This window comes from Saccostrea cucullata, unplaced genomic scaffold (assembly GCF_032062105.1).
Source record: "Saccostrea cucullata isolate Sc308-1 unplaced genomic scaffold, CSIRO_AGI_Scuc_v1 ctg6757, whole genome shotgun sequence".
Classification (NCBI taxonomy): domain Eukaryota; kingdom Metazoa; phylum Mollusca; class Bivalvia; order Ostreida; family Ostreidae; genus Saccostrea; species Saccostrea cuccullata.
The window spans coordinates 87-72,175 of record NW_026939380.1 but is presented as its reverse complement, the minus strand read 5'-3'; the positions used below and the strand labels follow the sequence as shown (position 1 = coordinate 72,175).

At 33.4% G+C, this 72,089-nt stretch overlaps 6 protein-coding genes and 1 pseudogene across 6 annotated transcripts; all 7 read right to left on the bottom strand.

The window, feature by feature from the left end:
• Nucleotides 1-5,268: 5,268 nt before the first annotated feature.
• On the bottom strand, nt 5,269-8,753 carry LOC134252975 (toll-like receptor 4). The gene has a single exon (XM_062735503.1). The coding sequence runs from the start codon at nt 8,719-8,721 to the stop codon at nt 6,217-6,219; it is 2,505 nt and encodes an 834-aa protein (XP_062591487.1). The 5' UTR covers nt 8,722-8,753; the 3' UTR covers nt 5,269-6,216.
• Nucleotides 8,754-26,781: 18,028 nt separating this feature from the next.
• Nucleotides 26,782-27,924, bottom strand: LOC134252980 (toll-like receptor 4). The gene has a single exon (XM_062735507.1). The coding sequence runs from the start codon at nt 27,841-27,843 to the stop codon at nt 26,782-26,784; it is 1,062 nt and encodes a 353-aa protein (XP_062591491.1). The 5' UTR covers nt 27,844-27,924.
• Nucleotides 27,925-32,819: 4,895 nt separating this feature from the next.
• LOC134252974 (toll-like receptor 4) lies at nt 32,820-35,695 on the bottom strand. Its single transcript, XM_062735501.1, has one exon. The coding sequence runs from the start codon at nt 35,569-35,571 to the stop codon at nt 33,004-33,006; it is 2,568 nt and encodes an 855-aa protein (XP_062591485.1). The 5' UTR covers nt 35,572-35,695; the 3' UTR covers nt 32,820-33,003.
• A 6,256-nt stretch (nt 35,696-41,951) lies between these two features.
• On the bottom strand, nt 41,952-42,883 carry LOC134252973 (toll-like receptor 4). Its single transcript, XM_062735500.1, has one exon. The coding sequence runs from the start codon at nt 42,723-42,725 to the stop codon at nt 42,321-42,323; it is 405 nt and encodes a 134-aa protein (XP_062591484.1). The 5' UTR covers nt 42,726-42,883; the 3' UTR covers nt 41,952-42,320.
• Nucleotides 42,884-43,610: 727 nt separating this feature from the next.
• On the bottom strand, nt 43,611-44,947 carry LOC134252979 (toll-like receptor 4; annotated as a pseudogene).
• Nucleotides 44,948-48,271: 3,324 nt separating this feature from the next.
• LOC134252978 (uncharacterized) lies at nt 48,272-58,859 on the bottom strand. The gene is made up of 8 exons (XM_062735506.1): nt 52,977-58,859; nt 52,841-52,880; nt 51,238-51,344; nt 50,730-50,817; nt 50,191-50,294; nt 49,201-49,257; nt 48,897-48,935; nt 48,272-48,516 (listed from the first exon to the last, which is right to left on the bottom strand). The coding sequence occupies exons 1-8, from the start codon at nt 58,857-58,859 to the stop codon at nt 48,331-48,333; spliced, it is 6,504 nt and encodes a 2,167-aa protein (XP_062591490.1). The 3' UTR covers nt 48,272-48,330.
• Nucleotides 58,860-71,072: 12,213 nt separating this feature from the next.
• On the bottom strand, nt 71,073-71,591 carry LOC134252977 (toll-like receptor 4). The gene has a single exon (XM_062735505.1). It carries the CDS (start codon nt 71,589-71,591, stop codon nt 71,073-71,075), a length of 519 nt encoding a protein of 172 aa, XP_062591489.1.
• Between the last annotated feature and the right edge of the window lie 498 nt (nt 71,592-72,089).

The window sequence follows — 72,089 nt, the reverse complement described above, 5'->3', positions numbered from 1 at the left end:
TTATATAGCGTAAGCATACTATGCCGAAATAGTGCACGGCTTCCATTTTTGAGGAAAATCCGACAACGCCCATACCGGGGAGCGAACTCACGACCCCACGATTGTCAGTCCGACGCGCTACCGATTACGCCACAGACGCCGTTATCAATAGTATTGTACTATAATATATATAAAATTAGTTTCAAATATTTTACACTTAAGATTAAAAATAAACAGAAAAATTCTTCTAAAATAGTTCCCTGCAACCCCCCTTCCTTCACTCAAATAATATTCTCTAACACTATATGTAGATTATACCTACAGCATGGAACGATCAAAATTTAAGAAAAAGATTATGACGTACATGTTGCATTAGGTGACGTCATAATAGAATAGATGAATGTTACAGGTGATGAAACACTGGGAAAGAAGAAAATATTGCCGTTTTTATACAGTAACAACAGTCAGCATAATAATAACAATAGTGTTGTGTTTTGCGTGCACTATGCCTAAATAGTAGTCAGGGTTTGACACATAGTGCACTCGCCTCCGGCTCGTGCACCATGTGTCAAACTCTGACTACTTTAGGCATAGTGCACGCAAAACACAACACTATTATATAAATATAGATATGGCACGCCAAATTCACAAAAAGGAAAAAATCATAGTTTCACAGTCGATAAACTAGGTTTACGACGTTTAGTTAACGACGTTAATCTATATTTTACATCTGTAAACTATAGTTAACGCGATAATCGATGTTTCACAACCGTAAACTATACTTAACACAATCATTTGCGATTGCAAAACATACGTTATCTGATAAATACAGTTTCAAGATTGTAAACTATAGCTTACAACTCTTAACTATAATTAACGATCGTAAATTATAGTTTACCGACGTGAATCTATGTTTATCAACAAAATCTATAGAAATTACCTTTTCAGCCTTTAATTACAACCGTAATAATTTTTGAACAATTTCATGCGTATTTTTTCCAAAAAAAAAATTTTTAGTTGAAATATTGAACATTATTTTTACAGACTCAAAATTAAAATCCACAGTCATATAAGACCATGAAAAACACATTAGCTCAAGTTTTCTTTCCAACTGGCGTCACATTTTTTCGTAAAAGTATATGTCTCTCACATCCTATGACTAACACTTTATTAATGAAAAAATGCCAGCTATGGTACTTTTCTGACCAATTATTATACCCCGTGCCAAAATGTTACGGGGGGGGGGGGGTACAGGCACGTAGCAGCTCGTGGAAGCGCTCCCCACACTTTTTTCCAAACATCTCTTTACTTTTAAATCATCTTCATTGAAAGACCACTGATAGCTTCCTCCCCCTTTCTGTTACAGTAAAGCCAAGCAAGGGTAAAGTCGTCTTGTATAAATAAAATTTGGTACTGAAGGAAGTGGGACCTACATTCCCCTCCTCCAACTAAATACGAGTTTCGTTTTTTTTTCTCTGACTTGCCCCCCCCCCCTTTCAAAAATGATGGTACGTCACTATTATATTTAATACTATTGACATGTATGTAAGGGAAGACATTCTTATTCTACTTTTTTTTATTTTAATAAGAGGAGGCATTGACTTGTTAAATAATATTGCAAGGATAAATAATCTATAAAATACATGTTATATCCGTAAAAAATACATTTTGTTGAACAATTAAATTCAGCTTTGACGAATTGTATTAAATTATCTGCTATTCTTTATTTAATTATTGGATATTGTTTGTTAATCAATTGTTTGTCCTGTTCAAACCAGATATACAGGGAATATACTGTTTTCCCCGCCATATTTATACAAACACTATTCAACACGAGATGTTTTATTTAGATCACTAGAGTTCAATCAGTGAGCATGCGCATATTTAACACTAGTGCGACACGGGTTGTCTTAATCGAATACACTCTAAAAGTAGCGACGGCGTCACGTGATGGATTTATTTAAAAATAGCTATTTTTCTTTCCTTGTAGGATAATAAATAATTATAATTTGATAACTTTGTAACGCGTTTAATCTTAATGGTGTAATTAAGGTCTTCCGTCTTCACGGAAGACCTTATAGTGATTCTATTGTTTCTTATTATTATTAAGGTCTTCCGTCTTCACGGAAGACCTTATAGTTATTGCTCTGTTTCTTATTATTATTATTATTATTATTTTTCTGACACGATTTCTCGACAACTACTGGATAGAATTACATGAAATTTTCAGGAAAGATGTGTTGTAAGATACTCTTGAAAGTTCCTAGACAGTTTTTGGAAATTCCTCTCTGGTGCCAAGTTTTGGACCATTTTCCTGATTTTAAAACGACATTTTGTCCACGATTAAACTCAAAAACGGTAAAAGATATCAATGTGAAACTTTCAGAGTTTATAGATGATGATCAATACTTTCCAGGACGCAACTTTTTGTTCGTTGTCAGTACTTCCTGTCGCTACCGGAAGCCAATTCAAAAAGTCCAAATTTTCAACTTTCTTTGTTTTTCAATATTTTTCATTTATTTTTGAAATATTAATAGAGACACTTCTATTGATGCTTACTATATAAGTTGTTTTAATATTGGTTAATCTGAGCTCTAGATATTAATATTTGAAAATCTGAAGCGGGCCCAAGATGGCGGCTGTCTCTGTCAACTCCGACATTTCGCGAGTAGGGGCTTATGGAGGCAGCTGAGCGTTTGATTAAACCATTCTGACATAAGGATACATGAAATGCAAAAAACTACTTGGACTCTCACGTAGAAGTACGTTGCAATTCAGTGTCAATCACTGCTTTAGTGTTACTGGGCTAGATACGGTATGTAATGTGTACAATGTGTTAAATATACTTTCCTAACGCCGAAATAAAATAAAGGTGATAAGAATGTTTTATTTAATTAATTTCATTGAAGCTATTGCACCTCTTTAATAGATCAGTACAAAGAAAAGGTGCGAATATTTACGCGTGGCGTATGACACGAAATTATGAATAGTGTCCCGCCTTTTATGATTCTTAGACAGGTGTACTGTTGCAAAAGTATACACAAGTATATTTAAAGCAGTATTCCCAATAGCTAAATGGTTCGCGCGTTGGGGAGAAAATAGAAAAAAGGCGCTTTCACGTTGGCGACCTGGATTCACTCCTCCTTGTGATCAAAATTTTTAATCACTTTTTAGTTCGATTTTACAAGTTTTTTTCCTGAATCGGACGGAAGACCTCTCGTTGCTCGCAACGAGATCGTATCTAGTTATTATTATTATTATTATTTTTCCGTACACCGAATTTTGTGCACGCGATTTCTCGAAGACTACTGGGTGGATTTTCATGTAATTTACAGAAATTATGTGTTATTATCTGAAGTTATTTTTTCCGAGAGATTTTTTGAAAATTCTCTTCTGGTGCCAAGTTACGGGACATTTTCTGAATTTAAAATGAGATTTTGTCTACGGTTAATCTCAAGAACGGTAGAAGATATAAATGTGAAACTTTCAGGGATTATAGATCGTGATATATACTATCCAGGACGCGACCTTTCGTTCGTCGTCGTTACTTCCTGTCGTTAGGAGAAACGAATTAAAAAAATTGTATTTTCTAACTTTTTTGTTTTTCTATATTTTTTATTTATTTTTGGAATACTAATAGAGACCCTTCTATTGATGCTCACTATATAAGTTGTTTGAATATTGGTTAATCTGAACTCTAGATATTAATATTTGAAAATCTGAAGCGGGCCCAAGATGGCGTCTGCCTCTGTCAACTCCGCCATTTCTCCAGTAGGGGTTTATGGAGGCAACTGAGCGTTTGATTAAACCATTCAGACATAAGGATACATGAAATATAAAAAACTACTTGGACTTTCACGTAGTAGTACGTTGTAATTACGTGTCAATCTTAAAACTTAATTTTTCGTTTCACTGCTTTAGTTTAACTGGGCTAAATACGATATGTAATGTGTACAATGTGTTTAATATACTTTCTTAACGTCGAAATAAAATAAAGGCCATAAGAACGTTTTATTTATTCAATTTCATTGAAGCTATCACACTTATTTAATAGATCAGTCCAAAGAAAAGGCGCGAATATTTACTCGTGGCGTTTGGTGCGTAATTATCAATAGTGGCCCGCCTTTTGTAATTCTTAGACAGGTGTACTGTTGCAAATTTATACACAAGTATATTTAGAGCAGTGCTCCCAATAGCTTAATGGTTTGCGTGTTAATAGATCACGTAGTAATTACGTTACAATTCTGTGTCAAACTAAAGATTTATTCCAGGGTCTTCTCAAATGTCTTCTGTAACTGGTTTTGGTTGGTTCTCAAAGTAGAAAAAGAAAAGACTAAGTGTGCAAATGAGAGATACCTATATTATCATTTGTTTTGCAAGACGGAAAAACAGATCTTAAATCATAGTTAAAAGTTATAGTTTTTCAAGAAACAATATCGATGCATGTATAGAGTAAGTATAAAACGTATAACCACTGTTTTTCCCATGCACACTTGTGTGATATTAAACGAATAGAAAAGACAGAAATAAGAAAACCATTTTAATAAAATCGTCTAATGGAGTTTATATTAACATTCTTTTCTCAAAGATCTGAATCAAGTTATTGAACATAAATGGTATCTGATTCCTTGACTGTCGTAGAGCGAGGCATGTTTTTCGGCGAAACATTTCAACCTTTTTATGAAAGTATAACTAATCGGCATAGTACATTTCTGAGAGGCATAGTACATTTCTGAGACGGGAAATAAAAAAAAAATTAAATTATAGTCATTTCACTGCTTTTGTGTTACTTTTCTATAGAATGTGTTTTATGTGTTAAAAATATTTTCTAAACCTTGAAATGTAGGCTATGAGAACATTCTTTTTTCTTAATTTCATTGAAGCTATCACACCTATTTAATAGATCAGTCCAATGAAAAGGCGCGAAGATTTAACGTGGCGTTTGGCGCGAAATTATGAATAATGGCCTGTCTTTTATAATTCTTAGACAGGTGTACTGTAGCAAAAGTATACACAAGTACATTTAGAGCAGTACTCCCAATAGGGTAATGGTTAGCGCTTTGGGGATAAAAGGGGGAAAAGCAGATTGGATTTTCACGCTGGCGACCTGGATTCAATTTGTGACCAAAATTTTTAATCACTTCTCAGCTCGACTTTACGAGTTTTTTTTCCAGAATCGGACGGAAGACCTCTCGTTGCTCGCAACGAGATCGTTTCTAGTTAACAGTATTTTCGTAACTTTTATTGAAAAACAAATTATATCAATTTCCAATCGTATTTTAACTGGTGCAAGTTATAGCGTGTATACTTTTAAGGATCAAAGCGTTAAAATATACTTTTCATTATTTTTTTCCAAATACAAGGTAGAACGTTTGAACTGCTGATAAATAAGTTTTAAAATATTTTTTTTATGCTACCGGAGCAAATATATATCTATGAAGATAATGAGTTGAAAGGAAAAAAATCAAATGAATGTCCCTCTCTGGTACCCCTTTAGTTTTTCGATTGTTAGAGGTACCTGTCCTATTTTTATTTATAGTTCTGAAAATAATTTCACCTCTGTCATTTGTTCATTATTTTGCCAGATTTGGGAAACTTTTAAGAATTCTTTTTCTTCTCTATTGGAAGAGATGTTTCAAGATTCATTTTTTAGCATTAAAGCATTTCGGAACAAAACATTATGGAAGATGCACCGATGTTTCAATGTTTACGTGATTGATGTAAATGTTGAGAATGCTGGAGCGGATCTCATACAGAAAAACGATTTCCTTTCCAACATTTTGATAAAACCCTCGTGTCTTACACCTAACTTTCACGTTGTCTCGTATTAGTATATCAAAATTACATTTATTCATCCGCATTCGATATTTAAAAAAAACACTAAAATGTCTATGCTTCGATTAACATTACATGTTGGAAATAAATCGATTAGAGACGTATATATAGGGAAATAGCTAGATGTAGCAATGAAACGGGGTCTCAAATTCTAAATAGGTCTACATTTAAATTAACAGTGGACTAGAAGAGTCAACTTGAAAAGTCAGAATTAAGTATAAATAAATGAAATAAAATTACAATGTTCAAGAACCAATATAAAAGCTGGACTTGTAAAAACGTAAATTATGTTATGACGTTATCACTCTGTTCTACAAAAATTGCCATAGGGATCTTTTGTTGTGGTGGCAGTAAAATGTGTTTTGAAATAATATATTCCATACACAAGTTTTTTTTTTTAAATTAATCATTCTTTAACATTTTGATCAGTTTCTCCCAAAAGTCATCAAAAGCACAGGATTCTTCGGGATATTCAATAAAACAGTCCTTCTTCACAAGACTCATCACTTTACTGGGATATCCACTGTTGTACACTTCCGGTAACAAGATCAAAATAACAAAATCTGTGTTTCCACGATCCTTGATTTCCTCCACTTTAGCCATGTTGAGCTCATAGTCACGCCATTTTGATTTTAAATATCTTTTGGAAACAATACAAAGAACCTTTTTACTTTCATGAATTCCAGTCATAATAGAATCCACTTTAGACAAGCCTGGGAGATAATCCCTGTCTCTTACAAGAAGTCGTAATCCAGCGTTGGTTTCAAGCCGGGGTATGACATCTCTCCGTACAAATGTTCTCTCCATGCCAGCATAAGATAGGAAGACATCATATTCATAGTTTAAATCAGTAGAATTATAAACATTATGTTTGTTCCCAACTCGGAATTTTAGTTTAGTTTTGTAAATAACATAACGAATCTTCCACCTGTTCCTAACCAACAAAACTCCTGTTAACAAGCTTATACATACAGCAAGTGAAACAGAGCCTGCTATATACCAAGTCAAAAATGATCTACAGTTCTTCTCTAAAATAGAAATGGACCGATCCAGATTTTCAAATGAAAATTTCAGTTTTTCTGGCGAGCACTGATATTGCTGAATATTTACAAAATTGGCTCTATTGATCCTTAACCAATTAAGAAATTTTTCATTATCACAGGAACAGCCTAACAAATTACCGGAAAGATCTACGATTAACTTAGATCTTTGAAAGGCATTCTCCAAATGTTCGCGCGTTTTTTCATCAAAAGATCTTATCCGATTATCTGATAGGTCCATCAATAATAAATTTGTCATATGATCAATTTTTAAATTCCATCTTGATATCTGGTTGTCACTAATATTTAAATATTTTAACCTCGAAGAATTTTTCAGCAGCAAGTTTGGAAGTTTGGAAATTCTACAGAACGAAATGTCTAAGTTCTCCAGGGATAAAAAAGACTTGAACGTTTCTCCCAATACATCCTTCTGCAGATCTTTGCCAATGTCATTGTGGGATACATTTAAATTCAGGACTTGTCCTCCATCATTAATTATGTATGGGGAAAAATGGGAGATAAAATTGTTGGAAATGTCCAATGTTATTTTGGTATTCGTATGTTGAAAATAGAGAGGGCCTTCCAAATAGTACACGAAATTATTCCGTAAATTTATAATGCGAAGACTCGGTGCAGAGATAAACTTTTTATTAACCTGCCAATAAAGTCGACTAGAGTAAGCATATATTTCTTCAAGATTTCTTGGAAACATAACAGTCACGTTCGTACTAGTCCCGATGTCTTTGGGAGTTTGGTGATTTGTTACTTCTTGGCAACTGGAAAGAACATCGTTACAAAATTCAGTCTTTTCTCTACAATCATTTCCAATACCATCAAAGTCCCTTGGTGGATACTTCTGAAAGCTCACATTATATACTCGCAAATTCTCAAGCGTGCTAAATTCTAGATAATATTGCCCAGTTGTCAATTTGTTTTCGGCCACCGATAATATCCTTAAGGGTTTTGGAAGATTTCGTAAAACTCCACGAGCAAAATTTTCCAATCGGTTACTGGCAACATTTAATTCGGTAAGGTTAGTGTCTTTGAGAGAAAGAAGATGATGACATTTTATTTCTGTTCCAACTCCAGCTCCACAATTAATTCCATTAATATTTAAAGATTTTATCCTAGTTTTGTTCAAATTATATGTTACATTTGGCAGGGACGCAAACCCTAGCTGGCGATTGTAGGAAATATTAAGATGTTGTAATTCTAGCATGTTGCTGAATGCTCCCTTATCAATATCCTTTACATTGCAGTAGGATATATCCAAAACCTCAAGGAATGGAACATTTTTAAACATTTGCGAATCAATATGATTGAGATTACAAGTTCCTACATTTCCCGACATATCTAAAACTTTAAGATTCCTTAAACGCAAGAAACTCTTTCCAAATTTTGTACTTGCTATCCCATTCATTTTTATTATTGAAAGAAAGGATAAATTTGCAAAACCATCTCCTGGAAAGGCCATGTTATATTGATTGCCACTGTTTCCTTTTATGTTCAGTACTTCTAACGCCGACAGTCCTTTAAAAAGGTTCTCGAAATTTGAATATTTTAACTGATTTCCCTCTAGGTTCAGAAACCGAAGTCTTGCTAAATGTTCGAACGGATTTCCATCAACAGTCGTAAAGTTATTATCAGATAGGTCGAGAGATATAATCTTTTCTGGAAGTTTTATACTCTTTGACTCGATAGTCCTGATCTTGTTTTTACTGAGGTCTAACCAAGTGATGCTGTCATTCATAACTGGTATTGCAGTAAGATTCCGTTGTGAACAATCCACACGAATTCCATTCTCGTATGAAAAACAATCACACTCAATACTACTAAACCGACAAGAAACAGTCTTCCCCACAACCATTTGCAAAACGGCTATTAATATGGTCACGGAAAACCATATAAGATTTTGTACTCTGTTATTCATAGTAAGAAAATTCCGTAACTTCTCTGTGTTTTAAGAGTATAAACTAAGTGATATATTACTATAATTCTGTAACTTAACCGTAAAAGATGTTTATATGGATGGAAAAAAAAATCATCAAGGAAGCTTAAATTATGTAATGTTGTACAAGTAGTGCGAACACTTCATTTTGTGAAAGTTTTAAGAGCCATTCTCTGTAATGATTTGAAATTTTATATAGGAGCTGTGGCACGCATAGTCTCAGAATTTCTCCAAACTCTCTATGATAAAAGTCATTGATGCCCTAAACTGAAATCAGGCAAAGATTGGTTGCTATGTTTTATAGTTACCATGGCAACATGTCTTAAAGTTCGAAAAATGGCATTTTTTAACATGTTTAGAGCCCCATAGTTAACATTTGCGGCAAAGCAAATAATTGGCAATGACTGTTTCCAAAAGTTGAAGGTCAGATGTCTCAAATGCATGATAAACATGTTCGGTAAATCAACTATTACATACGTTACTATGGTAACAAAGTATTCAAAAGTAAAAAAAATATTCATTGAATTTTATAAAGTCATACACGTAAAAATAAAAAGCAATTATAGGATGAAATGTGACCAAATAATAGAAAAAAGAGCCTTGAAACATATACAAAGAACAAAATATGATTTTCATTTTGGTTGGCAATGGTTGCCAAGGTTTTTATACCACAGAGAGCCTTCAAAGTAACACTATGTATGTTTAAATCTGATCCTATCTTTTAAAAAAAGCACATTTCCTCATAACTAATGACCAATTTTATAAGATGTTAGTGTGCTCCAAGTTTTCCCATTTGAAAAAATTCAGATTAAATTCTTTAAATAGAGCGTTGCTATGGAAATAAGCAGAAAATATATGCTTAAAAACCTGAAAAATATTTTCTTTCCTTGGATACGTACCCTTAAATGTAGATTCCCAAAACTTTTATGATTGATATTTATTAACAGCTAACTTGACTTTTAATTTTGACTATCATCCAATCTCTAAGTGGATGCAAGAAGCTGGCAAACAGGGTTTAATGTTGATATAAAGTTAAAAAAATCAGACATTTTCCCTTCTTGGTAACCATAGCAACAGTGTTGTTTTATTCATCAAATTTTATCAATATGTGATATTCAACTTCAGTTCTAACAGACAAGTACTACTCAAGCTGACTCCTTTAATTTGTTTCTTGATTAAATGGCAATTTAATTCTTAATGCAGCGAAAAATAATTCACTTTTAAGCACTGGTACTTTGTTTCCATGGTAACACTACAAAGTAGCAATTATACCCAATTTTTGTTATAGTTTTGGTGTTGCAAGGTCCTTAATGATGCATATTTGCCAGTCTTGAATTTTCATGTTTTTCCTCAAGACAGTAGCATTAACCCAAACTTAGTTACTGGTTTTGCATGGTTACACTGTGTTACCATGGCAACCATAAAAGTTGTTTATAGAATAATATTGCTTATACTTATAAACTTAAGGTCAAACATTTTCATTGTTTTTCTTAAGTCGTTGATTGAGTTTGAGCATGTAACACCTACCATTAGTGAATACGGAGTGTTTTTCAGCACATTTCAGCATTTTAAATGTATTCCAAATGTACCCTTGGTTACCACTTACTTAGAGATATATTCTAAACAGTTTCTTTACAGTATAAGTGACATCAAGGTGTCATGTTTTTGTGAGAATGCTTTGTTTGCTTTTTCTAGTTTTTATTAAGCCACAGTCAAGACTTAAAGTGGCTGAAAATCTCGATTTTTCAAACTTTTCCGGCTGTTGCCATAGCAACCGAGACACATAGCAACGAAATTTTGTTTGATATTTGTTTCTGGTGTCAAGTACTAAGCAAGGGTGAAGTTTCATCAAAATCGGTGACCATGCGTGGCAACGAAGTTTAAGTGGTTACAGAGAATGGCTATTAATTTGATTTCATTTTCATAATTTTATCACAAAGGATTTATATTTGATTGAGATGTGTGTAAAATTAAAATGTGATTCGTAGAAAAAACGCTGAGGACAATTAGATATTACTCATATATAAGAGATAAAACAACAAAAAATGTTTGCTGTATTTGTATCTCTTTCAGCAATGTCAATACTAGTATTGACATTGCTGAAAGAGATACAAATACAGCAAACATTTTTTGTTGTTACAGTAATACGTTATTCAGTGTTTACTAGAACTAAAATAACTATTCTTTGTGTAATGAATGGGTAGACCTTAATATGCATTTTTCCCTACGATTATTTATTTTTTTAATGGAAGACTTGAGGAAGAAAATAGTTCAGACTTAATTTTGCAAGTGAAAACCGAGTAAGAACAGTCAGGGTTTACTGATGCAAAATATTTTCGTTGAATCACTTTCCAATGAAATGGCAATTCACACTCACAAACATTGTACTTGTAGCAAGAAACAGGATAGGACTACTTATGATTACAATTACTTGGAGAATCATCTCTAGATTTAAATGTCGATGACTAAGCACAAAAAGAGGAAACTCACTAATGGCAAAATGTTACAAAACCGATGAATCGTCATTTTGTGGACAGAAAAATTATAAATTTGATTACTTAAGAGAAGGTGTAAATAATTCATACTAAAAGATATAGGCAGACAAAAAAGGAATTATCAACAATTAATTACGAGAGAAACCACAAGATATACTAAGATAAGGTAACCATGTGTTTTTCAAATTAAGGAGTTTACTTTGAAACTATTTCTATTATTATTCCGGCAGATGTCCAAGAGAAATGCGTAGAAAATTGTTGCTTTATTTTATATATGTACCTTTTAATTTCCTTTTTATTACTGTACCGGAATCAAAAATAAACATAGATTGTCTACTCATAATTCTGCATCATCTTTTTCTAAATATAAATATCAAAGAATTCTGTACGATGAAATTCCTTACCTGGCCGTCTGTTAATAGTGATTTACTGTCACTGAATAAATATGCAAATTGTGAAATAAAAATAATCTTTGCGGTAACAATTATTTATTTTATTTATTTACGTTTCTTTGGTTATTTCACTATTTTCGATGAAAAGGATGTTTGTATGATCTGTCTTTAGATTAAGATAAGATATCAAAAACTTCTAATGAGTTTAATCTGTTTTTTATTTGCAAATTATTTTTTTCATTTTAAAATACTTTTTTATTAGTCCTTCTCCCTCTCGTGTCTTTATAAAAAGAGTTTAAAAACAATTTTTAATTTTCTTTTGAAACCTAATTTCTATCAATGATAATGAAGAAGGTAGAGTTTTGGCTTTATTGTGCCCGAAAAAAAATCATTAGTTAATCCTGCTATAATATTGTTAACGTCCTTTAACGTTTTTAATTTACCTGTTTTTTATCAGTTGGTTTTGTGACAGGAAAGATGTTTGATAACATAGACGAATGTTTGAATGCAAAGATTTCTTTGTCTTTAATTAAAGCGAATGTCACAATAGAAAAGAGGGAAACCCATGTGTTCTTCATTTTCTATCAGGAAATTAGATGAAGAAATGCTCAGACTTCAATATTGTTCAAAGTACATTACGCCACACACGTATGATGTCCTAATTCTCTATGGTGCTTACTCAAAGTTCACCTGCATCTGAAATTTACAAAAAAATTGAAAACAACGACTTGAATCAATGTAAAGAAGTATACTTTGTTTTGTAAAAAAAATGGCAGTCAAAAGTATGTAAAAGAACATGACAGATCTTATGAAACATGAGGAAGAAGTGAAAATAAATACCACGTATTAACTTCATTGCAACGTCAGTAACCATAGGTACTTGTGGATAGGACCCCCTCCGCATATTCAACTCCGGGGCGTTCTTGACATCTTTTCACAAATTATTTTTATTACACTTATTTATCATAATTTTTTACAATGGAAAAAAATCGTCAAAACCCCAAAATAATCGCTCCACAAAACAATACTCCACAATACATTATAAGGGAGAAAGGTATGCCACTCCGGTTTGTTTATGTTGTACCCCCACTGGTCTTTCTGTGTATAAAAACATTTCTTTATTTTATTTCAACCTAAAATATCGATTCACACCAGGCTTGGGGCGAATTACATTGTAAAGTAATGCATTACATTACCATTACTTCTACAATTTGGGCATTAAATTACCATTACCATTACACTATTTTCTTAAAGTAATGCATTACCATTACCATTACTTTTGGGGGTTTTTAAACATAGAAATTAATACAAAACGTTGGTTTTTTTTCATAAGTATGTATCCACCCACTTCAAAACTAAACTTGATAAATAATAATTCAAATTTGATATTAAGTTTTTGTATATATTACATTGTAAATTACTTACATTCACAGAAAATTCAAACTTTTAAATTGTCAGTGATACAAAACATGCACAATATCCACTTTTTGTTTAACTTTTGATGTCATGAAGCAATTTAACTTTTGGGGCACTTTAACCCCTAGCTGCCTAAAATATCTAATAATTAAGCATATAGGCTATTTTGATTAGTACCTTATGAAAAACAATGCATTGACAAACGTTTTGAAAAAGTAAAAAGGATGTAAATTTTGATCTGCTAATCATATAATGCCAGCATGTCTTCTATTTTCTTTCATACAATGAAATTTTTATGGTCAGTACAAGCTTAGACCAGCTTAATTAATGTTTTATAAACACATTCAGGAGAAAAATCAGGGACTGGTAATTTGGAGCATTTCTCCAAACAATGCATGGTTTTAATTACCCAGAGGCGTAGTGTGTTTTGATTACCAGTTTACCAGTTTATTAACATCTCTTTGGTTGTTATTTAACAACACAGAGATCAATACATATTAATATAACATATATACATACATGCGTGAGCATAACATATAACATATATACAAAGTGTGTTTATAATCAAGTATTTCCATATATGTTTACATTGATGTTAACCTGGAGGTTTGACTCTCTCGTTTAAAATTTTAATAAAAGAACAGAGTTTACTCAATAGTCCAACATTTTTTGAAGAAAACAATTCATTAAATTTGATAATATTTGGTCTTGTAAAATAATATTTCGGAATGTACAATTTTCTTTCATCTTTTAATTTTTCACAACATAAGATATAGTGGAATTCATCACCAAGATCATTTTTGCATAAAAGACAAATTCTATTAATTCTTTCAATACCTTCCCATCTTCCTGTTTCAATGGGTAATTTATGGTTTGCTGTTCTAAATCTAGCTAAAATTTGTTTCTTATAATTATTTAACCTGCTATCTACATAAAATTGACATCCAAAGTGTAAATTTGTAAATAGATTATATGTCACACCTTTTGAAGAATCTTTACAGGTTGAATTCCAATTTTGTTGAAACTGATCTAGTAATTTTTGCTTCAAACTTTTAATAAGCCAATTTCTATTAAATAATTGATTCTGGTTCCAAATATTACTATATCCACAATTGTCTAAAATTGATTTCAAATTCTTTAACCATTTAGATTCATGTCCATTATCAAATTTTGCACGAAGTAATTTATACATTAAACAACAATATTTTGATTGTTTTCCATGTAAAATTTTTGACCAGTATGCAATAATTCTTGTTTTGATATGTATACTTAAAGGTACTCTACCTAATTCACCATAGATCATAAAATTTGGAGTACTTGGTTTTAAATGAAAAAGCATTTTACAAAATTTTAAATGTACTCTTTCTATCATTTCAACATTACCATAACCCCACACTTCACAACCATACAATAAAATTGGAATTACAATCTTGTCGAACAAATACAATTGGTCATAAAGAGAAAGATGTAATTGGTTACCCTTTTTTAAAATACCATACATAGCTTTCGTTGCTCTTTCAGTAGCATATTGTTTTGTCTTAATAAATGAGCCTGTTGTTGAGAATATAATTCCTAGATATTTGAAATGTTTAACAATTTCAATTTCTTTGTTATTGTAATAAAAAACTTTATGCGGTATACGTCCCTTTGAAAAAATCATTATTTTTGTTTTTTCTATATTAACTTCTAACTTCCATTTTTCACAATACAATAAAAAACTGTGCAACTGATTCTGTAAATCTTCGGGTGATTCCGATAGTAAAACTGTATCATCTGCATACAAAATAATCAGCATTTTTAACAAGACACCAAGTTCTTTTTCAATCTCATTTGATATTGTTGAGATACCAATATTGTTATGTGCAATTAAAAAAGATTCTACATCATTCAGAAATAAAGCAAATAAAAAGGGCGATAAGTTTTCCCCTTGTCGTACCCCTATTTTGCATGGAAAATATTCAGTAACCATATCATTAACAGCTATTCTGGATTTACTTTCAGAGTACATTTTCACTATAACTTCAAAACATTTTCCGGTAATATTATTTTGAATGAGTTTTTGCCACAGTCCTATTCTCCATACATTGTCAAAAGCAGCCTTAAAATCTATAAATGCACAATATAGTTTCTTTTTCAATAAAAAGGATAATTCGATTAGCGATTGTAAAGTAAAAATGTTATCTATTGTAGAATAATTTGATCTGAAACCCCCTTGATTTTCATTTAGTATATCATATTGCTCAGCATAATTATTTAATCGTTTAGCTAAGATGGATGTGAATAATTTACCCATGCAACTTAATAAAGTTATAGGTCTATAGTTTTCAGGGTCATTGTCGTTCCCCTTATTTTTATAAATAGGCAATATATCACCAACAATCCAAGCTTCAGGTAAAATTGCTGAGTTAAAAACAATATTAAATAACATAACATATACCGGTAACATAATACTAGCAGAGGATTTTATGTATTCATTATAAATTTCATCACTTCCAGAACTTTTGTTATTTTTAATATTTTCAATTGCGTGTTTTATCTCATCTTCAGTTATCACTGAGTCTAGTTCTTCATTAGTATATGTATTTCTAATCTCATTTGATAGTGGTTCGTCATTATTTACATCACCATTATTGACGTTTTTAAAGTAATTGTAAAATTCATCAATATTAATATCACATTTTTTGTTGTTCGGCCTTTTATTAATTATTTTCCAATAACTTTTTGGATCGTTACTTCTCAGTTTTCTAATTTTTTTCATAATTAAATCTCTATGTTTTTTCATACTTTTATCCATAGTATTTTTATATTTACGTTCATTGATACGTACTTCTTCTTTTAAGATGCTTGAACGATATTTCCTAAACATTCGTTTTGATTTCCTATATTTTTTTGGTGCTATTTTGCATTCTTTATCAAACCATTCTTTTCTTTTCTGTGGTAGTTTATTGTGAGTTTGGCGAGCATTAAATATTCCAAAAGTTGTGCGTGCCGAGTCAAGCAGTAGACCTACAGTGTCTGAAAAGATTTCATTAACCTGATTTTTATTTAAATCATTGATATCAATATTGCTCAAGTCATATTTTAATTTTCTTAGAACATTTAAATCAATATTTTGACAAAATTCTTCTGTTTTTTCATTATCCCATGGTTTTATCTTCTGACATGAAAAATTATTTTCATTTTTCTTACTTTCTTCTTTAGTTTGGTAGTTATCATTTGAGATATATGAGTTCACACTTATTTCACAAAGTAGTGGCATATGGATATCAGAATATAACCTATTGAATTCTAGTACAGAAAAATTTTGCACATGTTTCAAAAATTCAACACTACATATACAATAATCGACCACACTTGATTTTGTTGTAGTAAATTTACCCTCTTCTAATCTTCCATTCAATAAATACATATTGTTATTTTTACAAAAATTTAATAAATTGTTTCCAAAATTATTCTTTGTTTTATCTAATGATTTTCGTTTCCTTGGTACATTTATCTTTTGTAATTCAAATACATTTGAGAGACACTCTAGCTATTCAAATAGTGGGAATTATCAGTTTACACTGTACATTAATTAGTTTATCTCATATGTGATTTTTTTAAAAAAAATTAAAACTATTTTATATAATTCTTTAAAATCAATTCTTATCTGAAATAAGTTGGAAAATTTAACTTAAATGTAAGGTAAGTGTACAGACTATTAACAGAATAAACAGTGTATTTAAATAGATACAGAAATTTTATTTAAATAGGTTAACTTTTTATTCAGTTTTATCATTTGCAAAAAAATAAATCAATAAATAAATAAAAAAAAAAAATATAACCTAAACAATAATTTCCATCACCCATGTCCATTTTAATTTTTTAAAATAGGTACATACCAAATAATGATTTGTAATGCTATGTAATGCCAGCATTACACTGGATTTTATGAAGTAATGCATTACCATTACATGTAATGCAAATTTTTGGGCATTACACATTACTAGCATTACTTTGAGTTCATGTAATGCATTGCAATGCATTACCATTACAATTAGCATTACCCCAAGCCTGATTCACACTGTCTGTACATATATTTCTGTCTTGTCCATGCTATCGGGTTGACTCTGCATCTCGTAAGAATCCCACAATTTCTCTATAAGCAGTATTCTAGTCAGTTCGTTGAAATTTCCTTACTAGGTAAACGCAACGGAAGTGCTTATTAGTCAGCCCCAGGGCTGACTAGTTACGTTAGGATGAAACTGCAAGTGCGCTTGCGTTAATCGGAATTCTGGGAAAAAGATTTTCACAATTTTTTCCAACCAGAGGGCGTGCTTCTACACGCACACACGACCTCGATCTATTTATAGACTGCATTGTTCTTCGTCGTTCTCGACGAAAATTTATGACATAGACTATTCAGCTTCTAGATGGGATATTTGTCAGTTTTTAAATGATACTATGAAAATATTTCTTTGCTTCTAATAGATGATAAGTACATTTATTCCCTCAATCGCCATTGCAAGCCGAAGATTTAAATTGTGTATTCTTCTGGTTGCCTGATGCAAGACTCCCTCGATCAGTATTCAATACCTTGCATAAGACATGTACGGGTCGGAATTCACACAACAATCCACTTGCCACAAAGGTCCCAAAATAGTGGGAAAAAAAAGATCAATTTCTCTTCACTCTAATGATGGAAGTTATGAAAACATCAGCTAGAAGACCACTGTAAGACAGAAAATTCTTATAATTTACATGATGATAGACGTGTAAGTGCCGCTTGTGCACGTGAACCGCGCCCACATGTGAGACCACAGTGGAAATGCGATAGCTGAGAGAACTGTGCTGATTTATAGACTGGGTCAACACCCCCCACCCCCCACCCCCCCCCACCCCCCCCAATGAAAGGAGAGAGGGGGAATGGATTCCAGTTTTTTAATCTATAGTTTTGCTGTGATGGTAGACATGATCAAAGACATTTTGTGTGCATGTATACGTACTGCATGTATAAACATATTTTGAATTTCCATTTAAAATTGTTTTCTATGGCGTTCATTACTTTTTTAGAAGCAATTCTTTTCTTTCCTAATAACATTAAAATGGATGCTCAAACTTAGAAATTAAATTAAATATAGATGCAGTATGCCCCATGCATTGCCTCGAAATGCACACAAATAAAAACTGTTATTTAATAGTATTAAAAACGATCTAACACAAAGTCTACCTTCCTTTTATTCATCATAATCTGCATATCATTTTTATAGAATTTAACGTGATCTTAGTTGCCATGGTGGCTTTTGTTCATTTACCGGTATAAGATGAACTTTCTCTGATGTCTGCACCGAAGAGAATTTATTGGAGATCATTGTAATGGTCACGATGCATAATTAAAAAAAATATTCTATGCTTTATTATTTATTATGTATGTAGCATTATGTTACAAATAAGAAAAAGATTACACTAATTTAACTTTTCTTACAATGGCATTTATTACATTTAAGGAACACAACATGATGGATAGATCAAATCATAAACCATTATAAAACAAGAAAGAAACTTTCTGTATTCCAGTGGCTGACACTCAGCTTTTTTAAAAAAGCTAACCTTGTTACATATTATGATAACACCCAAAAGTGCTTATTACGTCAGGTCAAAAGTCTTTCGGACATTATCGTAATAAGTAAATCGTTCTCTATGCACTTCCGTTGCGATTACCTAAGGAAATTTCAGCGTTCTGACTGGAATGCTGCTTATAGAGAAATTGTGGGATTTTTTTGGCGTCTCCACATGATTGAAGAGTTCTCTAGAGGGATGTTAAACAACAAGCAAACAAAACAATCTCAGTCCAAATTTCTATCATGTCTAATACATTTAATTAAATTTGATTATATGTAAATAATTTATCTCGATTTTTTTAAAATTTTCGTTCTGTTTTTTTTTTCCTAAAAAGATACAAATGAATTTAATACGTTAAATTTACTTCATTAGAAGTCAAAAAGATATATGGTATCTGATGTTTTGGAGGTCCGTGTTTGCTCTGCTCCTAATTTGATTTGCTTTATGGACTTTTGATCTGGAATACTGTTCGTTATCTTCATATATTTCATTCAAGCAAAATGAAGAAGAATACATTTAAATTCCCAGTACAGCCTTAAATTTCACAATTAATTTCCGTCACTGAATAAATTTTATGTTTAGAGATTAAAATCTGAAACCCATATAGCTTATTCCCCACAGATACAATGAGACACATGAGATAAACCTACCTTCAGCGCCTGTCCATACCGATAAGAGTCCTTAACCAGGTTGTTCTATATACGGTATACAGTAAATGATGCTGAAGCGTAGTCTTCAACTATACACTTGTACTAGAAATATACGTACCGCAGTTTTATTTTTCTTTATCTGGACAAACTGTGTTACTTTGGTGATTTTTCCAATATAAACTGTATATCTGTATATTGTTTTAGTCAAATTTGAGAAAGGTTCAATAGATATGCCCTGTCCATATAGCAATTACTAGTACCTGATCAAGTACAAGTCCCACTTTGAACATCAATATAAAAACTTTGTGCTTTCATTTCAAATAAAACGGTTTCCTCTAAAAGTTAAAGTTTGGAAAAAATGTAGGCATTGTGACATTGCAGCGTTCCTAAATTTCGAAAAAAAGAGTGGAATTTAGCATCTTCAACTAAAGATCAAAATATGAGCCCACACTGATATCGAAAAAAATATTATGAATTAGCAATACAATCTTCTGAAAAATATCTTTCATTAAAAATATTTAAATATTTTAGATCGGGGATTGTGAGCTATACAAAATAGTCAAAAATGCTTACATTTATTTTTAAATTTTCAAAGAAATTCTAAAGTTGTAAGGAAATTGACACAATTCATGACATCATTATAAATAAACTTTGTCATAAATAATTGTTAAGATCGAGTCTTCAAATGTTCAACTTTTATATTATATTCACAGGGCAAAGAGGTTGAACATTGTTCTTTATTTCTTTAATTGTATGCGTTAAAAGAAGAAAATACTTGCTGTGGCCTTCAACATGACAGTTAGATATATCGATGACGTATTGCAATTGTAATTTCCATTCTTATGTCGATACGATATATCCTGCTGAGTTTAAGATAAAAAATGCTACAGAGTCTGACACACCTCTTTCATATTTGGATATTTTACTTGAAAGAACACGGTAATGGTAATCTAACAATCAAGCTCTATGATACTTTAACTTTACTATCGTCAACTTACATTTCATCCATATGCAAGAGCATGTGCATGCTCAATGTATGAACAATTCCTGAAACGGCGCAAATTACTATTAAACAAGTTGACGAAACAAGAATTTCAGCAGTCTAGTTTAAAGTCATCATTTTATAAGTTTTATAGTCGATACAATGACCTTGTCAGCAAATACAATTTATTATTGAGTCAAATGCTGACTAACATTTTTCACACTGACTATTATTTATACACAGAATTGACGACGGGTTTTCTCGTTATTTTTCGATCATGACAAGGAGCACATGTCGGGAGTGACCGGTTGGCAGGGATGCTCACTCCTCCATAGCACCTAATTTCACCTCTGATGTTTTGGAGGTTCGTATTTGCTCTGCTCCTAATTTGCTTTATGAACTCTTGATCTTGAATACTGTTCGTTATCTCCATATGTTTCATGAATAAAAGTATGTACCAAACTATTCATCAAATATGCTAAATGCCGAAAAAAAATTTGTTCCTTTGCGTTGCGCAATATCCATATCAGTTTATAAAACAGAAAATCAACTTTACTTTACAAAATTACTTGAGTTAATAATTCATATAAATGAAGAATATCGAAACAAATTTTAATAATTGAATTAATGGATTATTGTAAGATTTATCCTCGTCATATTACTTGTTGTCTTTCATCTGTGTATCGTAGCGTCAAGACGACTTCAGACAAGCAGTTTGGTTCTCGATTCCGATGTCGCGTGGCTAGTGCCTCTGCTCAAGGTCGCGAAGGAGTTGATTCTGATAAAATAACACTGTTAAATAATGTTACAAGGATTCAACAATCTCTTTTAAAAAATGCTATTTCGGCAATTCTATGCTCTCTTTAATGACATAGTCAGCAAAATTGATCTATCCTTGTGCCTAAGCCCTTTGATTTCACACTGAATTTGACTACAAATTGTCCCGTCTTTGATCATTTCAAAGGGCTAACGGTGGTTGTGAACAACCAATACGGGATGCTTACTCCTCTTTTATACCTGATCCCTACATTTGAAATTTCTAGGAGTCTGGGTCTTACCTTTTATATATTTAACATAGATGTATTTTGAGATCGAGTTTTTTTTTTATTATTATCTTCCCCTTTATATTATGAAACACTTTGCCTGTTTCCTTGTCACACTAGTTCTTTTGCAAGGAGATCTTTAAAAATATTCAGTACTTCATAATGATTAAAGCATACCTACATGTATAAGAACATCTTCTGGAAAGATTTTTTTTTGTCTGTTATATGCTCAAAATGAGAACTTTTTTATAACTAGTACTCTAATTTGACATTTTTTATTTGAAAAGCTTGTAGGCTTTTATGCATTTTTTCATTAAAGGAAAGCAATCTTTTGAAGCATCTTATTACACAATACGAACCAGAAAAACATTCCCTTTTAAAAAAACTAATTTTCTATTATTTCTTTCTCTTATTTTTTTTGACAAAATAACTTTTCAGACAAAGATATATAGACGAAATATACTTTCAATATTTGACGAACTTTATTGAATATATCTTATTCCCCCTAGGAATGAAACAAAAATCATTTCCTTTTTAGTAATAATGCTTAAATGATATTTGGAGCATATAGTTTTTCGAGCCTACAGAAATACATGTTAAAACAGAAATTAGAAACTGTTATAGACATATATAAAGAGTATGCTTGAGTATACGAGTACGCTTCATAAACCGATATAATTTAATCATCTTCTTAAAAAAGATTTATTAATGTATTTTTTAATTAAAAAATATTAATGCACTACATTAAACGGATTACATTGGAGCCTCATTTATCCGGACGCTTTGGTTCCTAGTCAATTTGTCCGGATATGTGAAGCGTCCGGAGACCCGAATCACCAGTTAAACAAGGCAAAATAACATTTTAAAATTCCGTCTCGATGAAAAATCGTCCAAATACTGAAGCATCCGGATAGATCTGGGGTCCGGATATCTGAAGGTCCACTGTAATTTCTTGCACATGGAAATTTTGACATGGGTAACACGGATTATACATTATTAATATATTTATCAACGCAGATGTAAAACGATACAGTCATAATACGAATTTAAAGAAAGAAACTCAATTCAAAGAAGAAATGAGTTTTACATTTTTAGTTCTTATGTATTTATGTATTTAATGTGATAATTTGCTTGGGTGTTTCCAGTAACATTTAGATTGGCAAATTGTGAAAATTCTCAGATCCGCGCCTTGCCTTTTGGATTAATTGTAATAGAAGATGTAAGTCACGTGGTCAGCTCAGCAAGTCATTCATACTCGCTCGATGACCACCGCTAACATGAGGCACGTCTATTTTGAAGAACCACCTCCAACCCAGTTTCCTATACGTGAATATGATGATTAATGTGTCTTGTAAAATTATATATTTGTTGTAGTTTTTACTCAATTGTTTTACTGCTTCTATATATTTTGTTTTCATTACTATCTTTTTGCAAACCTTTTCTTCCGAGGTTTTGATTGTTCTTATGATGTACAATCTTTTTGCAAACTTTTTCTTTATATTGATGTTTGCCTATTTTTTTTTTTTTGATGTACCATCCTTTTGCTAACTTTTTCATACGATGTTTTGATTGTCACTTATACCGTCGTTTTAATAAATGACATTATTCATCTACATCAAAGTGTTTTATTTGACGTTTACAAATTTAGCAAAACCAAGCTGCGGTGATGTTGCCTATAAGTATTAGAAGACATAAATGAAACATTTGGATCAATAATAGAAAATTTCAATACCTGTATGTTGCATCCATAATAACACTATTACGTACATGATGTAGATAAAAACCATAGACTGTGTTGTTAGGTAGTTAAAGCATATTTGCACTACAATATGGAGTTGATCCTTACGTCTCAGGATCGAATCCCATTTCAGAACGAGGTTATAAGACCGTAATAACCGAGATTCCTTATTTATTATATCTTTGCTTGAATGGTGGAAGGGTATATAGTGATCGGGATGTCCATCCGTATGTCAGTCTGTCTGTACTACCGTCTGTAACGCTTCGAGTACCTATCTCTTATTCGCAACTCATCCTATACCACCGAATAAAATTAAATGATACTTACACAGATTCTTTATTACATAATGCCATTGTTCACCTTCTAAGTTATCTTTTGACTTGACACGTATTTATTTAAGGTTTTGCTTAGGAAAACATGGACATAGTCATTAAAATTATATGGGAGACGGCCTGTATTAAGTGAGTTCAGTGCTCACAATATACCTCTAGTATTTTGCAACGGAGTAAAAGAAACAAGCAAGAGTTTCTGTATGTCGTGAGCACATTTTTTCAAATCTAAATAAGAGTAAATTAAACAAATATTTTTTCTTATTCACATTTTTTAAAACGTCTTTTAAGCTTCCCCCCTACATATTTATGTAAAAGCACAAATGGATATTCATTTGAAAAACAGGAAAAACCTATGACATCATATGAGGGTGAATGCTAAAACAGGCACAAATATTGAATTAATTTTTTGTTTGCAGAAACTTTGAAATTCGGATGTCATACATGAAGATATGCATCTCTTTGTTTCTCGAGTCGTATATTTCTTTTGTTCCGTAAAATCTCTCCTATTATGTTCTTAAGAAATGAAGGAAGTTTAATTAAATTTGATGCACTGAATTGTTTCCTGCCTTAATAACCTCCATGTTGCACCTGTGATAGCTTATACGCTTTTGGTGTTGTTTAGTCTACCATGAACTTTTAAGGACATTTTTAATGACAAATAAATATCTTCTATTTGGCAAGGATATCTTGCGCAATGTTGAAAAAAACATTCAGGAAGTAATTGCTTTTGATTTTATAATCCCAGATTTTTTAAAACTACTGCTAATGATGTGGTATATCCAATACAAGGTAGACAAGAACTCAATTCTTAAAAAAAAAATTAGATGAATTAAAAATGCTATCTAATCAATTTCAAATTGAAGATGAATTTAATTTCATATTTCACATTTACCCAAGTCACGATGAATAAGAGGCCCGTGGGCCACAAAGCTCACCTGAGTAACTTTGGTCTTGCTTTTTTGGCAAGATTTCCCCTTGTGATACCTATTGGCCCGTCATTTTAATTAGTTAAATTTTCCTTCACCCAATGATGCTTCTTAGGCTGAAGCATGTGCTGAAATAGGCTTAAACTGTGTAACTCAGAGTTGAAACCAGCAGAAATAAAATTACCGACTTGCAATTTTATTTTAAAGTCCATCACATTAAGAATTAAAATTTTTTCAATGCTTTCTACAAATATTCCTCACAATAAAATGAAATTAAAAAATCCCAGAGACAACTGCTTCTTAAATCAGAACAGAAGTACAAAATTATTTGGTAAAAAATCATTCTGATTCTAAACAATATTACTCCGAAACTGATATTAAAAGGATGTTATAGTATGAAACTTATGAGGATAATGAACAGTATTCGAGATCAAAAGTCCATAAAACAATACAAGATTGAGCAGGATATCCAAAACATCAGAGGTGAGATCGGCTGCCATGAAGAAGTGAGCACCCCTACTGACCGGTCACACCCGCAGTGTGCTCTTTTTAATGATCGGGTAATAACGGAAAAATCTATCGTCAATTCATACATCACATGTGTACGTCTACTTTATATCTGAATGTCGTAAAGAAAGCAACGACAAGTGATTATTTCTTCTTATGTGAACTTTTTGTGTCATGGAAATACTAAAAGAGTTCGGTTATTTAGTTAGCTAGGAGAATTAGTGCCCCCTCAGAATTCCAACAGTTTGTTGGAAGACTTGGTCCTCGAAGACTACATTGATATTTTCATTTAATAACTTTCTGAGTTCCGTTCTACTAGTAATTAAAATACAGATGTCTACGATATCAAAAGCATAATCTTTAATCAATTATGAGGAATAGTTGAAAACACTTGCTATGGCCTTCAACTCAACATTTAGATATATCGACGACGTATTGTCAATTAATAATGGTAATTTCCATTCCATTTCCATTGATACGATATATCCTGGTGAGCTTGAGATAAAAGATACCACAGAGTCCGACACTTCTGCTTCATACTTGGATATTTTACTTGAAAAAGACACTAATGGTAATCTAACAATCAAGCTATATGATAAACGTGATGACTTTAACTTTCCTATCGTCAAGTTTCCTTACTTATGCAGCAATATACCTTCATCACCTGCATACGGAGTATATATATCTCAGTTGATTCGATACGCAAGAGCAGGCTCTATGTATGAACAATTTCTAAAACGAGGTAAATTATTGACAAGCAAGTTGATGAAACAAGAATATCAGCAGTCTCGTTTAAAGTCATCATTTCGTAAGTTCTATGGTCGATACAATGACCTTGTCAGCAAATACAATTTATCATTGAGTCAAATGCTGACTGACATTTTTCATACCAATTGTTAGTCCATTATTTATACACTGAATTACGGATACTTTTCCGTTATTTCCTGATCATGACAAGGAGCACACGGCACACCGGTCGGCAGGGGATGCTCACTCCTCCATGGCACCTGATCCCACCTCTGATGTTTTAGGGGTCTGTATTTGCTCTGCTCTTGTTTTGTATTGTTTTATGGACCTTGAGATTGAACACTGTTCGTTATCTCCATATCCTTCTTTTAACCACCGAACATGTATCTCTGCTGGTGGACAGTTTGTTCCCGAGAATACTTGTCGTTCGGTACCTATTCATTCATGAGAACACAGAATAACGAAATGATACTGGCAGGCGCGTCGCCCAGTATAAAAAGGCGTCACTCCTTTGAGTCTATAAGGGTCACAGAGTCAAGGAGTTCATTTGGTGCCCCTCGTATAATCCTCAGGGATATCAAACATATGTCATATGTACAATCTTCAGATTTCCAGTTTTGGTATGAAACCAATACATCATACACTAAATTGAAAAAATGTAAAATTTCTATTACAGATATATTGGATTATTCTTTTTCTGATCCCATGTTTTCTGTTTCCAAATGTTCTGTGCGAAACTGTAAAACCTGTGACATTTTGATAACTAACACTTCTTTCACCAGTAATCTTACTGGACAGAGCTTCTATACCAAAACTTGGGAAAATCTGAACTGCAAATCTTCTTATGTTGTCTATGAAATAGAATGTAATCTGTGTGGACTTGTTTATGTTGGTGAAACCAAGGGGTCGCTTAACAAAAGAATATCAGGTCATCGATTTCAAATAAATCATGGTGGTCAGCAGCTTTTATACAAATATTTTAATTTAACTGATCATTCCGATGAGGACTAATTTGTGAAATTGAACATGACATAGATAAACCGCAAAAACAATGTTGAAACTTTGAAGTTATGAAGAAGTTGACATATAACATGGTATAAATATTTCGAAAAAAGTTAACGTAATTTTGTACGCGATTTACAAAATATTGTTAATTTGAAATGTCAATTTCTTTCAATATCTCCTGTCTTAGAGTTTCCCAGAACACTTGTTGTCCAAAAGCCTCCTCGGGATATTCCAGATAATAACCTTTCTTTATAAAATCACTGGCTTTCTGGGGATATTTTGACTTGCATACATCTGGCATAAGAATCAAGTGAACAAAGTTCAGTGTTTTTCTAGTCTGAACTCCTTCCATTCTGGCCATATTTAATTCGTAATCCTGCCAGTCCGATTCCAGAAATTTTCTAGTGACTACACAAATGGTTCTTTTACTTCGACTGATGTAGTCCATGATATTATTTGCATGATCTCCGCTTGGCTCCATATCTCTATGCATTACTGCTAGTTTTATTTGACCACTACTCTTATCTTCAAGGTTGGGTATCATATCTTCTTTTACAAACGATACATCTTTTGCGGAGTATGATATGTATGCGTCATATTCGAAATCCCCAATGCTAGAACTCGATTGAAGACGATGATACCCCCTTACTTTCTTTCCTGCCACATATCGTATGTAACGTATTTTCCAGCGATTTTTGTAAATCAAGTAACATGCGGTAATGGTGACCATTAAAGTACATCCAATACAACTGATTACGTACCAAATCAGATAGGATTTACACTTTTTATTTAAGATAAACAATGATTTCTGAAGATTTTCTACATGGATAGACTCATCCAAGCAAAAATATTCGTTGAAGTCTTGAAAATGAGAATAAAATCTTACAATCCAAAGTAGAAAATTTATGTTTTCGCAGGTGCAAGAAAGGCGATTATTGCTTAAGTCCACAGTTAGATTTTCGGATTGAAAATGCTGATTAAGGTGTTCTATGTCAACAGGAGTAAACGTCTCTAAACGATTACCTGAGATATCTAGAAATATTAAATATCTCATATGATTTATTTTCACTCCCCACTTATATAGTCTATTACCTTGCAACAATAATTGCTTAATGTTTATTGCATTTTTAAATATTTTCCCCGGTAGATATTCAATATCATTATAAGATAAATCTAGGAATTCAAGGTTTTTCTGATTTCTGAACATTAATCCTTGAGAATCCGAAGATAAACTCTTTGCAATATTATTTTCTCGCAGTTTTAATATTTTCAAACCAGAAAAATGTTACAAAAATTCTGCTGAAATATTGTAGCAAAAGTTCCGAGAGAGATCAAGTTCTTCTACAGAATCCGATCCATATATTGGACCTATCCATGAGTATAAAATGTTGTCTTGCATAAAGATCTTTCTGAGAAGGGTTGCATTAATTCCAAATTGACCTAAAGTTCCAAACAAACGACTAGACGACCAATACAAAACCTGAAGCTTTGGCGGTAGATAAAACGTAATTATTGCTGGTCCAAAATTAATATTTCTTTCTTCGCACTTCAAATACGAATCCTCTCTCTCATTAATTTCATATGGAAGAGTGCTTGAGAGCTTTTGGAGATTTTGCGCGCCTGGTGTGCAATTGCAAGGGAGTATGTCTGGATTCTCGTCACACTTCTGAAACAGTATAGCTGTTGCTTTTAATAAGTTCAGCTGATTACTAACATTCATCTCTTTCAATTCTTTTAGTAATCGATAATCAAAGGCATATACTCCAATGGATAGTCTGTTATTTGCCAGGGATAGTGTTTGGAGAGTTTTGGGAAGATTACGTAAGACGTTTTTTCCAATCCACTGCAGCCGATTGCCTGCTAGGTTTAATTCTTTTAAAGGTGTATTTGAAAGGTATTTTAAATGACCCTCATAAAGTTCTGTGTCAGGTCCCCTAAAGCACCTGATATTTTCCAAATGTAATTTCTCTATCTTTGTATATCGTAGATTATATGTTATGTTTTGTAAAGCTGCAAATCCTAATTCTAGGTTGTAGGAAAGAAACAATTCTGATAATTTTTCAAGAAAACCAAAAGCCCCAGCATCAATATTTTTAATCATACACGCAGAGAGATCCAATTTTTTCAGATATGGAAAGTACTGAAAAGTTGAATTTTCAATCCGTCTAATATAACAGTATCCATTTACTCCTGAAAGATCCAAATTATACAGCTTCTTTAACTGAGAAAAGTGTTCTCCAAAAACGGTTCCATTGGGTGTGTCCATGCGAAGCACTTTTAATTTGGTCAATTCTCCGAAAACTGTGTCATTTATGATTCCGTCTTTTGAGTTGCGTTTGACATTCAGATTGCGCAAGGATACCAAAGGCGAAAACAATCCTGTGTAGTAATTTTCATTTGAAAGTTTCACTCCATTTCTTTCGAGATTTAAGACTTTTAAATTCATCAGACAATAAAATGGGTTATGAGATAAATTTTTCATACTGTTGTTTGATAAGTCCAGCTCTGTAATTTGCCTCGGGGTAAAAGTTATTGTTCTATTGGAAACAGTTTTCAAAGTCTGGTTATTTTTGCATAAATAATCTGGCACGGCTTTGTGTTCTTGGGAGGAGCAATTTACTTTTACTCCATCTCTTTCCTTAATATAAGTACACTTTTGAGTCGGATCACGATGTGCATCAATGTTTGTGTACATTAACAGAATACAAAGGTAAACAATGCTTTCCATCATACCGGAAAAAAGTGGGCTGCTAAACAAAAGTGGGCTGCTACATGGAAACAGTATTAATAATCACAATCTTAAAACACTTATTATCATCCAAAGCAATACGATTTTATTCCAGTTTGAAACATCAGATCGTTTACGATGCTGTTATTCTGTCATCTTTTGCTTAAATGGATGACGGGACTTTAAAAAGAATTATTATAAATCCTCAACCGGAATTAAACATTTACGACTTCCCTATGGAAGTAATTATTTGTTATTGTGTTGCTAATGTCTTTTTGGTCATCAAAGATGATTAATTAGATAAAAAATAATTAGACTCAAGATAGAGGGAAAACAATAAAACAGGAATTATCAAACAAGCATACAAATATATTTACAGGAAAGCAAACGGATATCTCAAAGGCTGGGACTTAAAAACCGTGAAATATTTCCTTCAAATTAAAAGTTCTTTTTTCCTCCCTGTTCCTTTTAATTTTATGTTTCAATAAAATGCAGTTCATTATATTCAAAATTGATATAAACATTGAATCCTATTTCATTTAAAATTTTCAGTAATTGTAGTAAGATTTTTACACATTGGACCTAAAATCAATGAGAAGTCGTAGTTTGTATTGTAAACTGTTGTTGACAGTTTCTTTTCGTTTATATTTTTACGTCTGTAAAAATGTATTATACAAAGTATTCTAAATCTTATTACATAATAATTAAAGTAGAGCACTTAAAAATAACTTATAAAGAGAACAATATAATAGTGTATCAGGAAGCAACCATAGACACTGAATTTGACGTAATATTACTACAAGAACAAATAAGCTGACTTGATGACTTTTAATTAACAGATTGTGGAATTTGAAATAGCGCATGAACATAGATTATCAGATGATTTGATTGACTGTTTAATAATACAAGCCATGAAAAATACAATGAAAAAAAATATTTTTTTCCTCTATCTTTTAATCAGTTGTCAAAGTTTACATCGTCGACATCGCAATGTTGGTCGATATCGAGTCGACATCGTGTCAACATTGCCTTTTTCAAAATCTTGTTTACATCAATCACATCATTGACATCACAATGTTGGTCGATATCGAGTCGACATCGTGTCAACATTGCCATTTCAAAATCTTGTTTACATCGTTCATCGTCGACATCGCAATGCAAGCACTTCATGAAAAATATACCTAAGTGCAAGTCTTTGTGATTCACACACCAATAACTCACACTAAACTTAAAACATTCCCTATATTTACATTTTACATGTTTAGAAGCAACTTGAATATACTCAATATTTGAATTCCTTGCTGTAGACGATGTAAACGCAATATCGTATCAACATTGTCAAAATTGCGATGTCAACGATGTCGTCATGTAGAAACAATAACAATGTAGACGATGTAAACATTGTTTACACTGCGAAGTCGACGTTGACATTGTTGATATGTAGAAACAATATCAATGTAGACAATGTATACACGATATCGTATCAACATTGTCAACATTGCGATGTCGACAATATCGAATTGATTAAGGGAACTGGACATGAATGCTCCACTTGTGTCCCTGCTATCAATTTTTAACTTTAAAGCACTAGTATGCTACATTGAATTAACTTAAGTTACAAATGAACGCATAATGTATGCAATGGATTGTCTTCTAAACATATAAAATTTTGCCATCATTCGAGAGCTTAAACTTCATGCATGAATTTAAACACTATTGATCTTTGACTTACAGTGTTATAAACGTTTCTTCAATTCAAGTAAACATTGGACTAGGGGTAGATTTTGAGATAAGGGTGTCAAATTCATGTACATGAATAAATACATATTTCTTTCAAGTATAAAGTTAACACCATTTTTGTTTTACCTTACACGACCTTGCATACGAACTTAAAACCTCATTAATGCATGTCCACATATTTTAAATTGCAATTTCTTGTGAATGGAAAAATCAGCTCAAAAAGAAATACAATATTTGGCCTGTTTAGAGCTTTGTTTTACTGTATACCTCACTCATATAAAACTGAAACATAATGCTGGTTTATTCTACATTCGTACATTTCCCGCAAAATAGGTATAATTAATAAGCAGTACATTTCCCGGCATAAAATAGGTATAATTAATGATTGAAGCAGTGATCGATCTCCAAAATTCTACGAGCAAAACAATTTAAAGAATTCAGCATAAATCGAAGATTAAGACGTTGTCTCATCCATGGCCGTAGGAAATGGGGTGAAGCCTAATCGCTTATTTTTTTTCCTTCGTATTAAAATCAACTTTTGATGTTGCTTGACCTTTTGAGCTTGTCAATTTAGTGCCCTTTATACTGAAAATGCAAGAAAATTTCATGGATAAGTTATCTGATTTTTAGAAAATTGCAAAAATAAGTTAAGTGAGTTAATCTATAATTTGTAGAGTTGTTAATATTCATTAAAGTCAAATGTATTAGGCACAATTGCTGCGAAAATTAGGAGAGAACCTTGTGGAAGGGGTAACCTCGTTCAACAATGGACTTTTAAAAATAGTAAAAACGGTGCTCTTTTTAATACAGTGTGTTTTGAAAAAAACGAGTTTACACCCCTTTCTAATTTCCACACAAAACCCTAGGATAGGGTCATGTTAAACGAAGAGGTTACGTTTATGACTTTAAACTACAAGGATTTTATAATCATTTAAAGTTTAAGAGACTTTTGTTAGAATTGATATTCTTTAATAGGTCATAATTTTGACATTTTTAAAAGGTATTTAAAATTTGTAATTTAAGTACGTTTTATGAGGAAAAATCGATTACTATGCATAAGAAGACTTACAAATACAAAACACGTCAGTGAAGAATAGTGGCACCTGATCCCACCTCTGATGTTTCGGAGGTCCGTGTTTGCTCTGCACCTATTTTATATTGTTTTATGGACTTTGATAATAAAGGTTGGTCGTTATCTCCATATCCTTCTTGGAACACGTTCCATTGAGAAGATCAATGTCAATCATTTTCTTGGTCTTACCTATTTTTGGTTTTATAGTTCACTGATCATAATGATACTTTTCGCCCTGAAGAAAACATATTACCACCTGTGTGAAATCGATTGTATGACAAAATGATATGATATCTCTGCTAACATAGTTTTATAATGAAAATAGTGGTTACTGACTTTAAAAGAGGTCGTCAAAATCCCTTTGAAATCAAAATCTTTGTCAGTAACCTGGTTAGGTTTTAGAATTAATATTAAAAGCACGCTCTTGTTGGTTTGGTGAAAATTGGCTCATATACTTTCAGAGAGTGTGGGGGGAAATCAAATTTAATTTAAAAACATTACTGCAAATACTTACAGTTAAGTTTCTATAGAAAGATGTTTACTGATATTGCTGAAATATTTCTATCTATTTGACCGATAATTTAACGAAAAAAATCTTTGCATACCATTGTTATCTATAAACCGATGAAAGAAACACATAAATTTATTAATCTTTCCCAAATTTATTCATACGCATATTCATTTGCTACTTAGAACTATCTTTTCCCCTAAAAATGTTTATGCTAAGACTTTCTAGAATATTGCTTTTATTTTGCATACATTTTCGAATGATAAGACCAGTCGAAACAATTGTACTTTGGAATGAAATATTGCATAGAAACTTTCGATTAATCATTCCTCAGCATTTTAATTAGTTTTTCCCAAAAGTCGTCAAAAGCACATGGCTCTTCTGGATATTCAACAAAACAGTCTTTCTTCACAAGGTCCATAACCTTACTTGGATATCCACTGTTGTAAACTTCCGGTAACAAAATAAGAATAACAAAATCTGTGCTTTCACGATCCTTAATTTCCTCCACTTTTGCCATGTTTAGCTCATAGTCACGCCACTTTGATTTTAAATAGCGTTTTGAAACAACACAGAGAACTTTCTTACTTTCGTGAATTCCAGTCATAATACAGTCCACTTTTGAAAACCCTGGAAGATAGTCCCTGTCTCTTACCAGGAGACGTAATCCAGCATTGGTTTCAAGCCGAGGTATGACTTCCTTCAGTACAAATGTTCTTTCCATTCCAGCGTAAGATAGAAAAACGTCGTATTCGTAGTTTAGACTTGTGGAATTTTCTACATTTAATTTGTCTCTGGATCGGAATTTCAGTTTCGTTTTGTACACAATATAGCGGATCTTCCATCTGTTTTTAACAAGCAAAATTCCTGTTAACAAGCTGATGCATACGGCAAGTGAAACAGATCCTGTTATGTACCAAGTCAGAAATGATCTACAGTTCTTCTCTAATGAGGTTATAGAACTGTCCAAATATTTAAATGAAAATGGTAATTGATTAGATGAGCACTGATAATGCGGAATACCCAAGAAATTAGCTTTGTTTATCCCCAACCATTTCAGAAAATGTTGATTATCACACGAACAACCTAAAAGGTTGCCAGAAAGATCGACCAATAAATTTGATCTCCGAAAGGCTTTCTCCAAATGTACGCGATTTTTTTCATCAAATGACCTTATCCGATTTTGAGAGAGGTCTATCAAAGATATTTTTGTCATATGATCAATTTTTACATTCCATCTTGATATTTGGTTGTTACTTACATTAAGATACGTAAGCTTAGAAGAATTCTTCAGCACTAGGTTTGAAAGTTTGTAAATTCTGCAGAATGACATGTCTAAGTTCTCAATAGAAACAAAAGTTTCAAACGTTTTGCCCATCTCATCTTTCTCCAGATCTTGGCCTATGTCATTGTGGGATATATTTAAAGTTTGAAGTTGTGCACCGTTTTTAAATGCTGAGGGGGATATGTGGGAGCAAAAATTATTCGAAATATCCAACGTTATTTGGTTATTTGATGGTATAATGTGAACAGGACCTTCCAAAGAGTACAAAATGTTATCTTGTAAGTTTACAATTCGGAGACTCGGAGCAGAGATATTAAACGCTGGAATCTTAAAATAAAGTCGACTGGAGTAAGCATGAATTTCTTCCAGATTTCGTGGAAAATGCACAGTAAAGTTTTTCCAACGTCCATTAAGTTTAAGAGATTGTTCATTTGCAACTTCTTGGCAATGGGAAACAACATCAAAAGATTCTCTCTTTTCTTTACAGTTATCCACAATGGAATAAGGAAACTTTGGAGGATGCTTCTGAAAGCTAGAGTTGTATACTCGCAAGTTTCCCAGCAAATCAAAATATAGTATATAGAGTCCAGACGTTAACTTGTTTTCGGCCAACGAGAATATCTCGAGAGTTTTTGGAAGATTGGTTAGGACTCCTGGTTCTAAGATTTCTAATCGGTTACTGGCTGCATATAATTCTGTTAAGTTGGTTTCTTTAAGAGAAAGAAGATGATGACATTTCAGTTCTTTTCCAACCCCGGCTACACAGTTAACTCCGTTAATACTCAGGGATTTTATATTAGTTTTGTTCAAATTGTAAGTCACGTTAGGCATAGATGCAAAACCTAGTTCACGATTATATGAAATGTTAAGATACTGTAATTTTGTCATATTGCTAAACGATCCTTTATCAACATCTTTTACGTTGCAGTAGGAAACATCCAAAACCTCAAGGAATTGAAAATTGGAGAACATTTTTGAATCAATATGTTCAAGAAAACAATTGCTTTCGAACCCCGACATATCTAAAAACTTTAAATTCCTTAAATTCAAGAAACTTTTCCCAAACTTTGTGTTTGCTCTTCCATTCATTTTAACAGTTGAAATTGAAGAAAGATTTGCAAAAGCATCTCCTGGAAAGATTATTTTGTTTTTCAAGTCGACTTTATTTCCCTTTATGTTCAGAACTTTTAAGGCCGACAGTGTTTCGTATAGTTTCTCGTGAGCTGAATAATCGAACTGATTCCCTTGGAGGTTCAAAACTTGAAGTTTTGTTAAATGCTTGAATGGATTTCCTTTTAAAGTTGTTAAGTTATTTTCAGATATATCGAGATAAATAAGATTTTCTGGCAATTTTGTGCTATTTGAATCAATAGTCCTGATCCTGTTGTTGCTGAGATCTAACCACGTGATGCTGTCATTTATAACTGGTATAACACTGAGATTCCGTCTCGAACAATTGACACGAATTCCCTTTTCATAATGAAAACATAAACACTCGATGTTCCCGAACCAACATAAATGATTCTGAACTAATTCACTTAGAAGAGAGTCTATTAATAAAGACAGAACAAAACAGATAATTGATGACTTGGTAGCCATCATAGCTATTGCATGGATCGTCCTACATCTTGTCTGCTTTTAAGTGTGGCCACTGTAAATGATTTCTCACTTCACTTGTCCGCCTAAAAGTTAAACAAGTGCTCGGTTATCATTGAGGAAGTTTAAATGTTATAATACATGTACTAGTAGTTTTAACACTTCATGCTGTAAGCGTTTTTTAATAGTTTCATTCTGATATTTCTAACATGCTTTGTTTATCTTATGTGCCCTAGATAAAGTTTATAAACATATTTCAGAACGTTTTTAGGACAGAGGTTTACTCGTGCCACAAAATTTACCAGTATAATATCAATCAGCATCTGATGAAAGCTTGTTAGTTTAGGTTTTCCAATGATAAAAATATATATGAATGTCTGTTTTTAAAATATCAGTTTTTCAAAGAATTTACCGAAGAAGAAAAGTTTAATATTAGTATATTAGAATCACTTACTTCTGGGATATGATCACTCGACAAATATGTGTTGTGCGCTATGTAAGGACATAATATTAGTGAAGGAGGTAAACTAAATATAACTCGAAAGCATGGATGCCGTTAATAAAACACCATTTACATACACCTTGTACGAGGGATTATAAAGAAGTTCGTTTAATAGCTCCATAAAATAACATTAAAACCACTTAAGGTACATCAATAAATTTAAGTACATTGAGTCGGCATCAACTTTTCTATCCTAAAGAGTCAAGTTTTATATATTTTTTAAAAAATTAATTGGTAATGTTTTTTTAAGACATAGTACATGTATACCCAGGCGGCGCTACTTCAAAAATGGCGTTGTATACCTGAGTGTAACCAAGAAAACTCTGTTGACGTGACAATTCAAGCAGGTGGTATGACATAATTGCTCTGTAAACTTCCCTAAAAATATCAAGGTGACCTATTGCTATCCGTTTTCGTCCGTCGTCGTGCCTCGTGTGTTAACATTTGAACATTTTCAGCTCCTTCTCTGAATCCGCTGAACCAATTTCAACCAAATTTGGTATGCAGCATCTATGGGTTAATGGAAACAAAAATTATGAATTTCATGGTCCCCGCCCCCCTGGGGCCTGAGGGGTGGGGCCAAAGCCACTAAAATTATTGCAATCTTTAAAAATCTTCTTCTTTACTCCTGGACCTCAAGCAGGCAAACTGTTGGCATGAATGTATTGAGCATTGAGTCCTCTACCAAAATTGTGAAATTCATGGCCCCAGGGTCAGGGGTTCAGGTGATTGGGCGGGGCTCTATTGATTATATAGTGAAAATGCATTATTTCTTTGAAAATCTTCTTCTCTGCTTCTGGGTATTAAATAAACTAACTAAGTACATAGTTATGATGAGCAGGAGTGCCTCTTCCAGATTTGTGAATTTTATGTCCCCAGGATCAGGGGTTATGGTGTTAGGGTGGGGCTCTGTAGATCATATAGTGAAAATGCATTTATTCTTTGAAAATCTTCTTCTCTGCTTCTGGGTATTATATAAACTTACTAAGTACATAATTATGATGAGCAAGAGTGCCTCTTCTAGATTTGTGAATTTCATGGCCCCAGGGTCAGGGGTTATGGTGTTAGGGCGGGGCTCTATAGATCATATAGTGAAAATGCATAAATTCTTTGAAAATCTTCTTCTCTGCTTCTGGGTATTAAATAAACTAACTTAGTACATAGTTATGATGAGCAAGAGTGCCTCCTATAAAATTGTGAATTTTATGGCCCCAGGGTCAGGGTTTCTGGTGTTAGGGCGGGGCTCTATTGATTATATAGTAAAAATACATTAATTTTTTGCAAATATTTTCCTTTACTTCTGGGTTTTATGCAAATGATCCAAGTATATATATTTATGATGAAGAAAGGTGCATCTAGCAAACGGTTTTTTATGCCCCTCTGGGGAGGGGGGGGGGTGGTACCTAGTCTGAAAATAAATTAATGCTTTGAATTTATGCTTTTTGGTATTAATCAACCATTTTATGATAAAATTTGCAAAATTTTGAAATATGTTGCCCCTGGGTCAGTGGTTCTTTTGGGGGTGAGGTGCACAACTGGGTATAAAGTGGAAGTGCATTTTCTCTTTGATACTTTGATCTACTTTTGGGTACAAATAAATAGAGTAAGCATGCTAAGTTAATAATTATGATAAGCAATGGTGCCTCTTTCAAAATTGTGAATTTTATGGCCTCTGGTTTAAAACTTCAACCAAATTTAATTGTTTGAAAGTTGTTACACAATACTAAGGTGACCTATAAGGCCCGTGGGCCTCTTGTTTCTTATTAGTTGATAAATCGACTCAGAATTGTGGAAAACTGCCGGTGATGCATGCCGGCAAAACCGGCAAAAAATTCGCATGACCGGTAAAAATTCTATCAATGTTGGTCCAAATGACCGGCTCCTTTTTTGGTTAAAGTTTTTGTTTTTCCATTAATCATCTGTGTATTTCCCATCTTTTAAAATCATCGTACCTTATATGCCATTGCGTAAAAAAATACCTTTTCTTCAAACGAGATCGAGGCTGTAAATGAAAGCGAAACGAGCATGGTTCTCGTGACCTATTAAATTTACACTTGGGGCAGCATTAGGTAGAAAACATATTAAAGAAAATGATAAAGACGAGCTAAATATGAAAAATTTCAACAGAAACAATTCAAGCACAGGTGGGGAAAAGCAGTAAATCTAGTACTTCCGACTGTCACGGATTTTGTTTTTTCACCGATCGTGTTGACATCTTTATTATCGGTGCTGCAATTTTTTTTTGCAATTTTTAAACCCTTTTTCTAGGTTAACATAATTCCAGAATGCATAAATGTTTTTAAAAAAATTACGTTCACTTTGCTGAATTAGCATTGTCACCTGCCCAAAAGCGGTTGTATCTATAGTATTAGTATATATATGCAAAATTAAAAGAAAACGGAAGAGGACTTGGAAATGGAGACCGAATTTTGTACAAATTTTGTTTTTGTTTTCATTTTTCCACAACTCTGTAATCGTGCGATAAGCATTTCCTCTCTGTGAGATTAATTTAATTCTAAATACATGCGCATTTATCGACGGAAACGTGTGTATCAGTCAAAATGACCAAAAATGAAAAGAAAAGCCGATATTCAAAAAAAAAAACAAAAAACAAAAACAAACAAACAAACAAACAAACAAACAAACAAACAAACAAAACAAAAAAAAAACAAAAAACAAAAAACAAATAATATAATTTTGTGAACATCGAAATAAATTCACTACAAGGAGTTCAAAAGCAGCGAGGATTAAGTGCCTAACAGTTGAAAGCATCCCAAGAGTACCGGTTCTATCGGTCCTGAGACGTATATTTTTTCTGAGACTTTTATCAGACCGACGGGATTTTCCATCATCTGAATGGCTATTTTCATTACCATCACATTTGGTTAAGAGGATAAAGAGGATAGAGGATAAAGGAACTTAATTAAGATTGATGAAGATATTCCAATCTTTTTTAAAAGCTAAGAATTGATGATGATGACTCTCTTAATGAAAGTTATGCTAATGCATTGTATAACTTAAAAAGACAACATGGTTACTTCATGCCATATTATTCGGAGTACTATGGGTTTATAAAATTATTAGGTGAATTCCCGAGTCAAAAACACATATCAAGTGTTCACAGGTATTGAACTGTAAACTAAACCCTTTGTTGTCCATTTATGTACATAAGCGATGCTGCTTGTTCTCCTTATCCCCGAAGCTCTGGTGCTCTGAACGTGGCAAAGATAACATTTTATTATGTTCATGATTTAGTTAACAACATCAAGTTACAAATAACATTGAGTTCTTCTTAATTAGCTTCAACTTTTAGATTTTTTTCATTGAAAGAAAATATTTATCACTTGTTTTTGAGCCTATTTCAAAAATATCGGATCGTAGATTGACCTGTAATGTATTGTGTAAAATGAAGTTGTCGAGTAAAACGATGTCATTAATATTCATCCATTGGGTAAAAAAAAATGCTTCTTATTTCTTCTTCCCAATTAGGTCCGCCGCAGCCTTGATTAGTACGCACGACATTCATTCTTTTGAGAAAAAAATAGGTTACGTCAATATCTTCTTATGCAATAAAAACACTTAAGGAAATATCATGTTAAAGAGTAGGCAAATAAGATGCTTGAATTATTTACTAGTTAGAATTATCATCGTCTAGGGAAAAGAAATATAGTAAAAATAAAGTGATTTATATAAAATTTGAAAATCAATTAAGAAACAAATACATATATAACAAGTTTAAAAACCTTACTGGGAAAAGAAATGTGTGAGTCAAGTGGTCAAATCACGAAAATGCCGAATATCATATCATTTGATCACATAACAACCCACTTCATTTCTCACTGAAGTTTTGTATTTATTATTTATTACAAGGTTGATAGCAATGTATTCAGAATTGAGGTATATACGAAACATATTTCACACTTCCCAGTGATGATTTTGAAAATACCCGATGACAATTTGAACATATGTTGACCCTCAAAGATAATACGTCTCACTAAACATCTATGAGGTCTGGTTATTACCTTAAGGACATATGATACAAACAATTTTTTTTCTTTGGAAGGACTTAATATCATGTCACAAGTTTAGAAAAGTGGATAATTCATAGAAATTTTCCACCTAAGCAAATATGGACAAAACACACTCAGTAAAGGTTTACAGATGAAAACAAATTTTAGAATATGTTATATTGGTGCTAAAAGTGTAATATAAACATTAGAAGAGTTTACCAAGCCAGGTGAATTTGATCAGGAAAAGCAAAGTGGTAAAAATCAGCATATATGATATTGCTGATTTCTTGTCATTTTGCTTTTCCTCATAAAATTTTCAAAGTCTATTTCATTTTTCACGTCTTATGAGAAAAAAATTCTAAGAATTATCCACTTTTCTTAACTTGTGACATAATCTTAAGTCTCATCCAAAGAAAAAAATTGTTTGTATCATCTGTCCTTAATAATGCAACACCATCATCAGAATGAAATTGTTGAGCGGTTTTATATGTTCCAGATCAATTAACTGCGTCGAGACTAGAACGAAAATTCATTGTTAGAAGGAGCAGAAACAACCACCCCACCGTCAAGGAGCGGATGTTTCCATATACAGTAGCAAAACCGCTTTCGGAGAAAAAAATACGTGTTATCAATGAAACATTTAGAGGAAACGAACAGTATTCAAGCTTAATGTACTTTAGATATTACTAATTTGCTACAGAGTTTTCACACATCTCCAAGATTTCAGAGGTGGGATCAGGTGTCATGGAGAATTGAGTATCCCCTTCCAATGGATCACACCAACCGTGTCTTCCTTGTCATGATGGGAATTAACGAAAAATTCCGTCGACAATTCAGTTTGGAAATAATGGACAAAAAAATTAGCATAAAAAACGTCACTTAACAATTAGATTAATATTAAAGTGTATTTGCTGACAAGGCCATTGTATAGACTCTATAACAAAATGACGACTTCAAACGAGATTAGTGTTTTTTTTTTTTTGGTTTTTTTTTGGTTTTTGTTTTTGTTTCATCAATAATGTGGGAACAATTTTCAGAATGCAAGTGAAATTGATGAATGCTGCGATGTCATCTTTAATCTTTAAAGAAAAAATGACCTCAATCTAAGGCAGGCATCAAACATATTACATATTGTCAGGCTTTTCAACACAGTTTAGCAATTATATGACGATACGAATTCAAATTTCATATCCATTTTCAAACGTCACCTGTGAGTTGAGGCTGGCACGTATGGAGGTGAGAATCTCATACCTTTTCGGAGTGTAAAACATCTTATAATTATTTTACGATACCAGCTACTGTGAATGAATGCGGGATGAGAACACCCTAAAGATTGACTTTTGAAACTTTAAATGCTCAAACTCTGATATCCACTCCTCACTCATTGACTGTCTTACAAAATGAAGTTTAACGATGCAAATATGCATCAAATACATAAACTGTATTTTGCGATCAGTGCATCACATATAACTTATAAATGCTAACTTTTCATATCAATATATTCCTTTTTTCTTTCAGTATATGAAATCATTGATTATGATTTCATGTGAAATAAATCAAAAGATTGTGGAATAATAAAAGTGGATATTGTTTTAATAAAAATCTGGAAAATATATACAAGTATAAATACAGTTGCATTTTGTATAGTTCAAGTACTATGTCCAGATGAAAAGGTAAAGATAACGAACAGTGATCTATCTCAAAAACCAACTAACAATAAATTGTATACAGGACAGAAACACAAATTCCATCAAATTCCACAGGTTCCAAGGATCGGATGCCTCGGAACAGTGAGCATCCCCTGTTGACCATATAAAACATCCATGAGTCCTTTGAGATAAATAGGTAGAGAAAACATTTAATTTCAAATTAACGATAAAATCAAATGCCCAACAATTGGTATAAAACACTTAAGCTTAAATATGACCCTATGATAGCCATATTTGCTAACAAGGTTATTATGTGGACCTTCGTTCTTACGGAATGCTTCAATTAAACGATGGTAATATCACTCTAAAACAATTTTTTCTATAATTTATCTGTTTTTGTTCAAAAACAAATTAAGAGTAATCTATTAAACTTCGATTAAGTTGTGAAATACAATATCAGAACATTTGCAAAAATTGTTCCATGTTTGCATGGTTTTTGATGGACATCACTTCCATAAACAATTTTCGAATAATCAAATCTGTGTAATAATAGATATGTTTTAAAATTATGTATTCCATACAAAAATCTTTTGATTAATCATTCCTTAACATTTTGATCAGTTTCTTCCAAAAGTCATCATAAGCGCAGGATTCTTCTGGATATTCAATAAAACAGTCTTTCTTCACAAGGCCCATAACTTTACTGGGATAACCACTGTTGTACACTTCTGATAACAAGATCAAAATAACAAAAGCTGTGTTTTCACGATCCTTGATTTCCTCCACTTTAGCCATGTTGAGCTCATAGTCACGCCATTTTGACTTTAAATATCTTTTGGAAACAATACAAAGAACCTTTTTACTTTCATGAATTCCAGTCATAATAGAATCCACTTTAGACAAGCCTGGGAGATAATCCCTATCTCTTACAAGAAGACGTAATCCAGCGTTGGTTTCTAGCCGAGGTATGACATCTCTCCGTACAAATGTTCTCTCCATACCAGCATAAGATAGGAAGACATCATATTCATAGTTTAAATTAGTAGAATTTCAGTCATTGTGTTTGTTCCCAACTCGAAATTTTAATTTAGTTTTGTAAATGATATAACGAATCTTCCACCTTTTTCTAACCAGTAAAACTCCTGTCAATAAGCTTATACATGTACAGCAAGTGAAACAGAGCCTGCTATATACCAAGTCAAAAACGATCTACAGTTCTTCTCTAAAATAGAAATGGACCAATCCAGGTTTTCAAATGAAAATTTCAGTTTTTCTGGTGAGCACTGATATTGCTGAATATTCACAAAATTAGCTCTATTTATTCTCAACCATTTAAGAAATTTTTCATCATCACAGGAGCAGCCTAGTAGATTACCGGAAAGATCCACGATTAACTTAGATCTTCGAAAGGCATTCTCCAAATGTTCGCGGGTTTTTTCATCAAAAGATCTTATCCGATTCTGTGATAGAGCTATTAATAATAAATTTGTCATGTGATCAATTTTTAAATTCCATATTGATATCTGGTTGTCACTGATATTTAAATACTTTAGCCTTGAAGAATTTTTCAGCAATAAGTTTGGAAGTTTGGAAATTCTACAGAACGAAATGTCTAAAGTCTCAAGAGATAAAAAAGACTTGAGCGTTTCACCCATTTCATCTTTCTCCACATCTTTGCCAATGTCATTGTGGGATACATTTAAATTCAGGACTTTTCCTCAATCATTAAGTATATACGAGGATATGTGGGAGATAAAATTGTTTGAAATGTCTAATGTTAATTTGGTATTTGTTTGTTGAATATAAAGAGGACCTTCCAAAGAGTGCAAAACGTTATCCCGTAAATTTACGATGCGGAGATTCGGCGCAAAGATGAAATATTTATTATCCATCCCAAAAAGTCGACTGGAGTAAGCATATATTTCTTCTAGATTTTTTTTTGGAAATATAACAGTTACGTTCGATGTCTTTTGGAGTTTGGTGATTTAAATCTTTTTGGCAACTACAAACAGCATCATTACACAACTCGCCTTTTTCTCTACAATAATTTTCAATTGCATCAATGGGATTTGGTGGATACCTCTGAAAGCTCACATTGAATACTCGTGCTAAATTCTAGAAAAAATGGACCAATTGTCATTTTGTTTTCGGCCACCGATAATATCTCTAAGGTTTTTGGAAGATTTCGTAAAACTCCTCGAGCAAAATATTCCAATCGGTTACTGGGTACATATAATTCGGTAAGGTTAGTTTCTTTGAGAGAAAGAAGATGATGACATTTCATTTCTGTTCCAACTCTAGCTGCACAGTTAATTCCATTAATATTTAAAGATTTTATCCTAGTTTTGTTCAAATTATATGTTACATTAGGCAGGGATACAAACCCTAGCTGGCGATTGTAGGAAATATTAAGATGTTGTAATTCTAGCATGTTGCTGAATGCTCCCGTATCAATATCCTTTACATTGCAGTAGGATATATCCAAAACCTGAAGGATTGGAACATTTTTAAACATTTGCAAATCAATATAACCAAGAATACATTTTCCTATATTCCCCGACATATCTAAAACTTTAAGATTCTTTAAACGCAAGAAACTGTTTCCAAACTTTGTGCTTGCTATCCCATTCATTTTTATTATTGAAAGAAAGGATATATTTCCAAAAACATCTCCTGGAAATGTTATGTTATTTGGATTGCCACAGTTCCCTTTTATGTTTAGTACTTCTAACGCCAATAGACCTTTATTTTAAAAGGTTCTCGAACTTTGAATATTTCAACTGATTTCTTTCTAGGTTCAGAAACTGAAGTCTTGTTAGACGTTTGAACGGATTTGCATCAACAGTCGTTAAGTTGTTATCAGATAAGTCGAGAGATATAATCTTTTCTGATAGTTTTATACTCTTTGACTCAATAGTCCTGATACTGTTGTTACTGAGGTCTAACCACGTGACGCTGTCATTCATAACTGGTATAGCAGTAAGATTCCGTCGTGAACAATCCACACAAATTCCATTTTCGTTTGCGAAACAATTACACTCAATGCTACCAAACCGACAAGAAGTATTCTCCCTTGCATCCATTTGTAAAACGTTTATTACAATAGTCAAAGAAAACCACACGAGATATCGTACTCTGTTATCCATAGGCCTAGTTTTGGCTACAGAATTGCCGTATCTTCTCTGTTTTAAGAGTGGATACTAAGTGATGTGTTACTAGAAATGAGTAAGTTAACCGAAAAAAGTCTTTATACGAATGACAAAATCATCAAGGAAGCTTAAATTATGATATCTTGTACAAGTATTGTAAATACTTCATTTTGTAAAAGTTTGAATTGCATTTCATTTCATAGCTTTATGGGAAAGGATTTATATTTGCTTGAGATATGAGTAAAATTAAAATGTGTTTTGTTGAAAAACACTGAAGAGGCGCAGATATAGTATTTTTATCAAAGGGGGGGGGGGGGGTCCACGCCAGTAAAAACAACTTTTTCAATCCAGAAATGTCACGACAAATAAAAAACTTAACTCATTCGCAATCGTGAGAGGGAAGGGCATACTTCATACCTATGACTTTTCATACATATTTCACAAAGATCTGCATTTACGAGGAAAGGTCTGCGTTTTCGAGAGGAAGGTCCAAGGTCATTTGTATATAGATTCCATAACTTTTGAAATTCCTTTGTGCTGTGGGTGGGGGGTCCTAACCTACTCCCCTCTAGATCCACACATGCTGAATATAATTATAATAAAGAGACAAAAAAACATTACTTGTTTTCCTTTCATCCATGTCAATAATAAGTTATTCCGTGTTTATTATGTTCCCCAAACGAAGTTGGGGAACATATTGTTTTTACTCTGTGTTTTCTTCTTCTTATTATTTTTCTTCTTCCTGGGAAAATCTTTTCCGCGAGTGATCTTGTAAACTACAGATCAGACTTAGGTGAAACCTTTTAAGGGTCAGTAGGCATGTTATGTAGATTTGCGGAACGAAGGTCATTTTGTGTGCACATGCTTGCAAGAGCGTTCACGTGCAACACGTGAAATAACCAATAAAATAAATATATCCGAATCTTTTCTATTTTTTAATTTGATGAAATGTTTTGAAACTCATAATATAAAGATATATTAGAATTATAGACAATATGACATGGTCAAAATAGCAAGATCTCACGCTCATGCACGTGCCCTTCGCTCTGATTGGCTGAAACTAAAGTCTCAATATCTTTATTGTTTTTTGACGAAATTCTTTGAAATTTTGAACATAGTCATGCAGAAGAATATCCTACAATATGATATATAGCAACTAACATGAAAACACGTGCATCCACGTGCACTGCAATCTGATTGGCTAAGACTTTAAATAGCTTTACCTCCCTTGCTTTTCAACCAAATAGGATGGGATTTGGAACATAGATAGATATAATGGACTTCTACAAAAAGGTATTGTCACCATGCACATGCATACACGTGCGCTGATATATGATTGGCTGAAAATTTAAACAGCTATAACTCCCTTGGTTCTCAACCAAACGGGGTGGGATTTAGAACATAGATAGATGTAATGGACTTCTATAAGAAGGTACGGTCATCATGCTCATGTATGCACGTGCGTGCACATGAAATGAGTAAAATCAAAAATACTCTTAAATGAGCGTATTTTTTAATAGTTTTGGATTAAATAATGTAATATTTAGTATATTAAAATATATAGATTGTGTAGATAAGACGATATGGTCATTACGCACATGCATTCACATGTGAATGCGTGCAATGCTAAAATTTGAATGGATTTGGTACACTTCTGGGTAAATGCATAGGGTTTGTCTTATTTAATGAAGCTTACATGGAATATGGCACCAAAAGGGATATGGGGAGCGTTTGGGGAACATCTGTAACGGTCCCCGTTACAATTAGCACTAGTTAGAATTGAAATTCCTATTCTGCGTTTAAAGAATGGATGGACTTTGATGCGCATTTTTGTCCTACGAGTATCTACTTTTTTAAATGGATGATTTATGGAAGAAAATGTTTAAGACTTAATTTTACAAATGAAAGCTGAGTAAGAACTCTCTTGGTTTACTGATGCAAAATATTTTTTCTCGAATCACTTAACACTGAAATGGCACTTCACAGTCCCTGATGATTATCTCTTTATTTTACAAATTTGTACATGAAGCAAGGAACAGGATAAGACTACTTATAATAACTTGGTGAATTATCTCTAGAATTAAATGTACATGTAGATGACTTAGCACAAAAAGACAAAGCACACGGATGGAAAAATATAAGAATACTGATGATTCATCGTCAAGTTTGTAAAAAATATACTTAAATTTTCATCACTTTATAGGAGGAATGACAAATGAATACTGACAGACAGACAAATGTTTTTTACAAAAGGTCTTTATACCATTACTTTCATGCGGTTTAGAGGAAATTCTCGCTTTATAATATATATCGCTTTTAATTTCCTTTTTACTATCTTACTGAAATCAAAAATTAACGGTCAATTATCTTCTCATAATTGAGCATCAATTTTTGAAACATTCGTATCAAAAAATTCTGTAAAATGTACTTCCTTAAATAGAAAAAGTGATCATAAAAGAAATGGATGTCTGCTAATGGCCATAAAATTTCCTGCACTGTATTTGCCCATTCATTGTTTTAAACAAAACTAGAGATAGAGTAAACCATTGTGTTTGCAAAAAGTGTTCCATATTTGTTTTTTTTTAGTATCTTTGGACAAGATGTGCCAACCAAATGGAAAATATAACTAAATTTTATTCAAATTCGATCATATTGTAAACATTAACATTTTTCAAATGTCGCATGCATCAATGTTTGAGGAGCACAAACAAATACCTTTGAAACGTGCACAAAATATTACAATGGATAGGCAGTTAGATTTTAAATATAATTCTTAGTAAAGACAGTTGGGTAGAGGGTTCTCTTGTCTATTTTTGTACTGTTTCATGTTTTCTTGGATCACATGACGGTCAATCATAACTGTTTTAAGAGTTTTAATGAGTGTTTCTTAATTGTTTCCTACACTACAAAAATTTTTTCAATTAAAGCCGGTTCCAGTAAATTTTCTATCAGGCTTTTTTCTCTACTCCTCACTTAGATAGTAACACAGAAGTGAAGGAGAAACCTCGAGAGTATTTTACAAAAATACATCTGAGAAGAGGTGTTTCAACACTTAAAACAACACTTCCAGTGATAAACCAAACCCCAGTCGTTTTGACATCGTACATGTAGACAGCTGCTTTTTCAATATAGATTTTAAAAAAAACTTCTACTTAGCATTTTAAACTTTTATAAAGATTCTCTTTAAATTGTTTTTAATGAATAAATTGCATTAACCTGATCAATAGTATGGTGATGGATACGTTGTTACCAGAGACACTCTATTATTTATAAAGATACAATAAATAATTTTAAAATAATGGATATTTAATTCATAATTTATTTATATCCTTATTTACAATTAATATGTATTTTTAAAACAAAAGTCTACTAAAATTTTCTCCATCAACTATAAAAGATAGTAGTATTAAATACAGACATTAATGTTACATAAACAACTTTCATTTCAGGTTTCCTCATTCTTTCCCGTTATAGTTAATCTTAAGTCCCTTGAAGTGTTCAGTTGCCCTTCTCTGAATACCTGGCCTGTTCATCATACAATTATGGTAGGCCTTAATTGTTGGAAATTTATCAAGACAGGCAGGAGACAGAGTGACCAGGCATTCCAGGAGATCAAACAGATTATAGTCCGTAAAGCAGATCTGAAAATCAAATCAAACTCATTTTCTTCGAAATATTATTAAAGTAAAACTCGGTTATAATGAAATCATAGGGACCTATGAATTTACTTCTCTATATCCTTAATTCGTTATATCCTTATAAGGAATTCAATAAATTCATATAGTTGGGAATACAAGATACCTGCGATATATCCGTGAATTTGCAATATCCGTGTTCGTACTAAACGAGTTTTACTGTACCGTCTCATAACTCATTGAAATAATTGACTAACCATTTGTTTTGCTGTAAATTCTGTTGACCCCTTGATCTCCTATACATACAAAAGATTGAATTTTTAGTAAGAAAATTTGAAATCTTTAAAATTTATTGGAATCTTCAAGACATAATTTTAAAAGGAAACCTTGCTTCCAAGTACATAATCTCCACTTTTCATCAAGTTCTACGAAACAAAATTGAATCTTTTTCTTACAAATATGTGTTTAAATAAAACAGTACATTGCTTAACCACTTTTTTTATATTTAAGGTGGGCTAAAATATTTATATAACTAATAAGTATGAAATTTCTCAAGAATTCACTTTCAAAAAATGTTAAAAATTATTGTTATCAAAGAGAAAAATAACAAATTACTTAACAGACATGTTGCAAAACTTGTTTTAGTCTTAGAATAAAATAGCTCTTACATAAGCTTGTATGTGTACAAACCTCAAAACATTGCAGTTTTCCTGGAAGTCCCTCAATAAATGGACCCTTTCCGTTCTCCTGAAGTAGAAAAGTAGTGCATAGTACGTAATTATCATCATGACCAGAAGGACACCATTATAAGACAGTTTAATAAAAAGAAGCTTGTATTGTGTTCTTATATTGCAGTCAAATTCATTAGGCTTACGAAACACACTTATGTACATACATGTAAATGAAACCAATTTATTTATAATAATCATCATTTTAAGTAACCAAGTAACTTTGTCAGGTATTGATAATTTTCCAGACATATTTAATGTCATATGATACAAAAAACGAGTTTTAACTGATTTTTTTATTATGTGTTTATGTTTTTTGTAAAATTAAAATTTAGACAAATTTCACCTTATTTTTTTTTTATTTAAGGAGCATAGACTCGAATGTAAAGTGAATATTTTTCCAAAACGAAAAAAACCCCACCATAAATCAGTTTTTCAACTTTGTCATACGTGCTGCAAGAAACTCCAGGTAAACGATGTATATCTAGATAATCATTATAGCTAATTTCTTTTTTTAAATAACGACTTTTAGTGTCTTAAATTGTTAAACATACTTTCACGTTCTCGAACGTAAGTTTATCTTGAGCATTTAAGAAAACTAGAAAATCTTTGGTGTCTTCACGAAATGAATTAACGCCATAATCAAGAATTATCTATTTAGAATGTAATTAAGATAAAAATAACGCATCAACGTTTTTAGTCAAGTTCAATGTTGTGTAGAGGTAGAAAATCAAGCACACTTGGTACATATAAAAAGTATTTTCAGAAAATGGAATCAATGAAATGATTTGAACTAAATTTAAAATTGATAATGACTTTATTCATGACAGTTGTTATTGTAAATGTAGAATCTAGCACTGTTATTGTTACACTAAATACTCTTAACCGAGTGTGTTCGACTCGCTTCTCTTTACCCAACATTTAAGGTTGACTAAGAACCATGAATACTTGCATAGTTTTGATAAATCATCCTTGTGTATTCTATTCTAAGATCTTCCACTCCATCATTGATCATATCCGCTCTTGTTGCTTCCTTGTTGTTAGAACCATACAAATCTAAAGGGGATTATAAAAACAAAATACATGTAGTTAAACGAGTATAATGATACACTTGGAATTCAATCTAATTCTTTTATATTTTGCATGACATACAAATGTCTTTACATAAAAAATGAAGTTACATTCATTCAGGGGATGTAGTTTTCATCTAATGTATGTTATATATTTAAAAAAACGTACTATAAGACCTTAAACTTTAATTCATAGAATTCTTATCAATAACAGAACGTTTTAGTATAAAACCAATCTCAGAGTTATCACCATAATGAAAATGTGTAAAGGAGTGATATGCCACGCACATTCTAGAATTCTATTAAGACGGTTGGAAACTTCTTTATAGAATATTAAAAAATCTAAAAATCATTTTACGTTTCACATTTCTTTATATTCCGTGTTTGCACATGATAATAGACAAGACTAGATGAATCTTACCCAGTTTTCTACCCAGATATCTGAGAATTGCATTGGACTGTACAATTTCTACCTCTCCATCTTTCAAAAAAGGACACTGACCAAATGCCTAGAAGATTGAATTATGCCATTTAACCCAGTCATCACAAATGTTCATGCTTTTACGGTGTGTGCAATTTTTTCGCAAGTGTTCAATTTTATATTTCTATATCTAGACTAAGTAAAATGCATGTTTTACACTCTTCACTATTTTTTCACAATTTTTCATTAACTGTTCTTTGTAGGAAAAAGTTATTTACTTCTTTAAACATTCAAACACAGTTTGTGAATTCTTTATCTGGGCTGGACTCCACTAATTCAGAAAACATAGAAATGATGCCTAGCTCTAAAATTATCTTGTTATAAATGAAAATAGTTTATTTCTTGGTACAATGTATTTCAACTACAAAAAAAAAACAAACATTGCAAAGCAATTGATGTAAAAGCATAGGAAAAACTAAATTACGTGTTCAAAGAGACTAAGACTAACCATTTTTGGTTTCCATTCCTTCACCCAGCTGTCAAATGTCCAAACATCAATTTCTTCATAATCCAAATTATTGTCAACCATAAGTGTCCTTATTGCATCACCACGCCCTACAAAATCATACTTATGAAAAACAACACTATTTCCAAGACATATTAGAGAAGTTAAAGTTAAACCCTTTTTATGTTATATTTTTTTCTCTTTTTTCTCAATTATTAAACAATCAAAGGTGTACATTATTTAACATTGAATTGTAAAAAAGAATGCAACAAATTCTATGCGTTTCGTTTTTTGTAGATGTAAATGAATTGATTGACATTCTTTTTATATTTCTTTTTTATGATTATCTATTATGTGTATTATACAGCAAAATACATGCAACTGTTTTAATATTCTGCCGTCCCTGTTTTAATTTTCAAAATAAATAATAATATAGGGTTAATTCCTGAACTTATGTTGCTGAATATTGGCAGGAGTGGCTATACAAATGAACAAGCTTGCGAGTGCATGAAACATATGGAGATAACAAACAGTATTCAAGATCAAATGTCCAATCACTCCAATAAAACAAAACAAAATAGGAGCAGAGCAGCGGACCTCTGAAACATCAGAGGTGGGATCAGGTGCCATGGAGGAGTGAGCATCCCCTGCCAACCGGTCACACCCACAGTGTGCTCCTTGTCATGATCGGGAAATTACGGCAAAATCCGTCGTCAATTCAGTTCATACGTAGAGCATGCTCTTGCATATCGAATCAACTGAAATATATAAACTCCGTATGCAGGTGATGAAGGTATATTGCTGCATAGGTAAGGGAAGTTTACGATAGAAAAGTTAAAGTCATCACGTTTATCATATATAGAGCTTTGTTGTTAGATTACCTTTAACGTCTTTTTCAAGTAAAATATCCAAATGTTCTGCCTCTGTGCAGAGTGTTTACCAAACCAACAAACCAAAACAATAAGGGCGGATCACTCTTTATTGCATCAATGCTTGTATGTGTATGGTAAAAGACTGAAAATAATAAAGAGACAAAACTTACAAACAGATTCATACAAAATCAGTGATACCCAATTAACCCTATTTTACATTGTAAGTGACAAATTATAGACAAACAAGAATGATATCCAAATTTAGTGAACATTTTTCCAATTTAAATTCAATCATAAACTGGCCTATCATAAAAAATTAAAATGCGTTCTTAGTAACATGTAGGTTATTTATCACATAAACTGAGAAACAATATAGCGTTTACATACATAGTAGATTTTTACTTAACCATTTACTTTCTACTACACATCGAAATCTATTTCCCTATCTGATCAAAAGTAAACCGTAAAATATAATGTTAGATAATACATAAAAACTTACTTATGGTGCAGGGATGTACCCGTAAAAGTGAAAAATAGGTTACAACAATGCTTGGAACAAGCGAAAATGGCCTCCTAGCCTCATGTAGGAACAACATAAAATATTCTAAAAAACAAACCGTAAAGGGTTACATACCCGGAATAATGATCACAATGTAAAAAGAAAGATAACTCTTACGAGGTATAAATTGTGTAACACTACACTCCCCGCCTGATATGAAATATCACACCCTTACAAGCAAAACAAATGTATATATTATCCTTAACTGAGGATACCTACAATGCACAAAATGTAGTTACTTTAACTCCATACATAAACTAGTCATTCAACTTTTCACAAAACAGTTAGTTGTGATTTGACAGCAAAAGCACAATCTGGGTAATTGGTCGCACATATGTTCTCTTTGCTCCATCTTTGAATGTCATAAGTTCGACCTTTCTCACGAGATGATCCTCGCTAGGGAACACACGAGTAACACGACAGAGAGGCCAGAAGTTCCGATGCTGTTCCGCCTCCTTCATAAGGACAATATCTCCTTCTTGAACATTTGGTTTGGTATCGGCCCACTTTCTGCGTTCTTGTAGCGACTGGAGGTACTCCTTGCGCCATCTGTCCCAAAATCTGTTGGCAAGAATTTGGACTATCTTCCACTGAGAGGTGTACATGTCGCGAACATCAAAGTTCATATGACTTTCAGAGACATTCCCCATTTTTTGGGTAAGTAGAACACTGGGTGTAAGTACCTGAGGCGACTCCGTATCAGTTGCAATAGGAACGATTGGTCTGTTGTTGACAATTGCCGAGACCTCTGCAAGAAACGTGGTGAGTACTTCGTGGGTTAGTTTGACGTGACGATTCTCTTGTAAGATGGCATCAAGGATACGGCGCGTGACCCCTATGAGACGCTCCCAAGTTCCTCCCATATGTGAGGAATGAGGGGGATTAAACCTCCAAACTGTTCCTTTATCTGTGAGTAGGTTATGTATGGGTGCGTCCTCAACATTCACCGAGTTAATACCTAATTCACGCACACTGCCAACAAAATTTGTGCCTCTATCTGAGTAAAACTCCTTGACATCTCCTCTTATGGCATAGAATCGACGTAGAGCATTCACAAAGGAAGGTGTATTCATCTGTTCTAATACTTCAATGTGCACAGCCCTACAGCACATACAGGTAAATAAAGCTGCCCATCTCTTAGAGTCAGCACTCCCACCACGAGTACGCCTAGTTGTCACACTCCATGGCCCGAAACAGTCCACTCCAACGTAAGTGAATGGGGGTGAGGGTTTCAACCTTATCGCAGGTAGGTCCGCCATCTTCTGAGTAAGAAGTTTCCCACGCCCTCTGCAACAAATCACACACTTGTAAATCAGTGAAGTCACAATACGTTTGGCACCAGTTATCCATAGACCTGCATTGCGGATTGCTCCCTCTGTTATATGGCGCCCTTGATGGTGCGTTAACTCATGGAAATGTAGAGCTAATAGCTTAGCAATATGATGACTCCCTGGCACAAGTATGGGACTCCTTTCCCCCAAATCAAAGTCACCATGTTGTAATCGGCCTCCAACCCGCACCATGCCTTCTTTCTCTAATGATGGGTTAAGTCTCAAAATGGGACTGTTTCTAGGAAGGGGCCTTTCATTCTTAAGTGCAGTAATTTCCTTCTCGTAGACTTCTAACTGGACGTGATGTATTATAAGCTCCTCTGCCTTCCTAAATGCACTGCTATCTTCTGTAGCTTTAATATCCTTCCTGTGGTGTGCCACTGCATGGACAATCCGTTTCAGGCACATGATGGCTCTAACAAGATTCTTCCATGAAGAAAACCTCTCAAATCGTGAAGTCCAGGATAAGGGGGTAGACACATCCACCTTGCAAACCACAGTGTCCTGTTTGATTTCCTTATCCATAGTTGGATCTACCAAATCATATGTTGGGGCAGGACCATCTACAGTATCTTCTAGGCGTAGCCATTCTATTGGTCCACTGAGCCATGAGTCATACAGTGCACTGTCGATAGTAGATTTAGTGCCATGGTCTGCTGGGTTCTGGTCCGTAGGGATGTAGTTCCATTGAGATGATTTGGAGAAGCTTAGAATTCTTTGAACTCTGTTGCTTACATAGGTTAAAAATCTCTTTGTGCGATTGTACACATAACCCAGAACGATCCTGCTGTCTGTGTAGAATTTGAAATGATCTGCATTGATGTCTAGCTGATCCCTTATAATAGTAGCAATTTCTACTCCCAGGACGGCCGCGCACAACTCTAAGCGTGGTATAGAAGTGGCTGGTCTGGGTGCGACTTTAGATTTACCCATAATGAAACCCAGATTGATGTCTCCACCATGACTGTGAAACAGGTAGGCCACAGAAGCAATAGCAACCTCCGAGGCATCTGTGAAAATCAGTACATTCTTCTCTTGAAGCTGTGAGAAGCCAATGGGTAGGTACTTACGAGGTACATTCAATGCTCCAAGACGAGTCAATGATTGGGTCCAATCATCCCATCTGCTCTGGAATTCTTCTGGTAAGGGAGCATCCCAGTCTACAGAAGGTGCCTGTGTCATTTCTCGAAGAAGTAGCTTTCCCTGAATAGTGATAGGCGCTATGAAGCCTAGAGGGTCGTACAGGCTATTAACACAGGACAAAACTCCTCTTTTAGTGTACGGTTTCTCCTTCCTGGTAAGTTTAAACCCGAAGGCATCCCTCTGAAGATCCCACACGAGTCCTAGACTCCTCTGGGTTGGAAGATCATCATGTGTAATATCTAAGTCAATCAAGTCCTTTGCTAGATCTTTTACATCAAAGCTCTGCATCACTCTAGGGTCATTAGACGCAATCTTATGTAATCTGAGGTTCCCATGGGTCAGTAAGGCCTGTTGAGTTCGTCGTAGGAGATCTATGGCTTCTTGTGTTGTTGGTAGGGACACCAGACCATCATCCACGTAAAAGTTCCGCTCCACAAACTCTCTTACGTCCTTCCCAAAGCTGTGTTCTGCTTGAATGGCAGCAAGACGAAACCCATAGGTTGCTACAGCAGGTGATGGGGTGTTTCCAAAAACCTGGACTGTCATGCGGTACTCGGTTAGAGGCTTGGTAGGGTCGTTGTCTGTGTACCATAAAAATCTTAAGAAGTTCCTATGTTTCTCTGAGACACCAAAGCAGTGGAACATTTGCTCTATATCTGCGGTCACAGCTACGGCTTCCATCCTAAAACGCATCAACACTCCAATGAGACTATTTGTAAGGTCTGGACCTGACAAAAGTACGCTGTTCAGAGACAAGTCCTGGAAGCGAGCTGAAGAGTCGAACACCATGCGAATCTTCTCCGGCTTGAGTGGGTGGTACACCCCGAAAATTGGTAGGTACCAACATTCTTCGTTTGGTTTCAGAGGTGGGGCTACCTCTGCATGATTTCTGTCAAAAATGTTCCTCATGAATTCTAAGGCATGTCCAAGTTTGGTGGGATTTTTTCTCAACGAAGCATCTAAGATCATAGCCCGTCTCATTGCTTGGGTGTAATTATTTGGTAACACAGGCCTATCATGTTGGAAGGGTAATGGGGCTGTCCATTTTCCGTAGGAATCTCTGTGAAACTCCCTGTCCATTATTTCCAGAAACTGGCGGTCCTCAGTCGACATTCCAGGAGTCTCATCATTCACTGTAGTACAGAATATCCCTGTACAAGAACCGACGCCATGTTGATGTTTTTCTTGTGAAATAAGTAACTTGGAATCACAAGGCTCAAGTAGGGTACTACGCCCATTGTCCAACACATGAGTCTTATTCACTACAATGGAATTAGGCCTATGAGCACTACCCAAACACACTTCGCCGATAATAGTCCACCCCAAGTAGAGTTTTTGCGCAAACGGCAAGTCTGGGGGCCCAAGTTTTTGTTCGATCACGTGATGTGCTTGGATCAAATCCCTTCCTATGAGAAGCAGAATCTCGGCTGTATGATCCAAATCAGGAATTAATGGTGCAATATCCAACAGGTGTTGATATGCAGACGCCACTTCAGGAGTCGGTATTTCCTTACGATTGTTGGGAATCTCGTCACATTCTATAATTTTAGGTAAGTACAACTTTTGTTCAGCTGACACTGGCTCGATGACGAATCCCTCTGCTGTTCTTCCGGAAAATGTAACACTTCCACCACAGGAATTCAACGTGAAAACACAGTCATTGCCCTCTAAACCAAAGTAATCGAAAAACTTGGAACGAGCTAAAGTTCTATTGCTCTGATCGTCTATCATAGCATAAGTTCTAAAGGTAAGATCAGGTCTGTTAGATGGGTATACGTTCACAAGGACAATTTTCCCACAAGATCGGCCAACTCTATCCTTCCCACACAATTGGGTACAAGAGGACGTGATAATGTTTTCATCTCCCTTCCCAGATGGTGATTCCTTAGATGAACTCTCCCCGCCATTCTCTTGCCCAGAGTCTCTGTGAAAGTGCATACACGTAACATGGCGATCGCTTTTACAAACGTCACAACTCACTTTAAGTTTGCACTTGTTGGCCCTATGCTTTCCCTTGCAGCAACGGAAACAGAGTTCCCTACTTTTCAGAAAGTCGCGTTTATTTGGGAATGTCATTGCCAGAAAGGCACGGCATTGTTCCAAGGAATGGTCAGCCTTGTGTATAGGGCACCGCATAGAGGATGTTGGTGTTTCGGAACCAACGTCTGACTTCCGAACAAAGACTTTGTTTGTAGGTTCTCTCTTCTTGTCGGATGGATACCTCGTATTAGAAATAAGACCTGGATCATTTTTCAATTCACATATCTCCTGTATGAAACTGACAAATATGCTAAATGGTGGAAATGGAACATGATTCAAACGTTTATACTGAGATGCACGGGTGGCCCATTTATCTTGTACTTGATAGGTGAGTTTACTAACAATAGGCAATATGCCTGAGGAAGTGTCATAGTATCCAAGTAGTCTGGAATATTTTGGGTCCTGCTTGTTGGACTCAATCTCATACAGCAAGTCAAGTAGATCATAATAACGCTTCGGATCCATCTCTGTAATTTTTGGAAAGTCCTTGAGCTTTGACTTCAACGCTGCCTCCACCATTTCTGGTTTTCCATAGAGGTCTTCTAATCGTGCCCATATCAGGGATAGACCCCTCTCAGGTTGGTGAGTATTTGCTGAACGTATGGATAGAGCGTATCTTTTTGAATTGGGGCCCAGCCATTTTGTCAATAAATCAAGTTCTTCGATTGGTGATGCTTTCAATTCCTTCAGAATATTCAGGAAACCAACTTTCCACACTGTATAGTTTTGCGCCGAGTCATCAAATGCAGAGAAACGATGTAATAGTAAATCCTTTTTCAAAAGGTAGTTACTGAGGTCAACTATAGGTGACTGTTCATGAGGTTGAACATGACTGGCAGTCGGAAAATGAAATCCTGCTTGACTGATGCTTGCAGGTCTCGAGCGATGTGAGGCATCATCATGTCGAACATAGTTAGGTGTGATTTCTGAGTGGTTGCTGGCCTGCGAGTTCACATAAGCTTCAGTTCTTTCTCTGGCCGTCTGTTCCACACTTTGTTCTTCAATGTCAAATTGAAAACTTCCTTGAGATCCACGATCGTAATTTTCCATGGCGTTCACTTCTGCATTTGCCACAGCTGCTGCTTCTTTTTCCTTAGAAAGCCATATATCAATATCAGTAGCTGCCTTTTGTTTTTCCAGAGCCGCCTGCTCTTCCAAGAATTTAAGTCTTGTTTGCTGGGTCTCCGCTTTCACTCGTTTTTTGAATATCTCTGATATTGTCTTTGAGGCTTGTGATGAAGTCCTGGATTTCACTTCGAACTTTTCCGAGAGTTGTTCGGCTGCCTCTAATAGTTTATTATGTAGGACATCTCGAAATGTGAACACTATATCGGAATATGTACTATACTGAGACTCATGCTGCTCCAGTTTCTGTAGAGCTTGTTCTGTGCGAGCCCTTTCAAGGAAGTTTGCTAGGGCTTGACTTTCTTTAAGGTACTGTTTGAATTTTGCATTTATCTGGTCTTCTGTTGTCCTTAGGTATTTCCTGTCTGTATTGTCACCATCACAATTTGCAATGAGGTCCTCTACCTCCCTCCACGCGCTTGTGCACTTTTCTTGTAGATCAAGGAACGTTTGGTCAAAGGATGCCTGACCCTTCTCTGTAAGAGTCCGAATCCTGGATTGTTTATCATCCTGTTCGTCTTTGACCTGTTGTTTCTCCCCTTCCCCTGTTGCCATCGTCCTACAGGTTGTCCCTGGTCATAATCTTTTACTGTTCTGCCTCTGTGCAGAGTGTTTACCAAACCAACAAACCAAAACAATAAGGGCGGATCACTCTTTATTGCATCAATGCTTGTATGTGTATGGTAAAAGACTGAAAATAATAAAGAGACAAAACTTACAAACAGATTCATACAAAATCAGTGATACCCAATTAACCCTATTTTACATTGTAAGTGACAAATTATAGACAAACAAGAATGATATCCAAATTTAGTGAACATTTTTCCAATTTAAATTCAATCATAAACTGGCCTATCATAAAAAATTAAAATGCGTTCTTAGTAACATGTAGGTTATTTATCACATAAACTGAGAAACAATATAGCGTTTACATACATAGCAGATTTTTACTTAACCATTTACTTTCTACTACACATCGAAATCTATTTCCCTATCTGATCAAAAGTAAACCGTAAAATATAATGTTAGATAATACATAAAAACTTACTTATGGTGCAGGGATGTACCCGTAAAAGTGAAAAATAGGTTACAACAATGCTTGGAACAAGCGAAAATGGCCTCCTAGCCTCATGTAGGAACAACATAAAATATTCTAAAAAACAAACCGTAAAGGGTTACATACCCGGAATAATGATCACAATGTAAAAAGAAAGATAACTCTTACGAGGTATAAATTGTGTAACACTACACCAAATATGAAACAGATGTGTCGATCCTGTAGTATCTTTGATCTCAAGCTCACTAGGATATATCGTATCGACATAAAATTGGAAATTACCATTGTTAATTACGGAAGCCCAATAGTGCAAACAAAAAATAAATAAAGAAAAACAAAATTATTTAGATAAAGAAAAACGAAATTATTAAATAAAGAAAAACGAAAATGATTTATGAAGAAAAACGAAATTAATATATAAATAAAAACGAAATTATTAAATAAAGAGAAACGAATTTATTAAATAAAGAAAAAAAATGAAATTAATATATAAAGTAAAACGAAACTATTAAATAAAGAAAAACGAAATTATTAACTAAAACATTTTGTTTTTCTTTATTTAATAATTTCATTTTTCTTAATATATCAATTTCGTTTTTCTCTATATATTAATTTCGTTTTTTTTACTTAATAATTTCGTTTTTCTTTTTTGAACAATTTCGTTTTTCTTTATATATTAATTTCGTTTTTCAAGTAGAAAACTGAAACTAAAATACGAAATTTATAGATATGCACGGTAAGGGCCTGAACCCATAAATCATTAGCGCACGCGTCTGATAGACCAGGTTTTGTTTCGACAATCAACAAGTGTGATGTACAGATGCATTCTGTAAACGATTCATGAACTGTTCAATTTTGTTTACGGAAAATTGTTGCTGTGTCATATCCCTACAGCATCATCGTTGGAGCCTGTAAGCCTGGACATAACGATGATGGCTGTTTCTGCTTGTATAAAATTAATGACATTCCAATAGAGCTCATAAATCGCTAGAAGGTCAAGACCTTGCGTATCGTATCACTGAATTCCCCCGAACTTAACCTAGCGTCCTGTCTGTGTACCCATAAATCTTAGAGTGTTGATAATATAAAGAGAATCAAAGTACTGAAAGTACTGAAAAGCAGTTAGAATGCTTTCATCGAATATGTACAACAACAAAAAATGCATTGAATGATGATATTAAGGTAAGCATGCATATCTTTGTCCAATGTCATCAGCGAAGAAGCAGACACACTGAATTTTGTAGTACTTTACTAAATAGTAAAACCAATGACATCCCAGACTGATGTCACAAATGCATCTTTCAACATATCAACATGAGATTTTCAGTTTGAAAGACAGGAAGTTCATTTTAAAAAAAATCTCCCTAATTGTCTCCCTTGGTGGCGTCCAAAAGTGCTCAGGACGAAAAAAAAGAATTACGTTGATGTTGCAAATTTAATTGTCTTTCATGCTCTATTGATTCTAAAATTAGGTAACTGTAAAGGCTACTGTAGCAAACAACTCTTTAGATTAATTGATTTGGAGTACTGTACATAGATCTTTAGCTGGCTAATCTGAGAAAAAAGCGGATTGATGAGCAGAGAATTTGTAAATTAATTAATTTCAGAGAGCTTCAGTTGCGTAGGCTCACTGCGGGTCAGCAGATGTGACCTGTCAACGGGGGTGCTTACTTCTCCTAGGCACCGGAACTTTCAAGGGTTTGTTTTCCTTTTGAGACCGATCACTGTTTATTTTGTATTTTGATACAGATACTGAGTACTTCCGTTTATTAATATTATGAACTATTTCTCTCACAGGAAGAAAGACAAGTAAACAAGATAATAAAGTATTGACTTTTCATACAATTAAATGTTCGAATAAGTAAATGGTATATGACAATTATTTAAAAAGAGTCTTGCAAGATATGTAAGGGGACATATACTGAGTATTTGGCATATACTTTTCATGCAATATTGATATCAAATAAAACGTGTGAAAAGTAAAGTTGTTGTTTTATCCATCAATACTAGTATTTTAAAAATTCAAACGTACACTAGAGTCAGTGTATAACAAACAATTTAATTGTCCATTGCAAGAATTACCTAGGTATCATTGTCACTTTCTTCAATATGTCGGATAAGCAATACATTGTATATATTTTTTTTTTTTACTAAAAACAAGTATGCGATTTTCTATCAATATGCCTGTAAACATCTGGATTTTAATTCTTATTTCTTCTCAAAGTCTAAAAATGAAAATTAACAAATTAGACATTTTTAAATTTAAAAAGTATTTTTACAGCTTATACCTTCCATAGGAATTTAACGAACTTTCAAAAATAATAACTTATTATATATAATTTGCAATTTTTGCTAATTGCCAAGATTTTTCATGCCTCTTTCTTCTGCGCATATATTATATCGGTTGATTTTTAGAAGAGGATCAAGATGCCGATTAAATTTTTTTCCAATTTTTTAAAACTAATTTTACTATTTTCAGGGTCGCATTATTTTTTTAAAAATAAAAATGTGATCGTTTATGATCGTTTGTAATAATTATCAAAGACTGAGTACAGAATTTATCCTTGTCCACAGTGGTCTACACAACAGTGGGGCAGCCGGCAAAATGGCATACCCCCAACATCGACATAAGTTTTGCCCTCCCTGACGGGAAAAGTAGCACGCTGGGTTGACCTCAATCGTGCTACGGACACATTTAACACAAATTGTCTTTTAATTATATTATTTTGCTTTAGATTTACATTATATAAGATATGATTTTCAAAGTCAACATCACATATATCAACATCAACCATCACATATATCAACATCAACCACAAAAAATCAACAAAATCAACAGTTCAATGGTTAAATTGAAGGTGACGATTTCGCCAATACGACCACTGTGAAGTATAGTCTACTGTCTTTCCCCGAACTCCTTAAAATCATGGATAATTCGCCAAGTTGACACCCGTCACGCAGGTATTCGGTCAAAGATTATTCCAAAGGTCCTAGAATACGGAAATAGCAGGCAATTCTGATCAGCATCGTTAGTCTCCTTCAACGAAATCTCTAATACCTGAAAAGACAAAAACAAAACCCCACAGCAGAAAAAGATTCTCAATAACATTTCCATAACTTTAATAAATTGGCTATACCTAACCCATGTAAAACAATGTAAACGTAATTTAAACAAACAAAAGGAGAAAGAGTATATACTTAACACCTAGCTCAAGGGTTGAGGTGGGAGGGTATTTCATAATACAGAAAAATAAATCGGATACTTTCATCACCCACCTTTCACTTTCATTGATGCATAGAAAAGGGGAGATAACCCGAAAACCTAGTGACTACGTACTGACACTGTATGGATGGATAAATAAATTCCGGTTTATCTCATTTATTCGATTTTTCACAAAAAGGAGGTGAATGATGACATATAATTAAAGGATAGAGCTTTGATAACGACGCATATTGTGAGATGAACTCAAATATGCGGTATTATCAAAGACCTATATATAATAAACAAATGCTAAGTATTTAAGTTTAATGTTTTATTCGAGTTGGCAGGACAAGTTTAATGTTTTATTCGAGTTGGCAGGTATTGTCCACAGTGGTCTACACAACAGTGGGGCAGCCGACAAAATGGCATACCCCCAACATCGACATAAGTTGTGCCCTCCCTGACGGGAAAAGTAGCACGCTGGGTTGACCTCAATCGTGCTACGGACACATTTAACACAAATTGTCTTTTAATTATATTATTTTGCTTTAGATTTACATTATATAAGATATAATTTTCAAAGTCAACATCACATATATCAACATCAACCATCACATATATCAACATCAACCACACAAAGTCAACAAAATCAACAGTTCAATGGTTAAATTGAAGGTGACGATTTCGCCACATGGGCACCGTAGGTGCCCACCGCCACCTGGTGGGGGTAGGCAACTTCAATTTAACCACCCACCATGGACTCCTAGCCTACTCAAAACCCTCAGCAACCCATCCATCGTGAACATCATTCTCTCTCATTTCCAACCCACTGTAGATTTATGCTGCATTAAAGTAAATCTGGTAACCCTTCAAATTAATCGTGCCTTACCCCCCCCCCCCCCCTTTCCCCTGATTTTATATCTTTCGAAGTTGTATTGCTTTTGGTCTCTATTTCTATTACTAATGTCCAGCTATTTAACTCAGTCAGAAAGAAAGAACTAACTGGACTAATGTAAGAAAATAAAGTAGAAAATATGTCTTATCTAGATTTACCCCCCCCCCTTTTTTTAATGTATTGGTTTATTCATTTGAATTTTATTTCTTATTCATTTTTAGGTCATTTGAAAGACAAATTTATAATATACTTTCCTGCAAAGATTACAAACGAGATGAATGGGCACCTATACTCTCACCCCCCCCCCCCACCCCCTTTAGCATGATTATGTTGTTCCTGTATTGTAGACAATAATTTTAAGTGTTCACATTCCCACTCTGTCAAGTGCAGAACATATTTTGTGATATTTTGTACAGTTTCTTGCCAGTTCTGAAGAAATGAGGTTATCTAAGTACCACTTATTTTTTAAACCAAGCTCTTCCAAAGACCATGTAAAATTGATTAAATCTTGTATATACTATTTACCTTTCAAGCCAAGAAACACAATAGGGTACTTTGTATTTACCCCTAAGCATTTGTAAATGTAGATGGACTGCACCAGACATGTGAGGCACATATGAGTAAAACCTTTATTCTAAATCCCTTTCCAACTGATACTCTATCAAAAAGGCATGATCTTACTACACCTTAAGCTTCCTACTTTGGGAATTTTGGGGAGGAACCCCCCCCCCCTTTCCTCTTGCAAAAATATGCTATGGAATGGGTTATTAAAAATATAGACTTCAAAATTCTTTTTAAGGCCGTAAAAAATGGATTAAATTTAATGATAGAGAGCATGAAAATTAATATGCTAATTCAGTGTAACCTATCCTTTCCCTAATACCCTAAAATGCTGTCGAAGTTTATCTAATCTTAGCACTATGAAACGTTAACTCCTACTCACTTGTGGATTTGTATTTGTATCCCCTAGCTAACCTGTATTTTACTCCAGCATGCTAGAGGTTCACGACGAGATACTTTTGACTTGGCTCCGAGGTACATAAAGAGCGTAGGGACGTTAACCGAGGCTCATATACATGTAGGAGTAACCTGTATTTGTACCCATTAGCTAATGCATGGATGTAAACTACATGTACATATGCAATTATGCACCGACTAATGCATCTTAATCCCATATGAGATTAATGTGTAAACAGAAAATAATTCAGCTAACTGCTCACATGAGGGATAAACACATACCATATTACATGCGAATGGCAACTGGGTTTGAACTGATATTTTCAATGAAGAAATGCCCCTAAGATATGCATATGTGTAAGCTAACAGTAAGTGCCTACTATTAAAAAGAAAATATTGTAGGAAATGGATCAGATTATAATATAGCCTGTGGTACAATATGTATCTAACACCCCCCTCCCCCCACCCCGAATTTGTATCTCTATGCTGTTCGGAAATCTCGCCTTATGCGGTTCTTTCATTTTATTTATTTATCTATTTTTAAAATCTTATAATTCCACATAAATAAAACCAGTTACCTAAACAATTTATCCTTTATGAATTTAAAATCTGTGAATATAGAATTTTAACGGAAGCAAGTTTAATCTGTGTGAAAATAGCAAATCTTTTGTATCTAATAACTTAGAGACACAGCAGAACCAACACTGAAAAAAAAAATAAGCCCCACTTTAAACCTTATACTGGAAGTCTCATTATAACCCTGTTTATTTTATTTATTTGTGGATTTATTTATTATTATGTCGTGACCATTCATACAGCATATGCCATATTACGGAAAATACATAGAAAGACCAGCACTGCGAGCCTTATTCAAATGAGCCTGCATTGACTTTAGCACCTAAAGAACTCTGTAATTTGTCCCTCATCCCTTTGCGAAACTGAATTACTTGATTAAAACTGGTAAAAGTTCAGGGACTTGAAGTTGCATTTCCTATTTTGAGGTTCACTTTCCCTGATGAGAAAGATAACTCAAAGGAACAAATGTTAATTTACTAATAATTTTGACAAGTTGTTTTTTTTTTTTTTTTTTTTTTTTTTTTTTTGTTTTTTTTTTACAGTGCTTCAATTAGCCTATAAATTATTATTTATTTTATAGTCTTTTATTTGTAGAATCATATTTAAATACCTAGAGATTTTCTAGAACATTGTCAGGAAATAAAAGCCCGTGCTGAAATTAATCTCTGTGTGAATTAGTAAAATAAGTTTACCTGATTTTTCATGTTAACTTAAGATGGTACAAAACTTTTCATTTACTAAACACAACTATATAAAGTACAAGGTCTTTATGCAGTTAAGGGGTGAGAAGTCATTAACTGTATGTGTCTTTATTGTGTTATCATGATATCATCAAACCTACTCAAATAAGGTACAGGCCCTGTTAGAAAAATTCATAATTATGTTCATATACATGTACACTGAAGACGGCTTCCGAATGAACAAACAGCCTGACCTTCATTTATTTCCTTTATTTATAACTTTAACCAAACCAAAATGTCAACACAGAATATATATGTGAAACAAGCCTTTGACCCCCTCTTACTTAATCTGAACACATATATACATATATTAACCAGCAAAATAATAGCTAGACTTGCTAGATAATAGATATCTACATGTACTTAATTAAAATAAAAATTCGGGGAATCCTATCTACATCAACTAGTGAACCATTGAGGCCCTAAAATACTATGCACACATTGTTATTATTCTGGTTAAGTCTGAAGTTGTCCTCCTTGTCAAGCCCCCTAAGAGAAGAGATATCCGAATAGATGAGGATGCTGCTGGTCCTAATATAACTACCGGTATTAATATATATGTAGATTTGACAGACAATGTACAATTCAACTTGGGTGCATAGAACCTATGCCCCCACCATTTACAGCCTGAATTGTTCATTGCAATGCTTCCATCCAACTGAAATTTTTTGAATCAAAATCTATTTAGTCATCATTCGTATTTACTTACCTTGAGTTTTGTCATAGCATGTGTACAACTGTAAATATGTATAAACAAATACACATCTTATTTCATGTTAAATCATATACATAAAAATGCATTAATTGTAATATAACATTCAACAGCACCACAACTTGTTCTTTATTTTACTTCGAATTATTTTATTTCACAATTGATTACTGCCTTTGTTGCAATTCCATACCTTTCATGCCTCTCTTTGGACCATTGTTAAAGTTGAATGGCCTTGATTGAAAATTTATATCCTTTAATTAGAGTTCTGTTCCTATGTGAATCGGGGTAAATAACATTTCTAAAGACATGATACAATAGCTTTATCAAACTTTAATTAATTCTCAATCTGTATGTTTTCTATTTATTCACTGTTTTAAGGAAAAGGTTTTTTTTCAAATGTCACAAAATATTTTGAATAAACTGATAAATACAACAAACCCAAAGTTACAAAACCATACTCATATTGTAAGAATTATAACTATGTATATACCCATTTCTAAACCCCCTAAAGATAGGCCAAGGGACCTAAGTATCTAAATATAGGCTACCATGTGTACGGATGTTTGACCAATGACCTTGAATAATATGGACCGAATAAAGTTGAAGTTCAGACCTATTTTTAGATTAGCTCATTTTGTTTAAATAATATTTCACTAAGTACGCTTTTCTTCATTCAAAATATACTGATGAAGTTGGTTATTATTACCATATTTGTATATATTGTACCATGTGCCAGTGTTTAAAGTATGGACGGGAGGCAAATCGATCTGTTTCAATCCAATGAAATATTTGCCATCGAGCAATATCAATGTTGATAAGATAATCCATGTTAATTCTTTGACTGAAACTTAACTTTAAAAACTGGAAATTATGATAAAATATTTCATAATACAGAAAAATAAATCGGATACTTTCATCACCCACCTTTCACTTTCATTGATGCATAGAAAAGGGGAGATAACCCGAAAACCTAGTGACTACGTACTGACACTGTATGGATGGATAAATAAATTCCGGTTTATCTCATTTATTCGATTTTTCACAAAAAGGAGGTGAATGATGACATATAATTAAAGGATAGAGCTTTGATAACGACGCATATTGTGAGATGAACTCAAATATGCGGTATTATATATAATTTGCAATTTTTGCTAATTGCCAAGATTTTTCATGCCTCTTTCTTCTGCGCATATATTATATCGGTTGATTTTTAGAAGAGGATCAAGATGCCGATTAAATTTTTTTTCCAATTTTTTAAAACTAATTTTACTATTTTCAGGGTCGCATTATTTTTTTAAAAATAAAAATGTGATCGTTTATGATCGTTTGTAATAATTATCAAAGACTGAGTACAGAATTTATCCCTGGGATCAAAGCTTTTATAATCTTTTAATTAATTTGAGAGAAAAAAGGAGAAGAAAACAAACGTTTCATTATGGAAGTAATCCTATTGTGACCATAACTGTACAACTTACAGATGTATTCAGTGTTTTTATAAAGGCTTTCCTCATGTATTACTTCGTTAATTAAAGGGATGCCTTAATACTTTGGCAAGGAAAATCAAACTCGATCGAGAAATTCTCCGATGTTTTGCAGTTGAAATATTATAATCGTGAACCTTCAACCCCTTAAGCGGTCCTACTAAACAGAGTGCGCTAGTACGATAGGGTACTTTTAGAGTAGGCTGGTAAAATTTTATAATTTAAATAAATATCGCTAAAACCCCCAAATATTTGAGACAAATATTGCAATATTATTTTATAATACTTTTTATTCAAATTGTATATACGAGCAAACTTTATAAAATTACACAGTTTTTCTAGTGTACTCTGAAGTACTCTATCGTACTCTGTTTAGTGGTACCCCCTTTAGCCAGTTATTAACCCGTCCTCCCAGTGCCCAGTAGCATAATTAGGTCAAATATTTATTGTTCATGAGGGGTGCTGTATAATTAATCACAGGCACACCTGATTTTTTATCAGTAAGTCTCTAAATTAGCCAATATCGAAAAATTCTACCCCTCTATTTAAAAAAAAAAAACTAGGTGTGCAACGCCATGTTGATCCCCTGCTCCATTCAGGCTTCACTTTAACACATAAATCGGATATGCCTACTGGTTTGCGTGTAGCATTGGGTTCAAATATATTTCTCGTTATAATTTCTTCCTAAGGGTTAAATCCAACGCGTTGATAATGTTATCAACTAAAATTCATGCTAACTTCGAATTTTGTCTCAGGACCCGATCGCCATCATCTGGCATCACGGAAATTTAATCTCGACACCAAATGTTTTTTATGCATAAACTTTTTAAGATTATGTTGTTTGATAGTCTTGATTTTATTCAACATGTTTTATTTATTTATGTGTTAGAAACAAATCATAGGTAGCGCTTTGTTGAAGTTTCCGTTGTCGATAGGTAGCGCCTTATGGAAGTTTCCGGTGTCGATAAAAATTGCGTAATATCGTTTGATACCTGCCATAAAGCGATTAGCGAATATGCTAACCGCTAAAAAATTAAATGATACTTTCACAGATTCATAAAGCCAGTGTTCACCTCCTAATTTACTTTTCGATCTGACACTTATTTATGGTTTCCCTTCGTTACACATGGATATTTTAATTATATATTAGGCGACCTTCATTTAGTGATCACAATACATCTTGTCTTTTAAAAGAAACAAGCAGGTTTTTTTTTGTCTTTTGCACATTTTTTCAAAGCGAAAGAAAAATAAATTTTAAAACAAATATTTTCCTTATTCATATTTTCAAGATCTTTTAAGCCTTTTTCCAACATGTGTATGTAAAGGCACAAATGGAAATTCATTTGAAAAACTTGAAAAACCTATGACATCATCTGAGGGTGAATGCTAAAACAGGCACAAATATTGAATGAATATTTTGTTTGCAGAAATTTGAAATTTTAATGTTATACATGAAGATATGCATCTTTTTGTTCCTCGAGTCGTTTATTTCTTTTGCTCCGTAAGATCTCTTATTATGTTTTATTAAATTTAAAGCACTGAATTGTTTCTTGTTCTAATAACTTCCATGTTGCACTGTGATAGCTTTTAAGCCTTTGGTGTTGTTTAGTCTTCCATAAACTTTTAAGGACATTTTTATTGTCAAATAAATCTCTTCTATATGGCAAGGACATCTTACGCAATATTGAATAAACATTCAGGAAGTAACTGTTTATGATCTTATTATCCCTTTATTTTTTTCAACTACCGTTAATGATCTGACATACCCAATACAAGATAGACAGTGACTCATTTCCTTTTTAATAGAAAATTAAATTAATAAAAAAAATAGAATTGAATTAAAATTGCAAACTTCTCAATTTCAAATTGAAGATGAATTTCAATTCATATTTAACATTCACCGACGTCAGACACGATAAACAAGAGGCCTGTTGGCCACAAAACTCAACTGAGTAACTTTGGCTCTGCCAAATTTCGCACGATTTTCCCATGGCGACCGGTCGGCAGGGGATGCTCACTCCTCCATTGCACCTGATCCCACCTCTGATGTTTCGGAGGTCCGTGTTTGCTCTGCTCTTATTTTGTATATTGTTTAATGGACGTTGAGATTGAATACTGTTCGTTATCTCCATATTCTTCCTTGAAATACCATTTGGGTCGCAACTCTACCTCCGGGAGTCATGACTTGAGCAATTTAGAAACTACACTTCCCCAAAATGCATCCAGATTAGTGTCAACTTTTCTGGCCAAGTGATTCTTGAGGAGAAATTTTTTCGCCATATATTTCATTGTGAAAATGAATTCCCTATTGTGGGCCCTCCTTACCCCGAGGGTTATGATTTGTACAAATAAAAATTTACTTTACTCCAAGTTGCCTCCACATCAAAAAGATATTTATTATATTTTTATGTGAAATGCCTTTGAAATATATATTGTAGAGAAAAGTTGAGAAAATATTCACTTTAAATATATGTATATGCACCTTTAAGGGACATTCGACGAAGAAATGACTGCAGAGGACTAGACTTATAAATCTTATTCAGGTAACAGTCTATCTTATTTGATGGCTTTTGTGCTCTTCTATAAGTTATTTTTTTCACGATTATAATATTTCAACTGAAAATAAATGATTACAACACAATTTGTGTGTCTTGTAATCTGCAAACTTATTTAAACTTCCTAAATTACATGACTTTTTTTAAGTCCTTAACTTTCCATAATTCATTCTGTTATATCCGAATGAGACTTTTAAAAGAGAGCAGATCTGGCTCTGGCAAAATATTTTGCTAACAAAATACCCAAAATGTCATTGCATCTAAAAAAAAAGGTTTCTAAGTGTGAGTACCCATGTTCATGTAAACAAGGCAGTACAGATCCCCCCCCCCCCCCCCAAAAAAAACCCAGACAATTTTAAGTAATGAAAATATATGAATATGTTTTATTCTACACTTCCTTTTGGATACATTATTTGCGAGGCATACAGATGAGGATTAGATTAAACATGACATTGATGTGACACAAACCGGAAAAACAATGTTGAAACTTTAAAGTTATGAATAAGGGGATATAATGTTATAATATAAACATTGTATAAACATTCCGAAAAAAAAAGATCAGGTTATTTTTGTACATGATTAAAAAGGAACTGTTAGTTTGAAATCTCAAATTCTTTCAATATCTCCTGTCGAAGAGTTTCCCAGAACACTTGCTGTCCAAAAGCCTCCTCGGGATATTCCAGATAATATCCATTCTTTATAAAATCACTAGCTTTCTGGGGATATTTTGACTGGCATACATCTGGCATAAGAATTAAGTGAACAAAGTTCAATGTTTTTCTTGTCTGAACTCCTTCCATTCTGGCCATATTCAACTCGTAATCCTGCCAGTCCGATTCCAGAAAATTTCTAGTAACTTCACAAATGGTTCTTTTACTTCGACTGATGTAGTCCATGATATTATTTGCATGATCTCCGCTTGGCTCCATGTCTCTATGCATTACTGCTAGTTTTATTTGATCACTACTCTTATCTTCAAGGTTGGATATCATCTCTTCTTTTACAAACGATACATCTTTTGCGGAGTATGATATGTATGCGTTATATTCGAAATTCCCAACACTAGAACTCGATTGAAGACGATGATACCCCCTTACTTTCTTTCCTGCCATATATCGTATGTAACGTATTTTCCAGCGGTTTTTATAAACCAAGTAACAAGCGGTAATGGTGACCACTAAAGTACATAAAATACAACTGATTACGTACCAAATCAGGTAGGATTTACACTTTTTATTTAACATAATCAATGATTTCTGAAAATTTCTACATGGATAGACTCATTAAAGCAGAAATATCTGTTGAAGTCTTGAAAATGAGAATAAAATCTTACAATCCAGCGCAGAAAATTCACGTTTTCGCAGGTGCAAGAAAGACGATAGTCCACAGTTAGATTTTCAGATTGAAAATGCTGATTAAGATGTTCAATGTCAATAGAAGTAAAAGTCTCTAAACGATTACCCGAGAGATTTAGAAATATTAAATATATCACATGATTTATTTTCACTCCCCACTTGTAAATCCTATTACCTTGCAACAACAATTCCTTGAGATTTATTTTATTTCTAAATATTTGCCCTGGAATATACTAGTATTCAATGTCATTATAA

Excerpts from the sequence above, each read along its gene's own strand:
- LOC134252975 (XM_062735503.1), bottom strand. The coding sequence starts at position 8,721 with ATGGTTGTGGGGAAGACTGTTTCTTGTCGGTTTAGTAGTATTGAGTGT.
- LOC134252980 (XM_062735507.1), bottom strand. The coding sequence starts at position 27,843 with ATGTTCAGAAATCAGAAAAACCTTGAATTCCTAGATTTATCTTATAAT.
- LOC134252974 (XM_062735501.1), bottom strand. The coding sequence starts at position 35,571 with ATGATGGCTACCAAGTCATCAATTATCTGTTTTGTTCTGTCTTTATTA.
- LOC134252973 (XM_062735500.1), bottom strand. The coding sequence starts at position 42,725 with ATGGAGAGAACATTTGTACGGAGAGATGTCATACCTCGGCTAGAAACC.
- LOC134252978 (XM_062735506.1), bottom strand. The coding sequence starts at position 58,859 with ATGGCAACAGGGGAAGGGGAGAAACAACAGGTCAAAGACGAACAGGAT. Across the intron at positions 52,881-52,976 it reads TGCGACCAATTACCCAGATT|GTATCCTCAGTTAAGGATAA; the intron begins GTGCTTTTGCTG and ends TGTGCATTGTAG. Across the intron at positions 50,295-50,729 it reads ATATCTGGGTAGAAAACTGG|ATTTGTATGGTTCTAACAAC; the intron begins GTAAGATTCATC and ends AATCCCCTTTAG.
- LOC134252977 (XM_062735505.1), bottom strand. The coding sequence starts at position 71,591 with ATGGCAGGAAAGAAAGTAAGGGGGTATCATCGTCTTCAATCGAGTTCT.